The sequence below is a fragment of the Alligator mississippiensis genome, chromosome 1 (genome assembly GCF_030867095.1).
Source record: "Alligator mississippiensis isolate rAllMis1 chromosome 1, rAllMis1, whole genome shotgun sequence".
NCBI lineage: Eukaryota > Metazoa > Chordata > Crocodylia > Alligatoridae > Alligator > Alligator mississippiensis.
Genome location: NC_081824.1, coordinates 10,175,342 through 10,247,430, shown reverse-complemented (window position 1 = coordinate 10,247,430; position 72,089 = coordinate 10,175,342). Strand labels below are relative to the sequence as shown.

General features: G+C 43.3%; 1 protein-coding gene across 1 annotated transcript; it reads left to right on the top strand.

Moving 5' to 3' along the window:
- The first annotated feature begins 17,816 nt into the window (after positions 1 to 17,816).
- TFAP2D (transcription factor AP-2 delta) lies at positions 17,817 to 70,442 on the top strand. Its single transcript, XM_006275168.3, has 8 exons — positions 17,817 to 17,855; positions 18,712 to 19,209; positions 22,814 to 22,874; positions 35,097 to 35,262; positions 38,603 to 38,721; positions 47,105 to 47,246; positions 53,573 to 53,686; positions 70,223 to 70,442. Exons 1-8 carry the CDS (start codon positions 17,817 to 17,819, stop codon positions 70,440 to 70,442), a joined length of 1,359 nt encoding a protein of 452 aa, XP_006275230.1.
- The last annotated feature ends 1,647 nt before the right edge of the window (positions 70,443 to 72,089 follow it).

Genomic DNA, 72,089 nt, shown 5'->3' with positions numbered 1-72,089 from the left:
CCTGGAGGTCAGATGCTCAGGGCTTCCATCCTACTGACAACTATACCAGCATAAATAGATAGGAACTTTCCCTGGTCCAAGGAATGTGGTGTGTAAGGAAACAATCAGACAAAGAAGTAGAAGAAAACAATTTGAACATACAAGCAGAAAACGGAGAAATCAGTCATAACATCAACATGCAACCATCCCAAGGTCAAACAGGAAATCAGTGGCAGCAACAAGACCTGAGCTTAGGTGTCCTGAGAACAGTCCAGATCCTTTCCACAAAGAACATCTTCCCTTGTCTCACCATATACAATGTGCAGCGTGCATATGTAACATATTTCATCACATATCATGGGGCCTTGACAATTCTCAGTGTGCTCCCCACGGTCTATCCAGCATAAACTTTAGCAAGTTCATAACGTGGTTCTAAATGCCTTGAAAACATTAAAGAGCTTGTCTGTTAAGGATGTGTTAAGGTCACAACATTGAGAACTGATGCTGAAGGATTTACATTATCCTGGGTGACTGAGAATAAGCAGCAGAGGACTGCTTGTGACTGTACAAAGCACACGTCTTCTTTCATTCCATTTGTGTCTCTTACCACAGCTGATAAAATGCAGCACTATGAATTGTGGTGAGAATAACCACCAGCCTTGTTGGATAAATAAAACAAATCAGATATAAAGAGGTTGTGTTTCACTATGTGATCGTGTAGTGTTACAGAAAATACCAACACGATGTTAGGTTTTGCAAATTGCAGGAAAAGTCATAAAATTGAAAAATGATCATGTACACAATCCTATAAACCAAACCCATCCTTGGTCTGATGCTTTCTATTTGATATGATGTGACCCGAATTTCTGCCCTAATGTAACTCTCTTATCTAGTGCTCATCCAAGCAGTCCCATGGGCAAGTGGGTATATGCTTTGACTATGAGAAACACTTTTGCTCTGTTGTGCTTTTTTCCCCCCTCTAAAAAGCAGAAAACAGTTTGATGGGAAAAAAGACCCTTTATGTGAGGTGCAAAGTGATAGCCACACATCCTCATACAAATGACTGGGTTAACATGCTCGAAGAGGAAGACACCCCCGTCTAAACTATCAGGAGATGTTCTATAAACTAAACAAACCCAAACAGAGTGATAGCCAAAGGTAGGAAAGTGCATCACAAGTAAAAGACAGATTCCTCATGAGGGGAAATGTGTGGTACATAAAGACCTTCATCCACTTGTGCTGGTATGTCATGAAGTGTCAGGGATGAATCACTAAATAGAAAATTGTGGTGTGCATTTGAGTAGCCTGTTTGCACCATGGAGAATTATAGGTTATTATTCTGGGAAAGTGGGAAAAGACAACAGCAGAAAGAAACAACCCTTCCTACATTTTGTAGGATGGACCGAAAACCTTATAATATGGGAAGTGCTGCTGTTTTTTAGAAGACTCGCAGCAGAGGTCTTATTAGGAGCACGATCCAGCTGCCATCCAAGTCAATATGGACAGCACAGGGCTAAGCTGCAGAGATGACAAGCACTCCTATGTCTAAAATGTAGCAGCTGAACTCTGAAAGCAGAATCCATGCACCTGAGCAAGGCACCTAAGCTTCTTATACTTTAAAAAAGGAAATGTAAGACATGTAAGACTGGTATTTGCAATGTTCACCATGCTGACCTGGAGGCCTACCTCTTTCCAAGGCTTAGGTATCAATTCAGGAACTTCCCTGAAGTCCTGAGTTAGGCTCTTGTATGATGGCAAGACTCACAGCATGCAATTACTGTCAGACTGTGGCACCTAAACACCACTGGTTAGAACAAGCATCCACCCTTGGGCCTGTGTTCTTCAGCCTCAGGGTAGGGCAGTGTCCTAGGATGGGAGAGACGGTGGAGGGGGAAACCTAGGATTTTGTCCATGCTGCAAGGACAAAAATAGGAATATCACTTGAGGCAAGAACCATAAACTTGAGGGGCCTCAAGCACAAATCTCTTATTTTCTAAGTGCCTTAGTGACCAAGCCATAGGCGTACCTGGGGTGGGAGTGAGGGCACTCTCCACCGTCCTCCTGAAGATAAGGCAGTGTGTGGAAGTGAATGTAAGAATCATGTCACTAGATTGACTTGTGTCATTGAATTAAAGTGGCTGTGTATGCCAAACACAACCCTGACAGTCAGCATTAGGAGTTTTCTGATTGGGTCCCTGTGGGGATGCCATTTATGAAGACAAAATAGCCTTAGGTGTAACATAGGTGCCTGGTGTTTGTGCACAATAGCCAAACTTTAGGTACCTGGAGTGGTTAGGCAACGAAGCAGATGAGACAGGAGATTCTCTGAAATGTTCTCTTAGACTTGGGCCCTTAAATGCAGTCTAAGGTCTAGCGGGAAGGATGAATCTCACCCTGACGCCCTTTCCACTGAAGTCATTGAGTTTGGATCAGGCTCCAAATAAGAATCGAACCCATGCAAATTCTTTCCCACCTATCAGATAATTAATCTTGCACTTGTATATGTGAGATAGCCCAGGTCTCTTCAGTGAAGCCTCGAAGAGCAAGCGTGATCCTGCCCATGCTGGCACTTCCATGGCTTGGAAGATATCTTAGATCCTGTATAATCAGGAATTATATCCCAGAATGAAAGCAATTATATAATTGGTTGAAGGGGTAGGTATCCCTAAACATAATTACAGTAGAACTACATTAATCTGTCACTGGGGCAAATTACACCCCCTGCTTTGTAACCCCTCAGCCTCAGATGCAGTCAAACCAGTGTGGTCTCATTGCCCTGAGTGTATGTATGCCTGTTGTGGGATTTCTGGTGTACCTAGGTCTGTTTGATATCCTGGTGGAGCCCCCTGTGTCCACCCAGTCAGGTTTCTCAGGGAACTCTCCCATCATGTTCATAGAGATGGTCCTTTGCAGGAAGGAGTGATGTCTGAATGGGAGGGAGGTCTATGGATCAGTCAATCTGCAATAGCTTCATTGCAGTTCTGTGTCTGCATTTGGAGTAAAGTCCCCTCCCGCTACAAACCTCCAAGTCACAATAAACCTATGCAGGTCAATGCAATGGTGTCAGAACACGTGTCACTAGATACCTGCAAATCATAAAGGTCCTAAGACAAGACCAGTTGCATGTCTGCACTACCAGGACAACCAAAACTCCAGAGTTTTGCAGGATACAGTCTTTATGCGAATGGCCTTAGTGCCATGTAGGGTCCAACAGATCCACCAACCTGGAGGGGAGGTCTAACAACTCATTCTTTTGGGAGAGGCCCTTCCCAATGAAGCAGCTAAGGAGAAATTAAGGTAGGAGCTGACATGCCCCTTTACTTTGTCCCCCGAGGTTTTATTGTAAGGGGGTTGGCAGGGCCAAGCATAAGCATTTGTAGATCAGTGCTGGTGTCTTAGTTTGCACCTGAAGATGAACAGGAAGCCAGTGAGGTCTAGAGGAAATGGAGCTCAGCTGAAAAGAGTAATAACTATTTAGTAGTGCAGATCTAGCTGGGAAGCAATATAACCATGTGGATATGTGTAAGAAATGAATTCACAGATGAACAGGGCTTCAGCATTGCCACTCATTCAAACATAATTTTAAGTATTTGTTATTCATTATTATTGTCAGTTAAAAGGGAATAAGTCCCACCCATCTGTTCCTGCTCTGTGGGCACTTACCCCAGAAATGAGATGTGAGGTCACCCAGATGAAGCACCATCCTCCATACCTGGCTTTCCAGCAGCTTGTGGGCACCCCCAGAACCTCATTACCCCTTCATTTCTGAGGCTGATGAGGGGCTAACGTAGTGAGAAGTGAGATGAGCATCTGCAGCTGCAATGTACATGTATCCTTGATACCATTTTGTGAGAATAAGATCATTCCTCTGGGATATGAAAGGCCCAGGGTCAAACCCTTCCTGTGCCTAATTTACTGGAGGTATTTTAATCCAGAGCTGCAAACCGTCAAGACTGTACCCTAATTGCAGGGTTACAGGGTATTTTGGGGTGTCAGCAATTGAACCCAATAAAATAATTACTAATTGGCAGGGCCTGAAATCTGACTCTTACCTCAGATGGATGATCTAACCACTAGTCTATGGCACAATCTTGCTTTTTCTTTCTGGCTTCATGACTATTTTGCCATGAATTGACAATGAATAAAATGCACAGACAATACCGGGAGCAGGGTCCAGAGCCCAGGGAAGCACCCTCCTCATTGAGGAACAGATTCTCATCCACTTTTGCATGGTTTTATTCTGGCCTTATACCTTTTTTTTTGCATATAGCTTTCCAATTGGGCAGCTTCTGGAGGGTCCCTGGTCCTACCCAGCCTACAGCTATGTTGATAGGGCAGTGAGAAGCATGAGATGTAGGTCCAAACCCCTCTGTCTGGGGTAGATGTTGATCCTGGGTCTCCCATATCCTGATAGATAACCCTAACTATAATGCTAAACGGTGATTGACCCTTCTCCTTTAAATATCTCCCTCAAAATGAACTGGGTCCTTATATGATATAGCCAAAGGAAGGTTCCCTATTGGAATAACAGGAGAGGACAACATTCTTTCCCATTGTATTGTGATCAATGAAGGATCCCTATTGTTAAAACATTAGATCCACCAATGCTGGGTGGATTCGAACTGGTCCCTAAGGATGAAGCAAGCTGTCCACTGACATAACAGGAGAACTATGTGTCCCCATCAGGGATATGGATCGTATATCCATATGAAGTTAAATACATCATTTTTGCACTAGCCATGAATAGGATATGTGTCTCAATGCTTGCTTATACCACCTCTCTGCTGAGCCCTCAACCCCTGCTGATAATCAAGCCCCTGCCCCAGGCACACCCCAGCCTACCATCTAGACAGAGTAAATATCCTGAGAGCATATCCCAGCTTTGCTCCTCAGTCCCCAGGAGAACCCAAAAGGGGTGCTGGGATCTGTATTCAGGATCCTTCTACTATGCCAGGGTTGGCACAGTGGTGAGCCAGTGGGAGTGGCCTGACCTGATTCTTATCCATGGTCCTAGGCTCAGCAGGGAGGCAGGCCCTTCTGTGCTTAATAAGCAATATATGAGCTAGTCTGGCCCTAGGTGTTGCTGCAACCAGTATTGAATGTGTGTTACAATCTCCCTTTTGCACCAAGACACAAAGGGTATGAGTTGCCCTAGAGCATTACCTTGTGTTGTAGCAGCTTACTGTCTCAGAGTTCCCCAGTCCACTCCCCAGCATGGTGGCTAAGAAGGCAGCTGTCACTTTGTCACTGGAGGTATTATTATAGCACCAAATCATGCTCCATTAAGGTCAGTGGCAGATCTCCCAGAGATGGTGGTCATGATGACAGTAATTCCAGATGACATGCTGAAAACGCTCATCTATGGATCATTCTGCTGTTAAGTCCTGGATACCAGCAAGACAATCAGATGTCACCAGATATAGTTCTTGCCTTCTCCACCTCTAGTGCTTTTAAGGATACAGGATCATATTCATGGGGAGGAGAGGAATTTAAAAAGTCACCTAAAGGGATTTTTATGGGATGAAACATATTTTGGTCAATGAACAGGAATGGAGCACTTTTCTAAAAAACAGTAAGCCTCTCTACCTGGGAACTGCAGTAGGCTGACATCCATCATGAGATAAACACAAAGGAATAAAACATACGTGCACTCCTCCTACCTCCCTTGTTTCGACCAGTTCAGCAAGATAGTCCAGCATACCGCTTGCATTTAAGCATAAATATCCTGCCTTTACTGGATTTACAAAAGATGGAGTTTGTAGCTGGTTGTACCAGAGGTCTCTCTGGGCTATGCCAATAGAAGTCTGATATACTTTTCATCACTGCTTTATAAGGCAAAAACGCATTTGACAGATGGGGAAACTGAGGCAGCAAAAGGTTCCGAGACATCCAGCAGAGATACGCATGTGAAATTATATGGAGAGGTCATATGAATACACCAAAGCATATATATGCTATATGTAACGTATATGCACTTGTGTGGATGTGTATTTTGTTTGTATATGGGTATGTATCTCCAGGTTCCCAATACAGTGCCTGATCATATGGGCCACACTGCCTTGCTAAGAAATGAGCTCCCTTCTACTACGTCCTCCTCCTCATCATCATCTATAAGCACCAGACTGCAACAGGGAAAGCAGACTCCCATTCAGGCTCTTTGTTTTACCTTAAAAGACCCTTTGATATTTGTTATACCATCAGACAGCAACCAGCTCAATTTTTTTAACCTCCTCCCCCTGGACACTTGGGATATTAATATTATCCCTGTAACAAGCTGCTGAAGAAATAAAGCAACTAGGTAAATACTGCAAATGAGATTAAAACTCCTTGCTTTCTGATGTAACCCTGTGACACAGAGTTTCCAGCGAATTAAACCAAATGTACAAGTATTTAATGACTAATCCTTTTAAGTATTTTAATGCCCAAATGAAGATTTCTTGGGGGGAGAGGGAACGCATATGTGGTTTCCGTTAGAGCCTGCCTGCAGGCGGAGGATTGAACAGATTGGCTTTTTTTAAATTAATTAATATTTCACTCCTTTTGTTTTTTGGCGGGCAGACACCACGTGGCCGCCTGGTTCTGAATGGACAGCTCCTTTCAGCCAGGCTTGAGTAGACAAGGGCCTCCACCGCAAGTCACCCAGGCCTGCTGCTTCAGAAATCAACCTGCTGATCTTTCAGGAGGGGAAGGGGACGGGGGCTGATTTGGGGGATTAGTCCAAATAGCAGCTTGCTCTTGCTACAAGAAAGAAGAGGGAAGCCAGACAGGCTTTCTTCCTCCCTTGGGTTACTACAAACAACTAGCCTAGCTCAGGGGCTCTTTGAAGACAATAAAGTAGAGTAACTTTTAGTTTTAGAAACCCATCCTGCATGGCAGCATGTATTAAGCTGATGATAGGATACTATATATATGGCTTTTTATTTTCTATATCTTCCTAACTATAGGGAATAATATTTCACTGCTCCATTAATAGCAAGGTCAGTGGCTGGCACAGCATAAAATCAATGTTCATAGCTATAAACAAAAATCAATCTTGTATTTAAACTAATATTTAAGGGTTAGGTTTGGTTTCAGATTTCATGTCAGGGTTAGGGTGATGCATACAAATGGTGCTTCTGTTTCCAAGAGAAAGAAATATATCCTCTTCATGTGCATGGGAAGTGTCCAATTGCATCAGTGCGAACTGCACTCTACACACATGCATAGATACAAAGACATTATAGACTTGAATACATACTGAAAGGTTGTATGTCTCAGTATATATGGGATACACTCCCCATTGCTGTTGCTAGGAATTACAAGTGCAGAAAAAAAGATGATCTATTTCTCTAGTTCAAAATATAGCAATGGATTCCCTTTCCATGTTAAAGGAATTAGATCCATTAATGACAATGAAGCTGTGTAGATTTACTTCAACTGAAGAAGCACTGGAGAAAAACCCGAGTTTGCTCACATAAACTGGATTTCAAGCTAAATGTATCAATCCATCTGTCAATCTACCTATCCACTGTATATGTGCAGGGTTTATAGAAATGCCATTGTATATGGTGTTTGGAGTTTTGTTGTATGTGATATTTGGAATATGCAGAAATGTATCTACTTCTAGTGCATTGGTCTTCTTCTAATGTATTTGTGGCATCCAGTAACACAGATGGTAAGTGAATGTATATGTAAATATACATAAATAGTTATGTATATACACTATCCATAATACATAACTGTAATCATAACTATAAGTATATACATAGTATGTGTATATGTGTGTATTTGTATTTTTAGGTCTATACTATATGCATGTTATATGTAGTATATATAGAGATATTATTTACATAAGATATAAAACATAGATAATAGGTATATGCACACAAAATATACATCCACACAAGTACACATACATTATACATAGTGTATATATGTTTGTGTGCATTTATATAATATCTGCATATAATTTCACATGTACAAAAATATGAGCATATACACAAGTAAATATTCAATAAAATAATATAATTGTCATTAGTTATCTGTTAATAAGATGTTACCAACATTGGCAGCATAGAAGTTGCTGTATGGTAGTCAAACCATTTCCCTGTGCTCCTCATCTGGGGAAAGAAATAATGTGAAGCACATGCTTAAGTTGCTTGATGACTAGGATCAGAAACTTAGAAATGCAAGCCCATGAGCACTGAACTGCTAAAATCATTTGGTTGCAATTTCAATCATTTAATCTTGTAATTTAGAACTATTGACAGCATTTCACTCTTCTGGCCTGGAATAATCATCTTGAAATCTCTAGACTCTACAGATGGATAAATATTACCTCTGAAAAACAGAATGGGATTAGAAAAAAATATTGATGTTGTCATCCATGTGCTATATATAGTTATATGGTTATATTATTTGCTGACGTTATATATAGTTATGTGGTTATAGCGTTTGTTGATAGGCAGAAATTGAAAGAAACAGAGAAAGGCAGAAAGAAATAGGAGCATTGTTTTCAAAGTTTTTAAAAATGGAGTAAGTGCCTTTCAGCTTTTAGATGAAGGAAAGAACATGTTTTAAGTGGATTTTTTAAAATCCTTTCTCTGGTGTGAGATCATTGTCTGCTTCGTTCTTGCTTTAGACACACAATACAAACTCAAATAATTGTTTAAGGCCTATTCCCCAGCCCACTGAAGTCAGTGGAAAGAATCCCATTGACTTAAACTGCCCCTTGGATCAGGCCCTTCATGCGAGAGAGCAGCAGCATTCTGGTCTCTGACCCCTCCATCTTTGCTGAAGTGAGCAGTCCCAGGGAGGTCAGCGAGACAACTGGCTTATGTTCGGATTACTGGCATGAGTAGAAGTGGCAGAATGGAGCTCATAGTTAGCTCTATCAGCAAGTTCATTATGAATCCCTGCTAGCCATTGTCAGGAGGTTATGAATAGCCCCTCCTCCCTCCAAGAACATCCTTCCAAAATCAAATCTTGCAGGCAGGGTCTTCTTGATAGAAACAATTTCCCCCCCTTTGCCAAATGAATTTTAATGGCCCTTTTTTTTAAATTATAAAAATAAACCCCCCTTGATTTTATGCATGAGCCATTATGATCAATGGGGAAATTAAAATATGTTTTTAAAACATAAATACATATTCCCCCGGTGGACTCATTTGTCTCTGAAGTGGCTGCCTTCAGTTTGGGGGGATTCATCACATGCATTTTAATAGCAAATGCCTGAATACTGAACCAATAACAAAATTTAGAACGGCTCCTTTGCAGCTATGCTGGATTCTTGGGTCAATAAAATCCCATTTTGAAACTTGCAAATAAATGTATGTGTATATTATTTAACCTAAATACTGATTTATGCAAGCAAATCAGAGCAATTCCAGGCTCTTGAGGAAAAAAGTATCTTAAAAATATTAATAATATGGTGTGCAAATGTAAAGAGTGTTAAGGCTATAAATTAAGCTTAGGGGGGAAAAATCAGAGTTAAAATGGATATCCATACATCTAGCCATTGTGGGGGGAGGGAAGAAGGGAACAGAAAAGCCATCAAGAGATGGTTCATGAGTTAAGGACAGAGATGTCAACCTTATCTTAGAATTTACTCTTTTAAGTTTATGACACAACCTTAATGTTATTTAAACATACAGTAGGGCTCTGTTTAATTAGGTAAGGAAGCATGCTCACTATTACTGCCAGCACATAAATATATGAGCATAGTAGATTATACTCAATAATCCAAAGAACCTGACACTGTATTATTTATTGGAATGTCTGCATTAATTATGGATGAATCTAATATAAGATACATCTTTAATACATCACAGTCTACAGATGTTTTCATTCTCCACTACCAGAGAGAAGTTTAATGATAGGATTCAGCCTCAAATATTGAAATGCATCCTGAAATGAATGTAGGTAATATTATCTTGCTTTAAATCACCTTGGTTGGTCTGAACATGGACATTTGCAAAGGACAGAAATTACCTCGTTATGTAAAATCTAGACTCATAGACTCATAGAAAAAGAGGGCTGAAGGAGGTCATCTAGTCCAACCCCCTGATCAAAGCCGGACCATCCCCAATATCATCCCAGCCAAGCCTTTGTCTAGTTGGGTCTTAAAAAACCCCCAAGGATGGAGACTCCACCACCTCTCTGGGTAGTCTATCCCCGTGATTTACTATCCTAATAGGAAAGTTTTCCTAATATCTAGCCTAAACTTCCCTTGCTGCAACTTGAACCCATTGCTCCTTGTCCTGTCATCTGCCCCCATTGAAAACAGTCTAGCTCCATCCTCTTTGGACCCACCCTTCTGGTACACAGAACAGGGTGCAAAACTGCCCTGTAAAATGAGGCAGATTTGGTGAAAAACATAGATTGGATTGCCTTCGCTCAGTTCAGTGTTCAGCTTTCAAGTTTTAGCACTTTCTACACAGATGTCATGGTTTACCCTTCAGAGAATGGCAAACTCAAAGGACATGTTCCAGGGTGCCTTGACATCAGTGAAAATTGTATTGGACTTGAATGAAGCCCAAGCTTCAGGAAAATGTAAAATACAACATCATCTCGTGCCTAATGTGTTTGCTACAGAGACAGACAAGGTTCTTTGGGTGAATCTGATATCCTTTATTAGACCAACTTAAATAGTTGGAAAACAATTATTAAGCAAGGTGAACTTTATGACATGGTACGAGAGAAGCTGAAACTTTCCACCCTCCCGATATCAGAAATGTAGGCTGTTGAAATCAGAGCGTGTGGATTCCTTGGAAAGGTTTTTTTTTCAGGGAAGGTGGGAGATGAGAAGTAGAATAACCTATCTGAAACACTCACCTACAGCCAGGACCCCAGCCTTCATCAGGTGGAGGAGAGACTCCAACATACCTGTCTTACCTCTGAAGTGAGGACCTCCAGCTTTAGGTTTTTGTCTCTGGTTCTTCTGCATGAAAAATACGGCCAAAAGTCTTGGAACAAAAAAGCAAAGCTCAACCGCCCTCCCTACTTTTCCTGCATAAAATGAAATTGTTTTCCAGGCAGCCTTAATCCTTTCTACTGGTTGCCTGAAGTCTAATTCAGAGGCTATATGGAGCATCTTACCAGGAGCAGCTGTAGAGTATGGGGTGACAAAGGAAATACACAGTTCCCTGATAAGAAGAAACCTGAAGGAAAAGAAAGACAGACTGGATATCATCTGGAGTGCTGGGAAGTGAAAGGGACAACTTGGGAGCCATCAACTATTTCATAGCAAAAAGGAGCAGATCTAGTGAGTTGAGAGTAGGCAGAGATCTCACACACAAGAGGAACTAGAGTCTAATAGCAGAGCCCTTCAGCAGAAGAAATTGGAGGGAGCGAAAGTTAACATATTATAAAGAAAATTATACAGATACTGGCAGTTAAGATAATAAGCAAGAGTGATTGCAATGAACACAAAAAATATATATTGTGATCCTGTGTGCCCCTTAGCAGTCAAGAGTTTTAGAGCAAAGAAGAGTTCTCTCGGAGGGACAAAAGTTTCCAGCGTGGAAGGATAAGCAAGGTGGCACACAGGAGCTAGAGAGATGAGAAAGAGGTCTGGAAAGCTTTCCTCATGGAGTGAAGAGAGGGTGGGCAATGTGAGGACAGGAGAGTAGAGGAAAGAAAGGAAGGTTGTGCAGGAGAGTCAAAGGAATAAAGTTATCAGATATTCCCCAAGTGCATAGAAAAGAAAAATGCCTCCTCCCCTAAGAGATGTCAAAATGCTTGTGCTATTTAGGGGGAAATGGCATTTCTTACATTATTCTTTTTTCCCCTCAGGTGTAGATAGAGGGAGAGATGCCATGGCAAGGACCCTCTCCAAGGGATGATGTGGAACTACTGAAGGAAACTAGTATTATTCAAGAGACAGGAGACACTGAAAGGAGGGTGCTGTGAAGATCAGTCCAGGGGTGGTAATCAAGTCGGCACAGGTTTCTTGAGACAGGGAGGTAGACACAGAGCTGTAGGCAAGTTTCCAAGGTCTTGCAGATCCAAGAGCAGTTAAATGCCAGGTTCAAGAAGGAGTGTGTGAAAGACGTAGGAATCACCAGCCTTGTTACAAGGTGGAAGTAGCAATAAGGTATTGCTGGGACAAAGAAGCTGTGACTAGTCTTGAAGCAGTCTCCACAACCCTTCCCAGATAGGTGTGAAGTCTCTCCACAGCCATGAACCAGGCAAGACTGCCATTGCAGACTCTATCTGAGCAGGGAGAGACTGGATTTGGCATGAAATAGGCACTGAGGACAGGAGGAAGATGAGTGAAAGAACAGGAGGCACGCTCGAGCCGGATCAAGGAAAGGGAAGATCAAAACAGGACCAACTTGTCCATCTCAAGGTATGCAGTAATGGTGGTGGTGAAAGTGGAGGAGTGACCAGCCAGTAGGGAGGAAGAGGAGAGACTGGTCAAACGCAGTTGGTGACATAAATCATTGAAAGAAATGTAAACTGTGAGGTCATAACTCAGCAGCCAGTAAAGAAGGTGTGAGGAGACCGAGCCAATGGTGGCACAGGGGTGAGGTAGGGCAGGACAAAACAAGAGAGAAGGGGAAATACATCTCCTTCTACACTTCCAAACCCAATCTGCTTTAGAAGAAGGGTCCTGGGGACTAACCCAGAGCTCTCCCTCGGCTAGTCCAGGAGCCCAGAGGGTGGGAGGACAGCATGGGAGCTGCAGAGATTCATGAAGACCACTGGGGAAAGAAGCCATTGACTTAGTGGGAAGCCTGAATCTCAACCCTACCTCCTGATGGTAGTGGCCAGGAGTCCTAACAGAAATCCCCAGCAGAAGAATTTCCCCTGTCCTCTAGGAACTGACCGGAGACGCCAGTCATCCCCATTCATTTTAGATGAATCTACTAAAAGCATTTTAATTGTCTGAAAATAAGTTTTCCCTGTCCCCATTGCATTGCCTCTGGGTGCAGCACTGAAGCAGAATACAACTATACCGAGGGGAAAGAGAGGGCTGGCATGTGCAGAGCTGTGGCTAGATTTTGCTCCTTCAGGCTGGCATTTAACTTCTCTCCAATCTGGAAGACCTTGCCCACTTGCCTACTACCCTTGTCTCTTCTTTACCGACCTTGATCAGGAAACCTGGCCTGCCCTGTTCACCACGTTTTCATCTCCTAGGGCAGAAGGGTCATCACAGAGCGCCCCCAAAGTCCTACCAAAGCAGGAGATGCAATTTGCTTCCCTTGCCTATGAACAGCCAGTAAAATGCTTCTTGGTACTCCTCTCCTGTGGAAGATGAGAAAACAATAAGGGTGCTGTCTGAATCTGAGCTTCACTAAGGAGTGGCATGGAGTTTAAAACAGGTCCTAGTTGTGTTACCCAGAGACGATGTGCAATCTCCAACCTGATACGTTTTTAAGACCCCGGTGGACAAGGCCTTGGCTGGGATGATCTACTTAGGGATGATCCTGCTTTGACCAGGGGGTTGGACTAGGTGTGACCTCCTGAAGTCCCTTCCAACCCTCATTTTTGTTATAATTCAGTGCATCCCTCCCTTTTATCCATGAGACGCACGAGCTGCCTGTTTCCCTGTCTTTGAGTGTGGATGGACAAACTGACACCGGAGAGATCCCTAGATGTGCACAAATTCTGCAGCCTCGACTCCTACAAAACAGTCTTCGCTTCGGTGACAGGGGGTGATGGGAGGGGGCTATCTTTGTACAAGCTTTCAAATGCAAAGAGGCTGAATGGACCATAGTAAGAAGCGTGTCACATCCTGGCATGAATCCTTTGGATACCCTGGAAAAGGTGGGGTGTCTGGACCAACTCTGCAGCCCTTGCCTAGGCAACTAAGTCAATGGAAGTGTTGTGTCTGGGTGAGAGTTGCACACTGGAGGGCACAGTCTGGATCCTCCCCTCTGCTTCCAACCTGTAGTAACACAGAAGGGGCTAAAACAATTAAAATAAAAAGGAGCCCTGAGGCAAAAGAGTCGCCAACAAGGGGCCTCCAAAAAGCAACACGCTGCAAAACCAAGGAGGAGGAGGGGGGACAAGAACAAGAGCTAGCAGTGCAAGTGAGAGACAAGGTTTCCCCCAAGCTCAAGTCCTTCAAACTTTAAAAATCAGCAATAAGAATACGAACGATGATGATGATGATGATGACGGGGACACATATTATTTAAGAGAAACACACAGCGAGCGAAGTGTCTTTGTTGGCCAAGGAAGGACAGAGACATTTCTATTGCGGACCTGTAGCTACAAGTCTCGCAGAAAAGCCCTGGCGCAGGCCATGCCGGAGAGTGTTTCATCCCGTCGTTTTACAAGCTCCCCTTAACAAAGATCATTGCTCCTCGCCCTTCCCGTCTTTGCTCGGGGGAAGCACGCAGGAAAGTCGCTGCTGGGAGCTTGGCTCGTGGGGAGAACGGGCTTCCAACGCGGGGTAAACCACTCCAGGTGCCCTCGGGTGCTTCGCTCCCAGGAAGGAGGGATACAGGTCCCAGTGCCTTGAGAGAGGAACTGGTCTGAGGATGGCCCAGCCAGACCCCCCCAGACCAGCAGCTCTGCCCCAGCAGAAGCCGCCGCCTCCCCAAGCAGAGCTCCCAAAGACAGGAGGCTGAACGGCCACTGCCAGAAGCCCAGGATTACCCCTTGCCATCCCCTCCACCCCCAAGCCACGCACTAGCCGAGCCTGTGTGCTCCAAAGAGAAGCCACCTCGGAGATCACGCTCTATTAAATACCCCCCCACACCCAACCACAGTGAATGCGGCGAAACCTGAGCCCAAGTAGCCTGTGGCTGTGGGAGATCCGGGCCAGAGCCACCCCGAACAGATGGGACCGACCCGTAGATACAAATGGCACAGAGGAGATATCCTTCCCTTTGCTCCATGCACGATCACCTTGGGTTGCTGTTGGGCTAATAGATGGCTTCTGGCTTGATTTGAGATGATGCCCCTGTTCTGGGGGGTGGGTTTAATCCGGGGTGGGAATTAAGGCAGCTAGTGGAAACAGCAAATTCAAAACTCTCCCTCCCCCCTCCACATGGTGGTTTTCCACAAAAATAAATACAAAGCACCGGTGAATCATGCCTCAGTTGGAGCATAGGTCTGGACTCGGATGCTTATGGGCAGGGGAGAGCCCTAGGGGGTATGGTGAGGAAGCGGGGTAGCTCCCCACACATTTCCCAGGCACCGGCAAGAATCACTCTCCAGTTCCACCCGCTTCCTGGGAAGTACTTAGCTGCGCGGGGAAGCTGAATGAGGAAGCATCCCAAAATCCAATTTAAATAGTCTCCTTAGGCACTAATGCTTTGAGTCACTGATGGCCTTGAAAAGATCTTAGACCCTAAAACTGAAGGGGGGAGGATTATTTTCTCTGTCCATCAGGGCTGGCTATTCATATCGCTCCTTGGAGGAGAAGTGGCGTAAGTCACTTAACTCTATCAGGGAGGGCCCTTCGAGATGTCTTTAGCTAGGAAGGGGGGTATGTATTTTTTTTCTTTTTTTTAGGTATAGGCCATAGTGTTTACGTCTTTACTGTGCACACATATTATTTCATTCACTAGGATTGGGCCAATCATTGGAAGGAGCTCCCCTTGTTTCTTTACTCTACATTGTCCCATCCTCCTCGCTACTGGATTCTTGAAAAGTCTCAATGTTGCTGGCGTTTGGAGCAGCTCCTGGAATATTCTCCGAGACAAGGAAAAGAAAGGGGTCCTTGATATTTCAGTGATTACATTAGGAGAATCACTGCCGAAATTTCATGTGAAAAGGGAGGGAAAGTCGTGTTTCTCTCTCTCTCTTTCTTTCTTCACCCCCCCCCCCCACTCCCCTTATCCTCCTACATTTCTTTCTTCATTAAGGGGGTGGGGGGTGGGGGGAGCACAACTCTGCAAAGACGGACGCGCTCATCAAATGGTGAAGAGGTAGAAAGTGTTTGCTGCTGACCTCTCGGCAGGCCTCGATAATCTCACTTTTCCATTTCAGACAATGCATTTCGATTCTAGTCGTGTGCCTTTGTCCATTTGTATAAAGAAAAGAGGGCTGAATGACAGCTCCTGTTAGCCCGCATGAACAGATACCAGTAAACCCTCCCCAAACCTGGACCTTTAAAAAAAAAAAAGAAGAAGAAAAGGGGAGAGAGAATGAGAGAGAGAGAGAGAGACAGAGCCACATGCCTATTTGCCTGCGGCTTATTATTAAGACACCTTCGCAGCTGAAACACTTAAAAGCAAAGCAAATTAAATGGCAATTAAAAGCAAGTTACACCCTCGTCTATCTGCAGGCTTGTAATTTGTGGGAGCTAGCCATCAGCGACAGACGCATCGGCAGGCAATGCCATGTGGCCGGGAACCGTCCGCAGACCGGATGCAATTTGCCCCGCCAGGGTTCCTTTCGAACGTTCGGGGGTTGAAGCGGATACTTCGCGTTCTAAATGGAACTATACATACAAGGGGGGCGGCGGGAGGGGGGATCCGTTTCAGATGTCTCCAGGAAAGGAAACTCCTAGGACTGATGTCAATAAATAAAAAAATATGCAAAATCCTCAACTGGGCAATCCAGTGTCACCCAGTCTCCACTAATTTCCCACGATCATAAATCTACCGGCACTCTTATTTTATTTCATTTTTTCTTAAGTGCGGGAAGCTCTCTAGATTGGTTTTGTCTCACACATCTTTCTTCCTTGTATTCCATGCCCAGGTTCTGATACTGTATTATATATCCCGGACAAATAGATTGTAGAAATCAATGCGATGATACTGGATCATCTCGTCCTCGTGATTATATATATATATATATATATATATATATATATATATATAGTATAAAGCCGTAGATGTGTATATATATAGATATAGATAGATGTATCTATATCTATATAGAGAGAAACATATATCGATATATATCTATGTATATATCCACATATATAGATATATATCTATATTATCTATCTATATAATAGATAATATAATCTCGATATATAGATATATCTATATATGTATATAGATATATATATATAGAGAGAGAGAGAGAGAGATACATGTATAGATATATAGCTTTAATATTTGTTTGTTGCATAGCCTTAGAAAAAGGTTGGGGCGTGGGGTGGACTTCACTTCGATGGGAATTTAAGGGGAAAAAAAACCCAAGCCCAACATCATTGTTTTCATTTAGAAAAATACAGCTAAACAGACACACGCCTCAATGTGCAGTACTTTGTCTTGGTCAATATTTAAAAGCAGTAGAATCAACAGGAAGGAGCACTTACCTATTTAAAAAGACGGTTTAATTAATATAGATTAATAGCTATTAGAACTATGTCTTCCCAGTGAAATGTGTACAAAATGCCCCCTTCCATCAGATTAGCTCCCATATTAGCCTGGGAAAGAAAAAAAGCAATCTAAAGAGTGGAGGAAAAATGTATAAAAATGTTGAAAGAACCTACAGTTCCTTATTAGGCGAAGATACAATATTTATTCCTTGTCTCCTGGGATGAAGCTCCTCTATCTATTGTCCTCCCAGTTCTCAGTGCTGATGCTTAATTTTCAAAACTTCTATATTACCAAGGGACCTACGACATCAGCCAAAGAAATACCCAGCAAGTACAAAATCTGATCCAGGGAGCTGCTTTTGTGCAGAGGGAAAATTTTGTTCCTACAGGTTTTTAAGGAGGTGCAGAGAAAAGGCAGAGATCTGATCTATGCAGATCCATTGCAAATTCTCTCTGTATGTATAGATTTTGCTAAAGAAAAATAAAAAAAATTAAAAAAATTGGGGAAATACGAGAAGTTTGGAATTTTTATTATTTTTTCCTTTTTTTATTTGGAGAAGGGGGATTTGATCCTGAGCTTGCTTTTTTTTTTTTTTTTCCTTTTTTTTTTTCTCCCAGACAACCAAAAATGTCAACTACCTTTCCAGGACTCGTCCACGATGCAGAGGTATTTTTGTGTGTGTGTGTGCATGTGCGGGTGTGTGTGTGTGTCTGTGTGGTTGTTTCCACTTCTTTTCTTTTTTTTTTTTTAAATCCATATTGGACCGTTACATTTAATTATAATCTGGCTTCAGAGATAACTTAAAGAAGTATAGAGAGAAAATTCGTTATGACATCTGTCGCCAGAAAGGGTAACTCATTACCCACGTTAAATCAGTCGCCATCACGAAAACAGAAGAATACCCCTTCATCAGATCAGGATCTACTCGCCAGGAAAGGGGGAAGCTGGGGCTAGGCTTGGGGGGCTTCCCCCCTTCTCGACAAGCATAGGAAGGGGAAAATTTGGATGGGATTCGTTTAAAACAAAAAAGACAAGCCAGCAGGCACACAAGGATCCCCCAGCTAAGCAGCTCGCAGCTCTGTAACTCTAGAACCTAATGGCAAGAGTCTGTGTGTGTCTGTTGTTTGATGACTTTCTGTGTCATTCCCAGCTATCTCAGCTGTGATCAGTGTGTGTAGATATATATATATATATATATATATATATATATATATATATATATATATATATATATATCTACACACACACACACATACGATTTGAGTGCCGTGGATTCATTTCGCTTGACGGTTTTAAGGCAGGTTTGGGGGTTTATTTATTTTATTTTTTTCTCTCTCTCTCTCGTAGCAGCCCTGCCTAGCACCAGCTCGAGGGGTCGGGGGAGCGGGTGTTTGCTGGTGCCTGGAAAGTAGATGTTGCAGGGGGGAAGCGATGCGGGACAGGGCGCTTGGAAGAGTCTCAGCCGGGGTTTTAAATGACAAACCTCCAGTTTTTTGGTCTCCTTTTCCCTTCTTCCTTGCAGATACGTCATGACGGATCAAACAGCTATCGTTTGATGCAGCTGGGATGTCTGGAGTCTGTGGCCAACTCAACTGTCGCCTATTCCTCCTCGTCGCCTCTAACTTACTCCACCACTGGCACTGAGTTCGCTTCCCCGTATTTCTCCACTAATCACCAGTACACACCACTGCATCACCAGTCCTTCCACTACGAGTTCCAACACAGCCACCCGGCCGTCAACCCTGACGCTTACTCCTTGAATTCTCTCCACCACTCGCAACAGTACTACCAGCAGATCCACCATGGGGAACCCACCGATTTTATTAACCTGCACAATGCCCGGGCACTCAAATCCTCTTGCTTGGACGAGCAGAGGAGAGAGCTCGGGTGCCTAGATGCTTACCGCCGCCACGACTTGTCTCTTATGAGCCATGGGTCCCAATATGGGATGCATCCAGATCAAAGGCTCCTGCCAGGACCGAGCCTGGGGCTCTCAGCCTCGGGAGCAGATGATTTGCAGGTAACTCGCATGCCAGCTACTTTCGATGCCTCCTCATGCCTCTGGATAGCTCTCTCAAGGGTAGGGGAAAGGGGGGGTCCTATAACCATCAATGCCCAAGCGAGCAGCTCTCTTCACGAGGCATCTATTTGCCTTCACTTGCCCCGCTGTGGCGGAGCTGGGACCGGTGCTTGGGTGGGAAGATAACCTGCCTCCAAGCTGCTAGAACCAAATTAATCAGACTAATTCTCCTCCACCCCTTCCCTGACTTTTTTGTTGTAATTATGGCTCTATTTAAATAACCTGCGAAACAAAATGTGATGCACATAGAGTTGGGGGGAGGAGAAGAGACACAACAGGGAAAGGGTTTCTCTGCCCTTCTCTATGGAAAGAGCCTCCTGTTGTCTGGTTGATGCCCCGTAGTTGAGCTCTGAGGGTAAAGTAGGGGAGCAAAACGGGAGGAGAAATATGCAGTCAAAACAACCCTTTCCACATATAGAGATGGGTGTAAATACCTCGGGACCGATCGATCTATATCCATCCATCCATCCATCCATCCATCCATCCATCCGGCTGTGTGTCTGTCTGTGCATTCGCCCAAACTCTTCACCCAGGTAGATAATAATCTAGTTCACCTGCATTTCTGAATGCACTCATTTACCTGTTTTTTTCCTTCTCATCCGCTTCCCTTCCCCTTGCAACTGGCTTGATCCCAAACTTAAAGGCGTTCCCTCAGCCCGGTAGGAATATCGGAATATGGGGTTTTTTTTACAGTCCGAAGTTAAATAAAAGTAGCGTGTTTCCCTTAGCACAACCCAGTTGCTCCAGACATTTGGGTAGATCTGCCTGTAATTCCTGCCGTTCCTTCCTTCCCCTGTTTTGTTTTTTTTTTTTTTTGTCCATTCCCACAAGGCTTGCGATGGTGTTTTTCCCTTTACAGAGAAGGGTCGGAGACTCGAAAACCCTGAAGTTAGAAGAACTAAGAGATCCCCCCCACCACCTCCCTCCTTCCCTCGCAGTAAAATATCTTTTAATCGTATTTGCCTAACTTATGAAAGAATGAGAGAAATAAAAAGAGGGAGAAAGAGAGAAAGGAAGGAAGGAAAGCCGGGGGGAGGGGAAAAAAGAAAACAAAATAAAACTCCAGTCTTCACAAAATCATAAAATGTCTTCGATCCCTGAGGAGAAGGTGGGGGGAAAACTATGACTCCTTGACTTTCTCCATTAAAATTCAGCAAATAATTTTATACGCTCTGGGCTTTTTTCTTCTTCTCCTTCTTCCATTTTCCACAACATCTCCTTATGTTACACCCCTAAAAAAAAAAAGAAGTGCCATTCACTCCTTAGCCCAACTAAAACCTATTTACTCCTTTTTATAACCACGTCTGCTGCTGATTTTTTTGTATCTGGACAAATTTTTTTTCTTTGCCAGGCACAAAGCCTTGTATTTTTCAAAAGAGGGGATTAGGAACGTTTGCAAGGCAGCAGACAATGCTTAAATCCCGTGCAAAAGAGCACCATAGTTTATCCAATTTTCGACTTAGTGCCATTCAACTGGTCATTTATGCAATGTCATCCGACCAAACAACATGTTTCCCCTAGAAAAAAAAAAATGGTTAAGCCGCTGTATCCAGATTCATTTTTTTCATCTAAAAAAAAAGAATAGAAAAAGAAACATTTAAAAATAGGGCACAAATGAACAGATTTGATCCATCTTCCTTAAAGACAAACAGAAATCCTGTCTTGTTTTGCTTTTTTTTTTATTTTTCTTTTCCGCCCCTAACATCTTAGGACTTTCGGTCCCATTTACACCCTTCTCTTTCCAAAGAAAACACTGGGGTATAGAAAAGACATATCGCGGCCGTGCAAGTTTTGCTGCATGTGTTTTAGTTGCTTCCCACCAAACTTTGAAGCTTGTTAATTTCCCCGTGGCTTTAATTGCCCGCGGATTTGGTGGCGAAGTGAAATAGACAGAAATTGACCCGAGTTCTTTATAAAACAAAAATCTTGGGCTACCCCGTCTTCCCTTCTCCTTAGCCTTTCTTTTTAAAACGTTCATCAGCATATGCCTCATTTCAAATGCAACAAATGTAAATATACTTTTCCCTGCACAGAATTTTAAGTGAAAGTCCAATAGTTTCGAGGGCGGTTTAAGTCAGGCTAACAGATGCAAACAGTCTTGGGGCTGAAGTGGCATCTTTGAGTCCCCTAAAAAGATTTTCCATGGACAACAAAGAAAACTGTCACACCTTTTCCCATCACCGCTTTAATTTATGCTCAGTCGCCAAGTTTTTTTCATATTGATTTCATAATCACTTTAAGGCAGAACACTTAAAATAAAAAAGGGCCTTGAAAAGGAGGGTTTTACAGGGCCAGCGCCAATATGGCGAAACTGGGGGAGAGAGCCAGGACTGTAAAGGTTGTTTTGTAAAGTGGGGTTTTTATTATGCGCCGACTCTCTCCGCATTTACTTAACTCTTCACGGGCTGTTGAGTAGGTTAACACCCTTAAAGGCCTCTTTCATGTCCAATACCTCGTTTGTTTGTAAAGGAAAATGCGTCTTTAACACATTTCCACTGGACAAAGATTTAGTGGGTTGTTGTTTTTTTTCCTTCTCATACAGATATATATATATATATATATTTAAAAATCTGTTTTAAACTTGTTAGGATTCCTTTAACAATATTTCTAAAAAGAGGAGCGAGATGTAAAAATAAAAAAGGGTAAGTAAGAGAAGTCTAGACATAGAGAGCCCCGTTCATCTGTAGCCCAAGGCATATGGCTAGTCTATTTACAACTTTACACATGCACGTGTATGTATACCGTGTCCTAGACACACACACAGATATGTGTACCCACGGACGCAAACACAAATACAGATCCACTTTGTATGTGCATGTGTGCATTTAAAGATTTATTTGCAGAATTATCAGCTGCATTGTTACGCAGGATGTGATTTGAGGGGAATGGATGGATGAATACATGCATCAATACATAACTGGATAGATACATGCATACACAGATATATATATCTCTGTATATAATATACATATTCTTTTGAGAATTGTGTGTACGCTACATGTGTGCATAAAATGCATGTATATATGTATATTTACAATATATGTCGTGTAGATTGGGGTATATATATGTGTGTCTATGTGTTTATATATATAGGTATATACATGCGTGTGTGTATACGTGTGCATACATACAACACACAGTGTTTGATTAGACAATGTATGTATATACACACAATTGCTAAATGAATGATCTCTCTGTGTTCAAAGGAATACTTTTTAGTCTACCGGTTTAATTTGACTCTTCAGGTAAAAAGCAAAAGGAAAGGAGGTCGGAGTTGCCAGGGTTTTTTGTTTTGTTTTGTTTTTTGTTTTTTTTTTCTTGCCAAAAAAATCAATTTCCAGGATAATAACAGTTTCAACGTCGATATTGCCATGTTGTACCGATGTGGCAGGCAATTTCGAATCTGATCTTAACACCGGGTTGGGGAAATATGATCCTAACCGCTGTTATTGCCTGGGGTCCGGGCTGAAACAACTGCTGCTCGAGCTAGCGAATTCTGCTCTTTTTGTGCCTGTATCTGATTTTGTCTTTCCTATTATTTAAGAGCTCAGTGGAGGCCCAGTGTGGGCTAGTCCTGAACGGCCAGGGAGGGGTCATCAGGAGAGGTAAGTGGGTTTGGAAATATTTTTTTTTCTATTTATATATATATATACACATGTATATATAGAAATAGCTTATCTGCCTGCCTCACATCTCAGTGTCCGGGTATTAGTGTAGAAAAAGCGACCAATAGTTTCCATGTCAGCAGCAGGACATTGTAACTAGCGGAAGCAGCTGATGGTTCTTGGGGGCATCAGAAATGTGCCACCAGCCCATCGCCCCACAAAACCGAGCACACAGGTCACTCCAGGTTTCTGCTGACTGCTTTGCTTTCTCCCTTCACCTGGCAGGTTCCTGATTTAGACATGTGCTCTCTGGCTCCGGTTGGAGAAACCTGCAGCTTCATCTCTTAGGGAGAGAGCGAGAATTAGGGAAAGGTTAATGCCATAAACAAGACAGAAACCCGCCTTGACCAATGCGAATTAACTCAATTCCGTCTGTTCGAGGTTAAAGTGAGATGGACGATTCTGTCCTCTTCTCTGGACTCCCGGGCCATAGGAAAAATACGTGGATGGATTATTTCTATTGTAAAGAGGAGGGAGAAAGTAGGCTGTATTGCCTGACAGCCCATGGGTTCAACTCGAATATAGAAACAAGCCAAGTCCTAATGAGAGGCTTTTGATCCCTAATGAAACCAACAACGTTGTGGAAATCCATCTTCTGCTTTATACTCATTTTCCTGTTCCCTTAATTATTCACTTCCCTAATTCATAACGCTCATTGTGGAAACTATATAATACAGAATAGATCTGGTTTCCCCCCTTCCTCTCCCGAGCCAGTTTTAGACTTACACGATGTGTAGAAAAATACCCCCTGATCTTAAACTAATTGCAACTGCTGTGCTTTTTTTCATTTAAAAGGAAAGGAGGGTGGGGAGAGTTGCCGGTAGAAAACCCAGCTTCCTATCTGAGAGGCTGATCTATCCGGGCTCTGAAGACGCCTGGAGATTAGGTGCAGCGATTGCAAACCCAAGCCTTTCTCGAGCGAGGGGGAGAAATGTGGCCAACAAATACAAGAGGGTGGGAGAAGAATTGGCTTTAGGGCGATGAGTTTTCTTGGCATTGTGTTTATTCCGGAGCGGGGTTTTGTTTTAGCAAGGGCGGCCCTGGATCGCTGGGCCTGATGCCTTTAATATACGAGGGTTGGAAGAACAGGTAGGGAGGGAGCAGTGCTTGTGGCGCAGGAGGGAAGGGGGCATGGACCAGGCTGGCGTGTCTCCTGGTGGTGCTGAAGGGACAGCTCCGCTGCGGACCCCGCGCCCAGCGGCTCCGACCAGCCCGGGCTGGCTGACTCCCCTTTCCACTCTCATGCTTTCCCCTCTCCTCCTGCAAAAATACAGGAATATAGCTCCTAGGAATCATGGTAACACCCAGGCATGAGCCAGAGGGGCAACACCAGAGAAAAGAGAGGGGCACAAGTTGGACACAAAAGGAGAGCTCCTAAAAGGAGCGAGCAACCAAGCTGGAAAGTGTGGGTGGGTTGTATGGGCCGAGATACAGGGCTGTGTGGGAACGATGGCTGCCCGGGCAATGTGTCCTCGACGTGTTGTGTTGTGTTGTGTTGTGTGTGTTTCCTGCGGCTCTTCCTCCTGGCGATTAAGTGGCTATTACTTATCCCTAAGAAAGTGCTTCCGTTTGGGAACGAAGTCTGACCCGCAGGAAGATGGATCGTGACTAAAGAGAGGGAGACAGGATGATTCCCCATAAACTGGGCTTTCTGTCTGGGCTGTTGACTAGGCTCTAATCTCCCAGCTGAAAAAGGATTCACCGCTCAGTTCTCGTGTCGAGTTCCCTGGCTCTTGTTAAGGCAGCTCCAATTACCTGTGCCGCTGATTGTAGTCAAGACTCTCTCCCTCTCTCTCTTTTTTTGTTTAAAGCGATCACATTATTCAAGGATTTAAAGACTGATAGTAAAGGCAATCCAGCATGAAAATGTAAGCGCTCCTCTCCCCTGATCTAAGTGCTTAGCGGCTTCTGCACAAGCCCGATCGCTCTCTAGACGAAGGCAAGGGGAAGCTATCAAAGGAGAGCCTCTGCGTTTCCAACGTATATTAAAAATACATAATAAATATTTTGTCCGACTTCAAAACACGGGATAGGCGTTAGCAACAAGCAAACCTTCCCGTGCCTGAGCGCCATACCCTATCTCCCATAAATAAATCAGGCTTCTTTTCTCCTAATACATCAAGAAGAATATATTCAATCCGGAGCTGGGCTTCCTAATATTTTAAGATTCGTGTCAGATGCTCCCCCCACCCTTCTTTGGCACTAATAGAAACAGATGATTTTGTTTTTAAATGGGGTTTGCTACTGTTTTTTTTTTTTTTTTTTTCCACGGGATAGGAAAGAGGAAGACTGGAGGAAAGGAAGGGGGAGAAAAAAGGTGGGGGAAGGATATTAAAGTTTCCCTTGGAAGGAAAAAAAAGTCTCCAAGGGGGAGGGAAATGTATTTTAAAAGGGAAATCATCATCTTCTTTATCTTCATCGTCTTGATCATCTTGTCCTCCTCGGCAGGCCCCTGCTCTGTGCCCCTCTGCCCGGTTCCGGCCGGCTGCTGCATTTTTTGGTGCGCTTCTCTCCTGATGGGCTTTAATGAGGCTGGGGAAGGAGCCGCCTCGTGCAAAACTTCGGTGGTGGCGAGCTAATTACCAGCTAGATCCAATATTTGCCCCGGCTCGCCGGGCCCCGCTCCCCGCACGATCACTTCCAGTTAATGGCGTGCAGGGTTTAGCCCGCAGCTCCACGACTGCGAGCATCAGAACCAATAATCTTTACTTTACCTACTGCTCGCGTATCGATAGCTTCTCTCGCCTCAGGCAGCGGCTTTGATATGTTAATATTGCTGAGTCCCAAATTCTGCAGAGATCATATTAATGTTGTACATACAGAGTGGAGCTTTGCCTTAAAAGTTGAATATTCAGATCGCCCGTTTCAAAAGAAATCACTCGAAGAAATGAAGCTTCTATTTACAGGAGTCGTCTGTGTTTTTTAATCATTTTTTTTCTCTCTCTCTTTAAAAAAAAAAAAAAAATCGCCTCCCTTATCCTCTCCTCATTAATCGTCTCTGGCTTTTATTAGAGACTCGTTCCCTTTCAATCCCTCGCATTTTAAAGCGGAGGAACCTGCTTTCTGTTTGATTTCTTTGGCGGGGGCTGTGAGCTCCCCTTCTCCCTCCCCGGCCCCTTGCATAGGAAGCGTGGGAGAGCCGGTGGTCTCCCCTCCAAATATCGGGATGAAAAAGGCAACGCGGTGACATTTGGCCCGTGTCGTTTTATGAAATCGAGATGGCAAACTCCAAAAAAGCTCTTGTTTCGCTTTGTGATCATCCATCGTTCCCGCCCCAGGCTAATTTCAGAAGCTTAAATACTGCTATCGCCTCTGGGCCAGGAAGAGAGAAGGGCCGAGCTATCGGCAATCGCTCTCTTTCGATTGCCCTTGGCAACATAAAATACAAACTACTTTGAATCAAAACATTTTGGGGGAATTAATGTGATCTGAACTCTGCACGTTTGCAGAGATCTTGAGTTTGTCAAATCGCTTCGAGGTGACTGACATGCGAATGCGGAGCCATTAATGCCTCGCTAGGAACATTGTCAGATCTTATTTGATTAAAAAAAAAAAAGAAGAAAAAAAATCAACCCGAGCCTTACAAACCCCAGCATCAGTCGCCGGCAAAGCTGCCAATAAAATCCGGGGGAAGACGCTCCCCTACACCTCGCTTCTGCCTTTTATGTGTTTCCTGCCTCCCCTTCCTACCAGCCTGGCTGCGGCTTGATCAGTCTGTCTCCAAGTGCAGCTTTAATTGGAGATACTTCATCAGCTCGGGTCCAAGGATTGGGGAAGGGGGGGATCAAACACCCTTTATTGGGAGGGGGTTCACTTGGGCCCCGAGAATAGGTTTTGCTTTCTAACTACCAGCACTAGGCAGAGGAGGCTGAGATGCTCCGTAAAAAAAAAGGACAGGTTGCCTCTCCCTGCAATCTAGGGTCTCAGGGATGGGAAGATTGTGCAGCATACGTAGAGTCGACAGCAGGGAATGGGTTTTGCTTGCAAAATCCCCCCTCTCCCTTATGTGTCCAAGGCTGGCTAGAGTGCACCCACCTTTCCAGCTCTAGATCAACCCATTCCCGAGCCCCCCCCCCCCTTTGAAAAACCCGCAAGAGCAAAAGTCCACCCGCAAGAACAAAGGGTCTGCGAGTATGCTGCAAAAGGTTTGGAAGTGACCTAAGGTTTCCTTTAGCCCCTCAATTAAGAGCGGACAGAGGACTGAAGGGAGGGGGGGATCCCCCCACCCCTTCCACTGGGACAGTAGAGCAAGGGATCCCACTTCATCTTCCAACGTTGTGTCCTGCCCTTTATTGTCCTGTTCCTCTACTTGCTGTTCTTCCAGTCTGCCCCAGCTCTTATCTGGGGAAGCACCTCTCAATAATCTTGCTAATCCTGTAATACACCTAATTGCGTCCCGGGTCATGTTCCACCGTAATTAACACCGCGGTCCCTTGTTTTCAGAAGCCCATTTGAAACGCATTAAATCCTAAAGCGCTTGTTTAATTACCAAGCGGGGGGGGGGTTGCAGCTGAGATCATGCCCCCACCACCCCTACCTGCAACTCTCTCGGGCTGGGAGCAAGCGCCTGTGACCCGCGCTGGGTCAGGCAAGGCAATGGAGGGTTTTCCTTTAGCTGTAAACACCTTGGCTGGTTGGGAAAGGAGTTGGTTGTGGTTTTGTCGTACCCAGAAAAGCAGCGGCTCCTGGAGGAGCTAGTGGCACAGCTCTGAGGAGCACACCCTGCTTGGAAAGGCTGCTAGGTAGCCCTCGAATAGCTGGAGAGGGCTTTGTGTGCAGGGGTTGGAGGCGTCTGAGATTCATGTCACCAGGCACAAGCATCAGCTTGATCACACACACACACACGAGCAACACAAGGGTTGCCACGCAGCCGTGCTAGCAAGGAATGAGGCTACACACCCCCATGTAGGCTAAAACCAGACGATCCATTCAATTCGCGGCGGATTGCTGCAAGCTTTAACGCGCATCAAACGAGCAGCGGGACCGTCCTTTACGCGCTCTTGTTCATTGGATGGACAATCAGCTCTGCTTGGCCCCACTTCTCCCCCGGCTCTTCACAGGTCACAGGTACTTGGAGTGGGACAATGGGCTTGTAGGTCTGTAGGATCCCCCCAATAAAAGGCTTTGTCCCGGGAGAAGTCTCGTCCTTTGCGGACAGCCGCACATGAACACGGCTTGGCAAATAGCACCCGCAGCAATGGGAGCAACGCTGTCAAAACAAGCGCCGACTTTAACCCGGGACAAAGAGTTTGATCCCGGGATCCCACATTGCTCACTGTCCCACTTGAAGTATGCGAGATGAACTCGTTGCCAAGCAAGGCTAATTCGAGGTCCCTGCCATTCATTCAAGCTGCGGGTGCGAAGGACGGCACCTGGGAAGCATAACCGATTTCACACCTTGCCCCGGGATAATCAAGTGCCAGCAATGCCCCCCCCCCCATACACCCACACTTTTCCACGCGCAGGACCCCATACTCACACCCGCTGTGCCAGGGCTCTCATCACCCCCCTCCACGCTGAGCACAACACGCAGCCTGCCAACCCCGCCACCCCTCCGCGAAGAGCACAACGCGGAGCAGGCAAACACACAACACACCGCGTGCCAGGGCTGCTCACCGCGCGCCCACGCGGGGCACAGCACCCACATGCAGCCTGCCGCCTGCCAAATGTAGCAACACAGGTACGTGTGCCAAAACCTTTGGCGCAGAGAAGGGTTAGACACGTTGAAAGCTTGCAGATGTCCTCAGCCAGCTTTTGGGAAGTTGTGCTCCTTTGAGATTCATTGAGGATCCAGGGAGACGTGGGGTATTAGGAAATCCAGCCAGCCGGACTCAGGGGTCACTCACATCAAGGGGGGAGAGACTAAATCCTTTCTTCTCTGTCTCTGAACAGCTTAGGCTTCAGGCTGTAGCACCCAGATTGTGCTAAATTGAAAACAGAAACATAATTCCTAGGCTATTTGCAGGTTGCTGGCCTTGTTACTGCATCATATATAAACCCTTCTTGGCTAGCTGTAGCCGGCTGATAATTGTTTTCCTGGGGGGGAGAAAGGCCCCTGGTTTACATTGTTTTGTTTCCACTGTAGGTCTGTCTTCACTTGACCTGAATCAACTCCTTAGGTCCGAATTAAGAGCTCTTTTTTCACCTTTTTTCAATAACAGATGCCCACAATTCAAGTTGTGTATATAGGCATTTAAATAAGCAGCTAGATTTTCAAAACTTCTGATTCAGCAGGGCCTCCTTCAATGAGATAAATTATGATCAGAAAATTATCCAGCAAAAGAGTCTGAAGCAGAGTGAACACATGCCCCCCAAATCTGTGATTAATCACTGGTATGTTTAAAAATCATTTTGGCTGCGGATGCACCTCCTTTGTGTTCACTTAGTGTGAGCAGTCTCTTGAATTAAGTTATTCCAGGAATATTCATAGCAGCAGTGCATTTTATATGACCATTAACACAATTTGAACTCATAGCTAAAAATATCTTCTTTAGAAAGGATATGATTATCCAATATGACCAATATCTATATGCTATGACCAATATCAATGTGCTTCTCCAATGTGACCAATATCAAAGTAACCAACAGTGTCTGACTTGGAATTTTGGATACTGATTGTGAACTCATAACTAAGTCACAAAGTGGAAGCTAGTCACAGAAATTAAATGCTAGATATTTTAACAGATACTTAAAAAATTAAATCACCTATTGATCACTTAAACAGGAAATGGGATGAAATATGTCAGATAAATTACTAATGATTAATTGTTTCTCTCTCTATATATATAGCTATATATATATAGCTATATATATAGCTGAGCAAACAATATATATACACACACATGCACACATACACATATACACACACATGCATATGTCTATGCAAGTTGTTTGTGTTTATATATATATGTGTGTATATATATATACTTACATATATAGATATAGATATATAGCCACATATATCTATATAAAGATATATATAGATAAAATATACACACGCTAAAGTTATACAAATGTGTGTGTGTTTATATGTTCACACCCGTACATATACGCAGAGAGAGAAATTTTCATATCTCCAAATTTGCCAGATTTTCAGAACAGAACAGGGCAAGAAACATTAATAAAGGGCTATACATTATAAGCTAGAAATTTCTTTTAATGCACGTGAAAATATAAATAGAATTATAAAAGGGTGCAACATAATGTTCTTCTTTTATATAAGATAAATCCCAGGAATCCATTTGTATGCATTATATGGGCATAATATATATATATATAACTCTGCTATATTCTGAAATTTTAATTTCTGTAATATTTCTTCTAATACGTTACACTGATTCTTATAGCAATGCTCAATTGCTTCTTATTCATCCAGAGCTTCTCTTTGTCTATGTGTCGGTTACTTTGAGTAGTGACCTTCTCATCTTATATGCTGGGAAAGTGCTTTGAATATTGCAGGGGCTACAATCAACAAATAAGTATGTTATGTACATGTTCACAAACAATTTGCTACAGGCTAGGAAAATCTGAAATAAAACCACAGTGACAATAGTACAACTATAAGCCTTACGTTCCTGACATAGCAATAGTGGTTTTTTATTATTATTGAAGGGCAAATAACATAGGATATTTTAACTAATATTGGAAGAAAGAAAGAAATTTGAGAACATAGATCAACTGATCAATGGTCACTGATGTACTAAGGCCCTGATCCAATGAAGTGCTTGTGAGCAAATGCAACTTTAAACATGTCTGTGCAACTTAAAATTGAGCAGATGCTTACATGTTGAGCTGAATCATGTCCAAAACTGTTGCCCCCTACTTGGCATTATCCTATACTTCATGTCATACTAATATGAAAGTGGACAATTCAAACCAAAATACCCAAATCTCTCTTTGTGTTGTAATGTGCTGACATTTTCATGAATTTCACTGGACTATTGTATGTTTCTAATGTGTTAGTAGAGATCATGCAGTAATGTTCTTGCTGTTCTCGTTGAACGCACTTATCATTAGTGCTACCTACTATTTGCAGTGCTTATTTTGATGAATGGAATGTCTCATTTGAAGAAAGGAAAGAAATAAAATACACAAAATAACTTCCAGAGCTCACAATATGGCTCTTTTGCATGACTGTAGATAGCTTGGTTTTGACAGACAGGGGTCAGATCAAGGGATGGAAGGAAACTAAAAGCACAAGGACAGCATAAAGGACTGAATTTTGCTCCCATTTCAGCTGAAAGGAAGATGTGTGTGTCGTTCCCTCCCCTGTCCCTCTCTCCAGTTGATTTCAGTGGTGGAAAAAAATTGGGCTATAAAGGAATTACAGCAAAAATTAAAATAGCCTCTCCATTTAGAAACATCTTCTTGAAACTTTGCGGCCATCTCCTCCATCAGTGAAGTTTTCTGTACATAAAGGTGCTCAGTATTTTGCATGAATGGGTCTAGGGTTGTCCATTGCTAAATTTGTTCTTTCCATTTTGTCCCTGTTCCCAGCAAGTCTATGCTGCTTTTACTCTGAACGTCTTATTTATTGGAAGTCATGATGATGACAAATAAGAAGATAACGTCACATCCTAAAGCAGAAATGTATACGATTACATTGAATAATATATTCGACCTGTAGGCAGAGGTGGGGGGCAGTAACTGAGCCAGGAATACTAGGTACTGACTAAGGAAGTGAAAAAAAATAGCAGTTGCTGTGCTGTGGCCCTGATCACTCCTGCTGCCGAAGGTGCAGAACTGCAGATGTGAAACCAGATCCTACAAACAGTTCTCCATGTGGGTAATCTTTTATTTTGAGAGAGTGGGTCTATTTTCATAAGTAAGGTCAAATCCATACAGCATGGATCCAGTCCTACAAGAGCATACATGTTTAAAAGGGCCTTACTGGTAGGGATAGTCCTGCTAGCACTCTTCCACTGGCACCATTCACACAGGACCTTGTTTTGACACTCAGATGACTTCAGAGGGAATACCCAGTGCTCAACATTGTGTGTAACAGGCACACAATCTGCCACTCTTACTCACTTTGAGTCGAGTACTACGCTGCTTTGATATGTGGGCTTTTCATAGGAGAAAGTATTGGTAACAGTACCTGGTCCGTAAGAACTATTGAAATGAGTAAAAACTACCTACATGAGCAAGGATCTCTTGAATCAACCATTATAACACATGAGAAGCATAGGTATTGCTCTCTCCTCTGATCTTGCTCCCTGTCTGTAGCTAGAGACCTTCGAGAAGTGACCGGTGGCAAGAACAAAGTCTCCATAGATGAACTGTGATTGCCTTTTGTCATGGGAGTTGATGCAGCACGGGGCAGGTGACATATCCCTAGTTATTGTCATTGCTATTTTATGTAAAATAGTGTATAAACAGGCCTTTTGTTGCTGACCTCTGCTTCTTCTCAGTTTCATTTCAATATATTAGCTAAAAATGAGTCAGAAGGAATAAGCTAAAAATGTGTGCAAGAGGCACATAGGCATAACCTATCATCTTACACTGTGTTGTACATGTACTTTCTTTTCTCTTTTCTTCAACCCTCCCTTGTTTTATTGTTACTCGTTTTTCCCTTCTGTCTGGTTTAGAGTCTGGTCTTTAGTCCCACTGTCCCCAGTGGGAGTATTCATGTGAGCAAGAGCTGCAAGGCTGGGTTGTAGGATTGCAAACCCTTTGAGATGAGGACCCATCTTTGTCTGGAAGGCACCGCACCGCTCTATGTTGCTGTAATAATGAATAATTAATATCATGAAATAATTATATGCAACAGATTTTACCTCCTCCTAATTTGCAACTTGTTTTCTAGGTTCCTAAAAATTGAATTTGGCTTCTGCAGTTTCTTAAAGCAAAAGGCATTTTTTTTTTTATCCTATACCTGTTCATCTCTGCACTGCTTCCAATAGGATCTCTCTGCATATTAATGGTATTTTTAAATATTTAAGACTGCAAATATTTACCCTTATATAGTAATGAGAAGGTTTTCAAGAAACTCAGATGAGAGGATGAAAGCCAAGGTGGGACCAACGTGTTTTTGTATTAAAGGAGCAATTATTTATTCAGTGTAAATTACTTGTGCCCATATGGGTTTAACTGAACAGAGAAAGAGAAATATTAATATTTCATTAATTTCAGTAGTTCTATTGTTTGTAAAATATGCAAATACATTGTCTTCTATCTTGAAATATGTATCTATAGCCATAGTTTTCCTCTACATATGCATATATATGCCTGTGTATGTGCATATGTCAGTATGGAGAAAGGTATCAGATAAAAGAAGGCACCAGATTTTTATCACTTTTTACAAACACACATGGCAAGCCAGACATTTTTAAAATGCTCACACAAAACTGTACATTGACTTCTATGAAAGTGGGCCTGGAAGGTGCACAGACGCTACCTCATGCATGTGGCATCTAACTTCTCTACCTCAACACCCCTGTGCATGCTTAAATCAGGGATGTGGAAACTTCAGAGCTTGCACCCCGCAATCAAGGGATATAAAAGTTGATATTCCTATATTTTACCAGAAAAGCAGAGGCTAAGGTCCCAGTTCAGAGGAAAAAAAATCTGTATTCAGGAAAATAAGCCCACACTTAAGAGCTTCTCTAATTAGGTTCTTAGCTAAGTGAGGTTTCTGTTTTAAAACATTATATTATAAATGTATATAGCAAAATGTGCTTCCCCAGCTTTTGTTACAGTGTAAGGGTTGCTAATACCAATGACTTTAGGCCAAATTCTGTCTTAGTTTAGCATGCTTTACTGACTCTAACAAGCCTAATCATAGGTTACGTTCTTTCATCTGCGCCAAAGTTGGAAATCACCTTACTAGATGCTTAGTCCTACCTATTTAAAGTGTTACTCAGTGTGAACATAGGCAGCAGTGTTTGGCTTTATAGTGAGCAGGAATCAGACTATCATAATCACCTTGGAAAAATAAGACGATAAATTAAGAAAAATAAGGCCAGGTCTATGGATGCAAAGATACCAGAAGGAAGAGAGCATTGACTGGACATATAAGATATGACAAATTCTTTCACTTTTCCATGAATATTTAGCAAAAATAGATTAATTCTACTCCATTATGGGCTTTGTCATTCTTTTATGTGAGTTTCTTCCAATAATGGATTAAGCGATTTTACTAATATCTATCAGGGTATGAGGGTTTTTTTTTTCTTTTGTTTATGGATGAGAGAAACTTTTTGTGTGGTGGTTGTCTTTGTGTAAAATTTTTGGTCGCTTGTTCCTAAATGCATGCTCTGTGCTTATGGTGGGCTGAAGGAAGCCAAGTTGCAGATGGAACAGAAGGTAGCAGTGTTTATGCCGGTTCTTCATTTTTATGGGAATTCACTCAGCAGTCTTGGACTAGTTCCTAAAAAAACTGGATCTGAGCAGATGAATGATACAGAACAAGGTTATGGGCCATGAGTTCCATCCCTTGGCTTTTGGCGATCTTGTAGAGATCCTGGGACCTAGCCAAAGAGTTGGTAGTTTCAATAAATAACTAGGGCCAGAACTGATCTGATTTAAGGCAATATAATTCATTGGATCTGTGGCGATTTACACCAGCTCAAAATTTGGCTTAATGGTAGGAGGACTGTATGAGGGTTCAGAAACCTAAGAAACCACACAGGGGACATGAGCACAATTATTATTACATAGTCAATTCTCCTGGACAAAACTAGGTCACTGTTGCTTCTCAATGATCTCACACAGTTGTTGGGAACGTTAAGATGCATATTTATAGCAGTCAAGGTAATTAGCCATCAGGAAAGATTCCCAAGGGATGTCATATATTTTCCATCATTCAGGGTTTTGAAATCAGGCTTGGGTATCTTGCTATAATCCAACAATAAGTTGTTCTCATACTAGATGCAGGAGTCATTGGGTGACTTTCTATGTTCTGTATTATACAGCAATTCAGACTATATAGTCATACTGTCTCATTTGCCCTTGAAAAACTCTGTCCATGGCTTTGATTCATTTTTCCTTCCTATTAAATGTCAAATCTAGTCATTGCTCTGTAAACCTTTGGAGCAATATTTTCTTTTAAACAAAAATAGAGTTGAATTTAGTACCAATACCTGTCTTTGCCAAAGTACAGACGAACATTTCAGGAAGTGGTCCACTGACTTCTTCCACTAATATGTGCCTTCTGTTTTATAGGTGGTACCTGTGTTGTTAACCCCACTGATCTGTTCTGCTCTGTGCCCGGTCGCTTATCTCTGCTCAGCTCAACCTCTAAATACAAAGTGACCATTGCAGAGGTGAAGAGACGACTCTCTCCACCTGAATGCCTCAATGCTTCCCTCCTGGGAGGGATTTTGAGAAGGTAAGTTGAGGTCAAATGTGGCAGAGTCAAGACAATACAGTCACTGCTTTCCCAATGGATTTTTTTCCAACAACTTTGCTTCTGCTGCTGTAATAGTTGGTCGCATCTAGAACGGTAGAAAAATAGAAGTAGGGAGTAGGAAAGGTTTCTATGGGTAGTTTCAACAAAAACTAAAAAAATTTCTTGTAGAAATTTTCCACAGAGGATTTTGACATGTCATTGAGAACATGAAAATTAAGAAGCCTTTTATTTGTTGTTTTTAGGTTTTACATTTTTATTGTTTTGTAAAAAGTTGAAATGTTCCCTGGAAAGCAAATATACCCTCAGGTTTGGGTTGAGAACCAATTTTGATGGACATTTTTCCACTAGCTCTTAGACTTGCAAAAGGCTTCTTTACTATAAGGTTTGGTGCTGCTCAGTTCTTTACCCCAGCCAAGATAAAGCAAGGAGGGGCAAATTGTGGGGCAGTGAGGGAGGAGACAAGGGAGTCTTGGCTTTCCTGAGCCCACTCGCCAGCCCAGAGCAAAAGTCTGGGAGCTCCAGAGAAAGGAGGTTGGTATAGACATAGGTAGCTTTGGGGTATCACAGTACCCTTCCTCAGGCCTCCGCTACCAACCAGAGTGTGGGTCCAAAAAAGATATCGCCCACAAGAATTCTTGTCTCTGACACATCTCTTGGCAACAATATCATCTTAATACCAAAGAAAGGAGGGAACTAGCAGACTTCATCTCATACAGCAAGCAGGAGAGGACTGCTGCCTATATAGGTGTCTGCTAGCCGCAGGAATGCCTGGGGCAGCGGTATAGATGGTGCAGAGTAGGTAATGCCCTTTGCTTCGAGTTATACCAGAAGTTGCAGCCTATCTCACTGAGGTCACCTAAGGCCAGTGTCTGACCTCCATACTAATGCTGAAGATCATTTTACTACCCAAGAAGTAGGACTGTGGTTGGAGAGCAGTTACAGTGTTTCGTTACAGCTCCAGCAGTGGGAGTTTATGCTCTCTTGTTCAGTCAACCCAGCTGTAAATGTGGAACACATCATTTGGGTTAGGGAATCAAAGGCAGCCAGATGCAATCCCATGTGTAGTATCGGCTACAGAAATGAGTGTGTCTTAATCAAGGTGGCTCAGTAAATCCTTACGTGTAGGCAAACCTAAGACCTTTCATTTTTGGGCTCGAAGCGCATCTATACATGTGTTAAAGACATCTATAGATGTGCTCTGGGAGACAGGGGGTGGGCACTTTAGTTAGTGAGCTGCGCTAATTAAAAGCACCATAATGTGTATTAGTGTCCCCACGCTGAGAAGTGATGGTGGGGCACTTTGCACTAAAACTCCTTGAACGAGCTTCAGTTTAAAGCTCCCTGTCTCCATTTTCCAGCGTGGGGACACTGATACACATAAGGCTGGAGGCTGCTGGATCACGCTACTTTCCCTGCAGACTCGAGTAATCGGCAGACTGGGATGTGCTGTAAATCCAGTGTGTTGGAGCAGACTCGCTTAACTGAGCCTGCTCTGACATGCTGGATTTCCAGCACGTCGGAGAAGTCTTGCTGCACATGGATAGGAGCCCTAATTAGTACTTTACTGGGAGTCATGGGCTAAAGTCTAGATCCACAAAGGATTTAGATTACTGGCTCCCACCAAACCGCCCTTATCAGGTGACTAAGGCCAAAATGTAGATCCTCAAAAATTGACTTAACTCCTGCCGAATTTTGAAGGCCTCCAAAATCAGCTGGAACCAAACTCATTTTTTTGCCAGTAAAGGTCCCTAAGTATCTAAAGATCTACCTAGAATGGCTTGAGTCCCGACACCGTGTGTCCAGGACACTAAGCTTCCCCACCTCCTTCCCCCAACCCCAAGCTGCACAAGCTCTACCTCCTCTGTAGACACCAATCCAGTGAGTACTTTTGGAGCAAGGTCACTGACATAGTGCTGACGAAAGCATGAGTGTGAAATGCCAATAGCACAGTGGTTTGAGCACTTGCTCATGAGATATGGATTCCCCGGTCTGAGGGAATGGGAGCCTGCATCTGCTATTTAGCTGCCAAGATATTCAAGTTTTGGAGAGCAGGGTCCTTCATTCCCTCCTGTTGAAGTGGTTCCATTTTACACGACCTAATTCAACATCCAGCAGGCCTAAGGGACTGAGAGAGCGTGAGGATGACTGTGTTGCCTAAAGTTTAGGGTACTCAACTGGGAGGAGGGAAAAGTGGGTTCCATTCGCTGATTCAATGACTGCATTAGTATTTTAAATGAAGTATTAGTTGGAGCAGAAACTGGAACCCAGGTCTCCTGTCCCAGGCAAGTGCTGTAACTGGAAAGAGTGATGCTCACTCACTCTCCTTCTCTCTGGCCCAATGAATATTTAATTATTCCATGCAAAGTGATACATCTTTGACAGGAAGGATTGAGACAGCCCCACCCTGGGATGCCCTATAGCCTGGGGGTAAGAGCATTCTCCTGGAAGATGCAGCTTCAAATCCCCTCAGGCAGAAACAGAAATTGAACCGGGACCTCCAGTGTTCTGGGTGAATCCTTTAACCACCAAAATACTGGATAAAAGCAGGGGGTGGAGGGAGCAGCAGTCAATCAACAACACTCACTGTGTGAGAAAGGGGTAGGATAGGTGCCCAAATCCAGGAAAGTGTTCTGGGTTGTGAATTGCAATCAGAGAAACACTTCCCCACAGTCCAGTGTGGGGCTTCAGTCACATAAATGACTTCAACATTTCCTATTGCCCTCTTTAGATGGCTTCCTGCAGGGTCTTGTGAATCCTATTCTCAGGTGCCTAAATCCCTCCATGCATTACACAGGGAGACGAAGGGCAGAATTCTGTTTTCACCTAGTGGGTGACCAACGTACAGCTTGTGGCTCACTCCAAGCTACCAGACTAAGAGAAGTATATGTTCTTGCACTTCTGTACCAACAGCAGTGCAAGAACAATTCAACACCCTCTGGGTGTGTAAGTGCTCTCATTACAGGAAGTGAATTGTCCTCTGGAAACACTCAGAGTTCTCAGTTCTGCTCTCGCTGCCTAACTCAGGGCTAAGAGGTCTACAAGGCAGCAGGATGCCAAAAAGTTACCTGCTGCTCTGAATTGTGATGCCTAAATGCTTTTGGGGATCAGGCCCTAAGTACCTTCCCTGTGTGAGGAAGAGTATGAGGATCAGACACTGAGAGAGTTTCCAGTGAGATCAGCAGGAGCAAATCCTCCATTTGCAAAAGCAGTGACTGTCATTTGTAGACTGGTATTTCACTTAAAAAAAAAAAAAGAAGAGAGTAAAGAGAATAAAACTCAGGGTGATTTTTTGAAATGTATTTTACTTTTCTCATGGCAGAGCAAAATCGAAGAATGGAGGGCGCTGTTTGCGAGAAAAATTAGACAGACTGGGATTGAATTTGCCTGCTGGAAGAAGGAAAGCAGCAAATGTCACCCTCTTGACTTCTTTGGTAGAAGGTAGAGTATAACATTGTCATGTAGTAATGCCATCATGCAATAAGTTACACTGATGCAATGCTGTCCAGCCATTCGATTAAGTTTCATTGTCTGCATTTCAAACAAAGAGGTGAAGTGACTTGCCTGAGGCCATAAATGGAAATCACTGGCAGAGACAGAAGTCAAACTTCAGCCTCTTGACTCCCAGCCCAGTGGGTTACTGCTCCTTGCCACTTCCCCTCACATTTCTGTGTGATCTGCTCTAGGGATCTTGCAACTTAATCCAAGATGCTCACGGTTCCATTGCAAGGTAGGTATTCTATGCCCATTTGGCAGATGGGATATTTCATCAGCGAATGTTTTCATTTTTCTTTGTGACTTTCCAGGGAATGGTCCAAAATCTTGAAAATTTTCATGAAAGTGCATAGTTTTTGACCAAAAAAAAAAAAAAAATCACAGAAAAGCTCCTTTTAATTAGCTCTTGAGTTGACTCAGGGCTGTTCAGGATTTTCTATCTGTTCTTTACTATTTCAAAATCATTTAACAAACACACCCCACCCATTGTGGTTATCCTGCAGATTGATCACAAGCAGCTCTGTAGACCTGAGAAATGAGCTCTTGGCTCCCACTGAAGTAGAGATGCTTCCCTCCTCACAGGATCATGTCCTTTCAGAGCTGGTGAATGTGGCTCCCAGCTTCTAACTGTGAATGTGGGATGTTTGCCACAAGTAGGAGGCAGGGATGAATCAATGGGGGTGCAGCACACTTTGGAGGGTCTCAATTTCTCTTGTGATTGAGTCCATTGAGCAAACTGGGCTCAACTCTGACTTTGGCCTTGTCCCCATTATGGATTTTCCATCATTGTAGCTGGTTGTAATCCAGACAGACCTGTAATGTAGATGAAGCCTTAAAATATGCACCAGTCTTTGGGGTAAGAGCCATCCTTCCCTTCACGCACCTCAAAAGGACTACTCATGATCTTAGCATACGAGAGTAAAATAGAGCTATGTGACCACTTACCGACTCACAGGAACAGGTGGGCAGAGACAAGGTGTGTGGAGAGAGAGCTCATCCCATGAATTTGCTGGTATGGGGATGGTGGGATGTAGTAATTTATTGTTGGTGTAAACAGGTGGATTATTTACCCCTTGGAGTAAGTGGGGAAATTTAGTAGGAAGTTGAGGTTAGCAAGGTGAGACCCACACTGGGCTTTATCCTGGGCTACTGCCAACACCACTAACAAGTTCACAATACTGATTCTTTCCAATCGATGACCAGGAGGGAGTGAACCTCTAGATTGCAGCAAGTCCCAGCATAGTCATACTGATGAGGCAAAGTTCACTTTCTGCCCAATATTCATTTAAAAGGAACTATTTGCAGGAGCATTGCTGCCATGGGGCTTGTTCACTAGAATATGCATAGAAAGTGAACACCAACGACATAGGAACAAAGCCAAATAGACTTCAACCTCCTAGCTGAACAAGTGCTCCTCGATAGATATTTGGAGGTATCTACCTGGCTCTGTTGGCATATAAATCATATTCACCTTATGTACCCCTGGAGTATTGGATTAGCACAAGTTACTCTCAATTACTACACGTCCACCTTTTAGTACCCTCACTGTGAGGATTATGCTCTTGGGGAAGCTTCCATGGGAACAGCACATCAACTTCAGCATCCAGAGGAGAGTGAGAGGGTTACAACAACCACAAAATTAGGACCCCCTGGGACTCTGAATGCTGGAAGTTGCAGAGAAGAGTGGGGCAGGGGATGAATCAGTCCATATGTCCTGCATTAATACTGTTCCTCCATTCTGTAACACTATGAGAGACAGGATGCTGGTGCCAGAGACCCTGGCATCTCCTATGTTACGTTCGTACAGAAGGGACATATTTGCCCCTTGCATGTGAAGTCAATCCCTGGTTTTATAGCCAAATTCAAATTCTTGTTAAACTCCCACAAGCTATAAGTTGTTCACATGGACCTTGCAACAGTCATCCATGCTTGGTCACATCTGTGTGTAGACATGTATGTGGCTCTCAGAATTTTATTTTTCTTATTACTGTAACAGCTGAGCACATTGCACCCTTCAGTGCACCCCTGGGGCGTAGGTGCACATTAGTGTCATTATTCTACAGGCTGGGAACAGAAGCATAGAGAGATGTAGGCCTCAATTCATGAAGGTATTTAGTTGCCTCACTTATCATGGATTTAGAGACCTTCACACTTCTGTGAATCTGGTCATACGTGACTTGATCACGGTTACAGATGAAATTTGTACCAGAGCAAAGCCTCCTCTTATTCTGAAATGGCCCTAGGCTGTTGGACATGCTGCTAAATCACACTGCTATTTGGGGAAGGACTTTGCATCTTGGGTGGGAAGAGGTCAGGTGAAGATGTGGATTTTGCGGAAGCTGGAGTGGAGAAATGTTGATTGTTTTGTGGATTAGCTTCTCTAGGGCAGAGGAAAGTTGCTGGCTGGCTTCAGGTCTGTTTGTTTGATGAAGATTTTATTCTTTCTCCTCTCTCTGGAGCTCAGGTTAGGCTTTTTTTCACATGGTTAGGCTGAGTTCAAAACAAATGAAGTTGGTTGAAGGTGATGGATTCAAGAGGGTGCGAGCTCAGTATTCCTAGGTCCACCGTAGCAAAAGCACAATTTCCCACTGAGGTCGAGGAACTAGAGTTTTTACTGTGATATCTTTTCTTGGTTGAGACATGTGTGAGACAAGCTTTCAGGCACAAAGCACCCCTCCTTCGGTTCAGGTACTTTGTACCTAAGAGCTTTTCTAACACTCCTTCCAGGAATGCAGTTAATCCAATAAAAAGATATCACCAAAAAACCCTTACTTCTTGCTTATTTCCTGGACCATCACAGCTGCAACAGCACTTCATCCTCATTGATGTAGGACATGCTTGCAGCACACCCACAGCATGTAAGTGTAGCTCTTTGGTGCTCTCTTGCGGCTGGTTACAATAGAGGATTTATGAGCTATTCCTTCAGCAGTCCCTTCTCACATCCCCTGGGACCCTCTGCATTGATGCTTGCTCTCACAGAGAACAGAGTCACTTTTTGAAGGAAACTTCCCAGAGTCAAAACTTGTTAGCTCAAGAGAGCTGGGAGCCAGAAGGATGCTGGAGTGCAAATGTCACCTTTGCTGGGATGGGGTACTAAGGTACTAACAGGGAAAAGAACGGTACAAGGTACTAACAACAAGGTACTAAGGTACTAACAAGGAAAAGAAAAAAAAACCCTGATTTCCGATAGAGGAAATGATCTAAGTAATTATCAAACAGTAAGAATTTTTAACAGGATTAAAAAAAGGACAGAAAAAAATCCTGGATTTTTCTTCTCTCATCTCAGACCCAATTGGATTTTACACAAAATTGTCTTGGCCATATCCTTCTGTTTGGGATACACGGCACTGCACCTCCCAGCAAACAAGACAGCAGGGAAAGCTTTCTCCTATCTTGCTATAAGCCAAACTTTTCTTCCTGTCCCTTCCTTTTGGTGTCACATCCCTTCCCCTCCCAGTTTTCCCATTTTGGAGTGGACAGACACACATCTGACCTCACAGCTGTACTGGAGGGGCAAAGCCAGAGGAGGTAAAGGCAAGGAAGAGATGCTAGGCAGTTCAGCTTCAGAGCTTTCCCCTCCTGGGACGTTGTCTCTGCCTTCACTCCAGATAGATGCATCCTTCAGTCTTGGCTAGACTCGGGGGAGTTTCATGCTCCTTGAACCTGCTGGCGGAAGCCTGTCAAGGTACACAGGCTGGTCCCTGAAGCAGAGCTTTCCAGAGCTGCCTGTGCCAGGTCTGCTTCAGCGACTGTCCCTTTCAATCATGCAAAGCATCTTGGTCAGTTGTCAAAGGGTACGGGAAAGTGTTTTCATTTGGTGCTGTCTGTAGCAGCAAACAAAGCCATGGCCTAGATTTGACAGGAGGCAATGAATGATCCCCGACCGCATCTTTTGTCTTTGGATCAGGGAAGTGCAGTGGACACTAGGAGTGGAGTGATTTTGTGTGTGTGTGCGTGTGTGTTTGAATCAGGAAATCAATTGCAAAATTGGGAGGTATAACGGTTCCCACTTTTTAACACTCCACTAAAATAAGCAATTAGGTGGTAAAACAAAAGGAAGAAACTGAGAGATCAGATGAAACGAACAATAGGAGCAGTGTAGGAGTTTTCCAAATTGCCGTTATTTTCTTCTTCTTCTTTTTTTTTTTTTTTTATGCAAGTGTCACTGATGGAGGACAGGGAAAATGTTTTAATGAAGCTTCATTCAGTCTGTTTCTCAGGTATCTACCAGACTTTCATACAGGGAGTACAGAACTCGGCAAACAGCAATATATATTTTAAAAAAAAATCCATGTAAAGACTGAAAAGTAGCATACATATCAAGAAATTAAATCTTCATGTAAGAAATCTTCATGTAAGAAATGGTATGCTGAGGTTGGGGGGAAATGTGGACATCTTCAAAGTGAGGGTGTGTAGAAACGTTCGCTACAGGTTATAATATTTGGAAGCTAAAGTTTCTATCTTCAAGAATCCGTTTTATAGGTCATGTCTCAATTAAAGAACCTATGACATATAAATTAGTTTTCTCTTTCCAATCAACATATAATTCTTGAATTATATGTTGAATAATTCTTGAAACATTTTTTTAAACTGCGGATGTGCAGGTGTGTGTGTGCATATATGCACGCAACAGGGGTGTAGGTTATAGCCGTGTTGCTCTAAGGACATAGGCAGACAAGGTTCTTTGGGTGAATCTGATATCTTTTATTAGACCAACTTAAATAGTTGGAAAACAATTATATGCATGCAACACATGCAGACATATATACACCTCCGCATAATTTGTGTGTATGTATATGTATCATCATATTTCATCAGACAGCTAGATAGCAGATAGACAAATAGATGGATCTATCTAGCAAAATATGCTGCCAGGCTGAGAGATTTGTACACGCCCTGTTATACCTTATTTATACTGAAGTAGGACCCGACCACAGTTGGAATCCTGACTCAAGACACAAAATCAAAATTATACTGGTGTGTGTATTCAATGACGAAATAGCAGTTATAAGAGCTATCGTATTTTCATTCATTTTTCTGCTTGTATTCAAATTCTATTAGTATAAGAGCATGCCTAACTTGAATCACACTGAGAGACGTGCTTGCATACCTTGCTGAATCAAGGTGTTAAATGTATTGTAATAACCCCTAACCTAAAAGATCCAGTTACGGCCAGGGGATTGCTGTCCAGAAGATAATCATTTCATCTAGCAAGAATGCTCAAGGCTTTCAAATGTGTCTTTATTCCACACTGCAGTGGAAATAAAACATGACAAATGTTTCTATGAAGCAGAACCGTGTCAAGGTGTCAACATAAAGCAGGCTCATGGGGTTTCGCAAAGCAGAGAAAGGGGCTATGTTTGAACTTGGTGGGTGAGCGATAATGTCACTCTTGCTAAAATTATCTTGTTTGGATAGCTACAGCTGCACTTGAATTATGTTTAAATGCTTTTAATAACTTCCCAAATCCAAAGCTAGAACTTTTCCATGTATCCTCTCTCTGGTTGGAAGTGACCGCAGATCCATGAACCTCAAAAACCTTCATCTAAGCTACAACCTCACGACAAAATGGTTTGACTTAAGCTGTGTTCTGATCAGTTTGAGATTAGCGTTCCTTGATCTTGGATGCTGTATAAATAGTAGAAAGCAGTGTCTTCCTCCAACTCTAAAACACATATAGGTGGCTGGGCCTTTGCTTTGCTCATTTTAGGAGCATCCTCCTTGCATCTCACAACCAGAACAAATACTTTTTTTTTTAACATATAAAGTCAGATTTAATTTTAAGCACTGATCTTTGCATGCGAAAGTGATTGTGCTTGCAAAAGTTGTTGTTGGCCCTGCATTTCTTTAACTGATAATGAGCACTTGAGAGTTATATGCCTTTACTGATGTCCAGAGTATGAGGGATTACATACTGATACTGAAGATGTTCCTCTAGTAGACAAACTTAAGGGAGAATAAGGATGTGGTGGCAGACCCTGTGAGGGAAAACATATTAGAGTGATTTATACCTCCAGGTGTAAGGAATTTGCTGGACTCTTGACTGTTCACTTAAGAGAAATTTCCTGGTAAATTAAACTGAGGAAAAGCAGGGGTCGATAAACATAAAAAAGGACCATTCAAGGACATGCAGATGAGGTGAACATCACCACACACCTGCACAACGCCTCAGTAATCAGAGACTAGAATTAGGCATTACCAAATAAAGCAGATCATCTCTGTTGAGATGTGTCCCAGCATACACAGTCCTCTTACCTGGGTGAAACACGTCTTACCTGTTGTCCCACCAGCAGATCTTGTAGGACAATGGGTGATGTGCTCCCTGCTTCCAGAGACACACTTCCACCAATCTGTGCACAAGCACCTGCCCAAGTTTCCCCACTTCCAGAGATGTGCCCTGGAGGTCACTAGGGGCTCATCTCTGGAAGTGGGGAAAACTGGGCAGGCATTTCTGGGGAGGCTGGAGGGTATGTGCAACTCCAGGCTGCCCGTGCTCTCCCACCATAAATACATGTTCACTGCAATCAGGCAGGACAAATGATTTCAGCCTTTTGTTGCAGCTACAAATTTGGGCATTTGCAGTATGACAAAGTGTTTGAACATCTATTTGCTTTCACTTTCTGCTGCCATAAAAATGTGTATGGTGGCACAAAGGCAACAAAAGGTGACATCTGATTGCACCCAGGCTCCCAGGCTTGGGGAAGGAGACCTGCATGAGTTTGGAGAGATGGATTCCACCTTCCAACCCTGCAGGCAGGTTGCAGGACTTTGTGGCAGCCCCTCCACGGTGTTATTTGAGTTCTAGGGCTTGAAGGGTTGCCACCATGCCCAGCCTATCCATACACTTCACCTGATCTACACACTTGATCAGCATATCCCTTGCCGTGACCTAGATAGTTTTTTTGCCTCCTCTAAGCTCTATGGTGGAGAGATTTAGCAGCCCACCCAGGTGTCTGTTGTCTCTATACAGCTTCTATGAGCTAACAGTGTCATGGAAGGACTTGCATCAGCCTTCTACAATGGAGCAAAAATCCTTGGGACCATCTCTGGAAGTTTGGGTGCTTGCTGAGATGCTTAAATATTATTCAGGGAATGGAAATCTTGGCATAAAACATGTGAACATCTTTAGTTTAGCGCAGTCCCAAACTCAGCATCTTTTCCCATCTCGCTGAGCTGCATGATCATGCTCCTTTCCAGACTTCACTATCAGCTCTAAAAATTCAAACCCTTGCCCCAAATCATTTCATAACACATGAATGGAGGTAATGATACTCTGGTCCATATAGCCCAAAGAAGAAGTCACTCAGGATTGATTAAGCATGGAGGGGGACAATCTCCAGTGGAGGTGATGGGCTGGGCTGGTGGAGCACAACATTCAGTTCCTGTCTCTGCCGGGACTTCCTTTATGATCATAGGAAAATCACATGCTCCTTTTGCTGCTTTGTAAAATAGAAAAAGACTATTTCTTTTTTCTCCTTATTTGGTTTGCCTTGTCTGTTTAGATAGCTATCTCTGTGGTAGGGGTTGTCTCTTAGTTGTGTTTGCATAAGGGCCATCATACTTGGGTCCTGGATATATCACCGTCTTCTACCTTAGGTACTTAGGTACGCCTTTCCCTTAGTTAGCTAAGCAGTTCACTGCATATAATGTTTAGCCTAAGTATGCTCGTGTGAGGCAGGGAAGTGCTCCCCATGGAGACTCAGAGAAATGAAGGCTCAGATCTTCAAAATGGCTACTGTATGTCTACACTCGCCCCTGTTGCAGGCCACAAGTCTTTGTCCCCTGATGGACCCTGTGCTTACCTTCACTACTGATCCCCATCCCTCCTGCAGCAAGGATGAGCACAGGCACAGTGCATCATCAAGCTCCGCAGTGGACAGGAGCACTATGAAGGGCTGGGCATCATGGCACAGCTCTGTGCCACCAGTTCCCCGTGCTGGATCGGACCTTTGCAGTCTGCATCAGACCACTTTGTGGGCTGGATTCAGCACACAGGTTATAGGTTGATCCTTGCCCTTGAGGATCTAGGGCTAAGTGATTTGACTAAGGTCACACAGTAAGTCTGGCAGGGCAGGGAACTGACCCTGGTTCTTCCTCCTAAATGCTCGCTATTAAAAGGTCCTTCTTCTCCTCTAAGTGGCATTGTAATGCATACCATAAGTGGCCTAAGGGGTGAGAAAGTGAACCCACTCACACCAGTGTGACTGAGATCAGGAATGTACTTATACTGAAAAGACCTGTTGTTTCTCCTGGGGGGCAGCAGCAGGGTACGATTAGGAAAAAAAAAATGTTTCCTATGAACTGACTGACCCACTTTGTCTACCCACAGGGGAAGCATTACATTTGGCCAGGGATTTTGGCTACACCTGCGAAACAGAGTTCCCAGCCAAGGCAGTAGGAGAGCATCTCGCCAGACAGCACATGGAACAGAAAGAACAAACAGCAAGGAAAAAGATGATCTTAGCTACAAAGTAAGCAAGAAAAAAAAGTATTCCACACTGTATATATGCCTGGATACTTTTCATACTGAGCACTGGTAGTTTATTATGATTCGTATTACAATAGTGCCCAAAGACAGCAAATAAGATGAGGATCCCTTTGTGCTAAGCCAGTGATTTTCAACCAGGGTGCCGCATGACCCTGGGGTGCCTGAAGATCCTTTCAAGGGTGCCATGGGGTGCCACATAATGTTGGCACTGTTAGGCGTGCAAGCATGATTCACAAGATAATCCCAGAGATTTCAAAGAGGAATCTATAGTGTTAAAACCATTCTGCCCTGATGTTCTTTGCAATAGAAGAACCACTCGATTATTTTCAGTAGTCAAAAAACAAGTGAAAACTAGGAGTGGGCATTTTCTGAGGGGTGCCTTGAGCCTAAGAGGGTTGAGAATGTAGAGACAGTCGGAGACGGCCCTTAACTGAAAAAAGCTTACACATTGTCTAAATGAAGGAAGAGCATAAGCCTTTGCAGGTGTCAGACTCTGGTAGGCGCCATCGGGGTGAAGTAGTGTCAGTCACGTCAGGCGGTGCACATGCTATCAGGATGCCATCTGTGATATTATGCTATTGCTACTCCTAACACCCTCGTTCATCGTAATAAAGAGACCACCAGCTCCAGTTTTTAGTAACAAGAACTCTTCCAGGTCCACAAACAACCCTAGCACTAACATCATGCACATTCAGGCATGCTAGCCAGGTGCTAGCCAGGTTATCTGGCAATGTGACACCTGGTGCTAGCCAGGTTATCTGGCAATGTGACACCTGGTGCTAACCAGGTTATCTGGCAACATGGCACCAGCATAAAACAGCCCCTAGCTCAGTACACAGTATTCAGGGTCCCAGGCCCCTCTTTATAGACCAGGCAAAACACTTCATGTCACAGCATATGCATCCTAGTTTGCATCAAACACTAAACATCTGTAGGTGATATCATTCACATCCAGTTCTCACCAGACCCTGTGACCTAGCTGTCAGATAAGGGAGCCTGTTTTCTAAGTCACTCTACTATTTAATTTGGTGGCTTGTACTCATAGTATCCACTGTTTTCCATCTGTTGCCCTTCTGAGATGCCCAAGACCTAATACTCCTAACTTTCCCAGCATTTCTGCATGTACCATATATGGTCTGCTTTCTAGTCACCAAGGTCTATTGCTCATGCTGTTACTGAGACCTGCTGTTAAAAAAAACAACACAGTTCTACTGGAAGGGAGACATATGATTTACACTAGTTGGACCTTATGTTTGATGCCCATCCCATGTTATCGTTTTTCTTGTACTGTTAGACAGGAGATCTGTTGGCTCTTTAGAGCGCCCATCAGATGTCATCATATCCCTTCTGCATCCAGTGCCTTGCAGAGCTGAGATATGGTAGAACGATCTGTGCTAGTGCTCACAAGGGGCTATGAAGCACAGTGCTCTGCATGGGGTCTTATGGGTGGTAATGGGGCTCAGGATAGGTGTGGATCTCACTATGGATCTCATTCATGCATTCAGGCTACTAAGCCCATGGTGAAACTGCAGGTTAAGAGACAAAATGAATGCAGAGTATAGCATCATGCTCTCCCTGCCGGGCACTGATACAGCCCGATGAATTTCAGAATAACTAAATAGCGAAGATGTTGCTTCAATGCCAAGCTGCTCATGGACAGCTCATGGACAGCTGTGTACACCTTGGAGTATTTAATGGGTAGATTGTGCCTCCAGGCACAGCCCCCGGCAAAGGGCGGTCTCTGTGAGCTGTGTCACCAGAGGACTAGCCTCAGGAGTCCCCATTCCTCAGGCCTGCCCCTTCTCTCTTCTTTCTCTAGGAAAATACATGGTAAATGGTCACTGGCTTATGCCAGCAACAAATTACTCCCCAGATGGGATTAATTCTGCTGGATGGCCCACAAGGGAATACTTAAGTATCTGTCCAGTCTACTCCCATCCCATCTACCATCCCATCCCATCTTGTGCCCACTTCACTCTTGGTAGGCTATATGAAGGCTCTCAGTGGCTATCTTTTCCACTGAATGCCCTTGCACCGATGCATAGTCCCAGTTATAACCTAACTCCTGTATCACATTGTGTGTATACATCTGTAGGGGAAAAATAGGTAGAAGGGAAAGGAAATAGAAGTTTTAAATGTAAAGATGGCCTAAAGCTTAACAAATCTATTGTTAATTTGCAGAGATAGTATATTATATTTCTCCTCTGTGGGCAAAAAATACTAATTAGTGGCCTCAAGTTAACAATGCGTTTAAAAGTAAAGCTAACGTTTATTGTACAATTTACAAAATGACTACCGTTGTGTAATGGGCTGGCAAGAGTGTATGCTATCACTGCCCTCTGCTGGGTGGAGTTAGAACTAGTACACTGCATATCCCAGTTCTCATATTATTGGGTGCCCACGTGCTACAATGTCAGATATCATATACATACCTGTAATATAAGGTTGCCTCCAGAGCTATGCTAACAGTAAGCATTCACCTTTTAGCACTGAGGTCTACACTTTTGCAGCAGGAAACTTTGAGTTCTCGCCTTGCTGCTGACCTAGGCACCATGCTAGATTTCATCAGGAAGAATATGAAACTGGGGCAGCTCTGCATAATTGTGCTGCTGTCAGAAATGACACTGAACTGCATAGGTGCAGCAGACACACAAAAACATGCTTTATCTAAGGAAGGAATGGAATGAACTTGTGTTTGTGTGGATGCTTTGTCACTGCCCTCTGGTGGACAGAATCAGAACCGGGTGTCCTTGACAGACCTGGTAAGATTTTCTTTCTTAAAAATAAATGGATAGGAAAAAATGGCCAAGGAATTCTAAAGAAGGTCTACATGTTTTGTTTTGTTTTTAAATCATCTGGAATACATTTTTAAAACAATTAAAAATAATCTAAATGTTGATTTTTTTTTTTGGAATTGTCAAAAAAAGATCTAAAAAGTTGGAAAATTCTGCTGCATTTCTTATGGCGCCATTGCAATAAGAATCAGAGTAAAGCACCAGTATTTCATATGATGAGGATTATATTGAAGAGTCTCTTTCAACTCAAGGGGCAGAGGATGTTTCTTCTGTGGCAGTAAACTTTGGTGTCTAATCTTGCCAGTTCTGATTATGACTTGTATCAATTGGGAATCCCTGTTCTGGAGTAGATCTCCACTATGTTTCATCCAGCATAAATACAGAACAAAAGGCCACCCCATCCTAATGACCACAGTGAGGTGCTACCCAGTGACAATCAGGAAGTCATAGGTGACTATACTTGTGTTACAGGTGAAGGGTTGTAGTGAAAGTTGTAAGCCTTCCATTTCCTTGAAGAGGGAACCATGTTGAAGTATAACTGCAGAGCTTGAAAATCAGACTCTGCAAAGCTTATCTGCAGAGCTTGAAAATCATACAGCTATCCAGAAGTGGGGAGGAAGTAGCTTAACATAGTAACGGTATTTGCTGTAGATATGAAAGCAAATTTAAAAGATATCAACATATCATAGTCTTGCTGGGCTTTTTCAACTCTCTAAACGCTGATGAAAACCATTACAACATCAGAACTTCAGAGCCACAAAGGTCTTGTGGAAACCTAAATTATTGGCACATGACCAGATCGCACTCCTTAGAAGTCTCCTGTTTCTTTAAAAGGTCAGACCCTCAGAGCAGCCAACCTCACTGTAGAGTCCCTCAGAGCAGACAACCTCCCTGTATACAGCTGCAAGCTTGGTCATCATCTCTGTGTCCTCCACTCCATTGCACAGCCATCATTTGAATGTATTACCTGGAGAGTCCATCTGTCCGTCCGTCCTTCCTTCCTGTTTTTGTATCAGTGAAAGCAATTAGAATTACTAAGAACACAACGCTTATCACCTGAATTCACATCTTGAACTAAGAGAAAGTTTGAGGAAGTAGCAGTCTATCCCCAACTATTCCATGTGTGGCAAAAGTGATTAAATTAACTGAATAAAATGGTTTCCTGTGAATGATGAGCAACAGATCAGGCCAATGCACAGGGCCATGCCATCTGGCCAGAGGGCCCCCCATGAATCCAGGTGTTTAGCTGTGCGGGAGCTATGCCGGTATTAATTGCCATGGTTCCCAGAGTTGTGGCAATGAACGTTGTCACCACTCCCCACGCCCAAATTTCCAGACCTGTGGATATACATTTTTATGGCATATAATGTACACCCCAATTTTTACCAGCTAGCTTTAGGGGGGAAAGGTATAGTTATATATGAGAAAATATGGTAATATGATGGTGCAGTCTCCCAAAGCAAGTAACTGGGGAATCCCTAGTGTCATTTTTTTTTTTTTTGAGCTCCCTGGAAAGAGTCGTCAAAGTGAGCTGATGCTTTTTCTTAGTTTTCATTTATAACATGAGGGTGTCTTTCTTTTCCTTCATGTACTCTTACCATGCCAGAAAGGAAGAGAGATTAGCTGAGCACTTGGTTCCATTCTGGTACTTCCCATAGTCAAAATGCAGCATCTTTTAAGCTGAGCCTTTCCAATAGATGGGATTTGGAAGAAGGGCCTGGAAAATACCCCGGACAGGCCTACTGGATACAGGAGAGCATTTGTAAGCCACTGTGTTTGACTAATTGCTGGTGTTAAAAGGATTTGTTTTCCCTCTATGGGGAAGATTCATTAAAAGTATATGCTGTCTTTACATAAATGCCTGCATAACTTTACCAAGAAAAGGGATAGATAACCGACTTGGCTATGAGTTGGCATCAGTGCGATCCTTTGAACACGTCATCTAACAGTTCCAGGTTCCCTGCCCTAAAACAAATGAACATTTTGATATTTCCAGGGCTGTCCTGGAATTCAGGACTGTGCCCTTGTGTCCTGAAGAGTCCCCACAATGAGAGTTTTGTTCTGAATTTGGAAAAATGGTCCAACCCCTGTCATATTCCCGTGTTGTCAGGCAGCATCCTGCTGAATCAGAAGACACAGTACAGTTCTGCCAGGTTACTGTGAGCTTGTAATTATACTGTTTCCAGGCCAGGGGGTTGCTCCTGGTGCCTTCCCACTCGGTTGGTGTGGCATTGTGCTCGGGCCAGGCAGCTCATTAGCCCACCCACAGCAATGCACTAAAGTGTTGTTCTCTAACCAAAACTGGAAGTGGTGCTGAATGCTCCCAGTTCTGGAGGGCTGCAATATGTCTAGGGCTGTCTCTCAGAGTTGAAACCCTAAAAAAATGTTTTTAAAGCTTCACTTTCTGTACTGTATTTGCCGAAGTTAGACTAGGTGAGACCACTAGCTGAGGGGATAGTAGTCTACTACTCCAAACTGCTAGTGGAGTTGTCCCTTTAGCTTAAGGCAGCTGTGGCATTGAAGGTCCCATCTGCAAACATTGTAGATGACCCCTGAAGTCAGTCATTGCCTCAGAATGAGATTTTTTTAACACTTGTACATCTCCCTTTAGTGGCTGGTCAATGATACTACCACCCCGCTTTCATACACCATATTTTCTAGCATACAACACATGCCAGAATATAATACGAGCCTTTTATTTTAAGGCAGAATGAAGAAAATAAGATGGCTCCTTGTACTATGTATCTGAATAATGGCAGCTAGGGAGCTGAACCTGCTCATTGTTCTGCTGCCTGTGGATCGCTGAAGATTTTACTTTCAGTTTCAACCAGTAAATGGCAGAACCTGTTCTTAACACATTCCTTGGATATAACACATACCCCAATTGCCAACAGCATTTTTTCTGGGTGGAGGGGTGCATATTTTATATGAAAAAATATGGTGGTACTTTTCAAGGCATGTACACTATTACTGTCTCCCTTGGACAGATGAGGAAACAGAGGCACGGTGCTGTCAAATAAGTAGAGAGCAGGTTGGCCCTTAGATGAACAATTAGCCAGTCTACACAGCTGTTGTCATCTTGCACACAAGTAGAGTATCCATCCCAAATCTTCACTGACATAGGCTATGTTAAGTGTTGACTTAACAGCCTTCAAACCAAACCCGGCTTATAGCATTGACCCAGTTTGACACCTTTACGTCATCTCAGACACTTTTTAAAGGTATGAGCCTGCATTTACACTAGATGGAAAATCACATTAATGGCATTGAAGCTAACCTGGTTTCAAACATTACCAATTTTCCTAGTTTAGACAGGGCCTTAGAGAGTCAGGGGTGAAGACCCTACTGGCAACGTCCTGCGCCGGTTACTGGTCCTATTCCCCCTGTAGACGATCTTCTATCATTCCACTCTGTTAAATATTTCCGGTCTAGAGCTTGAATGAAAGAGGTTGTAAAATGTAATGGTTACGAGAAGGCTGTCAAGCACTTTTTAAATGATTCCCTTTTCTTCTAGGCAAATATGTAAAGAATTCCAGGACCTGCTGAGTCAAGACAGATCGCCCCTTGGATCCTCCAGACCAACTCCAATATTAGACCTTGATATCCAGAGACATTTAACACACTTCAGGTATGATCATTGAAGTGATGTGTGGAACAGCTTCCTAAAGGAAGATGCATTTGTGGTTATCTAAATAGCAGAGACTCTGGAGAGCTTGTTGGGAGCCCCTTTGCACTGAATTTCTTGTACAGGAATTGGTATATATGGAAGGCAAAATTCCAATACTAGGGAAAGGCTCCGGGTAGATTTTATTCCACCGTTTGGTTGCGCATGTGGATTTAGGCATCAAAATGCAATTATATTCCTTCAAGTCCTGAAAACCATGAATGCATGTTTTGAGAGCATGCCAGCATCTAAGCCTGAAGATTAAATAACAAAAAAGCAGCAAGGAGAAGGACCCAGTCATTTTTGGTTAACTTTTCTTTCAGGGGTTTGAGCAGGATAGACTATCATAACATGTAGTCACTTAAGTCCACTTATATGCCTAATAGGTGGAATAGAATTAGGCTCACCATGTTTAGATACAACGTCTTCTTATTTCTGAGCCCAAGCCCTAGGACAGGGGCGGGCAATTATTTTGGGCGGAGGGCTGCTTACTGAGTTTTGGCAAGCCATCGAGGGCCACATGACAGGCAGCCAGGGGCAGATAAACATTAATTTCTAAATTTTTTAGGGGCCCTGCAGGCCGGATAGAAAGGCCTGGTGGGCTGCATCCCACCCACAGGCCGCATTTTGCCCACCCCTGCCCTAGGATCTACAAAAACGCCTACAGAGAACAGTACTAAGACGTTGTAACAGAGGTCAGGGCCTCACTGCGCCCACCCCCAAAACTTAATGTTATAGATAGACCAAAGTTGACAGAAGTGAACTATTATTTCCATTTTACCTAAGGTACAGAGAAACTAAGGGCTAGTTTTTCAAAGGTAGTCAGCCACATAAAGAGATGGATCAGTAACTAGTGAGATTTCCAGAACTGCTTATTGGCCAGCTACTGATGTATTCAGTGAAAGAGCACCTCTAGCTCACTGCTGTAGCAGAAAGACACAGTTTGAGCCTTCATCCAGAATTGTGCTGATCCCTGTCTGAATCATTTAGACTCTAAGATGGGCACCTTGCTGTTGGGGCTAGGGAGTGAAGGACCATATGTGATGCTAACCCCATCATTCCCCAGTGTTCCCTTGGCTAATGAACTTCAAACAATGCTGGCTTGATGGGCCTTTTAGGTTTGGGTGGACCTTTGCCTTATATGTCTGACTCTTATTGTAATAAATATTGTTTCAGGGCTTCTTAAAATCGCACTAGGTACTTAGTGGCATTGTTAGGCAGCTAACTACCTTTGGAAATCCACTGCTAAGTCATTTGCCCACGATCTGTGGTAGAGCTTGTAGAGCTAATCACCATGTTCTGCACATTAAACAAGTTTTTAAAACAAGAAATAGAAGAAATGGATAAAATATCAAAGGTCTCACCTCGGAAAGCCATTTTATCTGGCTTCCCTCCTTTCTGTCTCTGCCTTACTCCAAGGGAACTGCAATTCCAACTCTGGTTAAGAGATCTGGGTTCTCTGCAGGGAACTAAACAAGGAAGGACATTCGTTGTAAGGGTTTCGTCCAACCAGTGTTGTACTCTGCAGAAGTGAGGTTGGGCCTATATGAGAGTAGGCCCTGACCTCACAAAGGTGCTTCCTGTCACACAGTATCTTCAGTGAGATGACACATGAGCTTAAAGTGGGGCATCAGGGCCTAAATGCCTACCTTGACTGATGCTTGACTGTCTTTGGCTTTCTTGTTCGGATATCATTTGGACATCCAAGCCAGCCCAGGAAGTAGGAAATTCCCTCTTAATTACTGGAGTTATGGGCTTTTACCATACACTTTCCAGCTTCTGGAGTTAGTACCTGAACCTAAGATATAATTTTGAATTTTGCCCCCAGTTCTATAAAGGGCTAAACCAACTCCTGGATCCAGACACCCTGAACATTTGGGATGGGATCTGGATACAGATCTACCTTAAATATGGGCCAGGTTTTGTTCCCAGGTATTTCCAAAATGATATTTTGAGTGTGACTGTGCCCTCTAGTGGTCACAGGTAAGTAGCTGTTTATCCTTGCAGGAAGAAACTTGACCAGTATGGGAAAAAGGTACTGCTGGTGCCCGATTTTCAACATTAGGAATTCAGATCAATGCATCAATTATGGCCCAAACTCTCTGTATTAATGAGAGATTCAGTCCCTTAATATATAATGAATAGACAAGCATGTTGACAAGCATGTTGGCTAATGAGTTCTAACCTTATTTGTTCCACTTGTTTTAAAATGAATCTTTTCATTTTTGTATTAATGCTATTCATCACTCCTATGGTGTGCAGTGAGTTCATCCCAGGCTGTGAGCTTGCTATATGTCACAATGGGACGTGTAGATGGGTGACCTTCTTTCAGATGGTAGACCTCCAAGGGCAAAATTGGCCATTGTAAGGCATGGTGCTGAGCACACCGAGGTGTTCTTTGTGCTCCCTACAGTAGGGGGCGATCTTGCTCTGAGTCAGCCCATATACTTACCTGTTACGGATGGGCTTTGGGCTTCTGGGGAGTCCCATATGGGATTAGAGATAAAAACAAGGATCTGATTTCTACTGTCCACTAATGATCTCATAATAATGGCTGTCAAAATAGGGGTCTATTCAAATAGAATAATAGAATCATAGAAAGGTAGGGCTGGAAGGGACCTCATGAAGTTATCTACTCCAGCCCCCCTGCACTTGTCTAAGTAAACCATCCTAGACAAGTGTTTGACTGACTTATTCTTAAAAACTTTGGGAACAATCCTCTGCTACAAATGCCAAGCATAATGGCCGAAACACCAAAAACCCCCTTTAACTTACCACAGGTAAAGCAGAGGGACAGGGGCCCTGCCAGTGTCCTGCCATTACAAGGACAGGAAGTAGTTTATGAAAATGTGCTCAAGAGATCTAAGGTCAGATGCTCTGGCCAAATGCTACTGTGAGTAACTCCAGTCCCTTTGGTCTTTCTTAGAAGACCAAATGTCTATGAAAGGCTTTCTACATGTTTCAGCTGCTTGTGTCAAATAAGGTATCTCCTTTCCAAAATGTATGCTGTTGATGGCACATTGCCTTAGTCCATCTTTTATGGTTTTTTATGTAACTATAGATCTCTATATTTATGTGGGCAAAATCATTGATATAAGCAGTCTAATTGATATAAGCATCTATAGTCTAATGAAGTCAAAGGTATGCCAGGGAAAAAATGACCTATATATGAAAATAATAATGCCAAGTGAGATAATGATGAATAAATAGACTTGATATATTTTTAAAATTAAAACATGAGTTTGCAGTTCTTCTGGTTATAAAGATAGCTGATAGTATTATTTATAACCTGAGCATCCACAATGTGCTTCGTACTCTACAAATATAATATTTTCCAGACAGAAGGCAGGGCAGGGTAGCACCTTCAAGACTTAACTCATTCAAAAAGGCGTAAGCTTTTATAAGCTACAGCCTACTTCATCAGATACTTTCAAGATGAGACATAAAGTTGCCATCACAATTATTTGCATTCATAAAAAATCTGACTCTTTTGACAAGAATAAGATACAGACAGGTGACCCACCTATATTCTACTCCCAGAATATTTCCTGTAATAAATTCTCCCTCCTATATAATAAGGAATATTAGATTTCACAGCTTCCTTTACTGCGATGGGACCATTAGGCCATGATTTGAGGTTAGAAATGTCAAACTTGGAAAAGTTATTGGGAAAATTTTGTGAACATTTGGGCAAATATAGATATGTGTTTATCCTTTGACTGATCCATCCGTCCGTCCGTCCGTCCATCCGTCCATCCATCCATCCATCCATCCATCCATCCATCCATCCATCCATCCATCCACTTTGAGCAATTTCTTATTTGAGGGGAAAATCTTACAAAACTCATCAAGCTTTACATATATTTGGAATGCAGAAAGCTGATGGGGAGCCTCTCTTCATTTTGTCTCATAAGCCCATGAGAGGATGTTGAAGCAATCTGAAAGATGGAAACTTTAAAATTGCTATGAAAAAAACAACTTTTTCATACAGTGCACGAATAGCTTGTGGGATTCCTAGCTATACAATGGCAGTGAGACCGAGGCTTTAGTGGGATTCAAAAAAGACCTAGTATGGTCAGTTCAAACGTCCGACATTGTAAATATTAGAAGATAAACAAGAATTTGTGGATGGACATAAACTTCTAGACACATAATACAATCCACATTTTCTTTATTGGGAATTAGAGGAAAATATTCCCTGGAAATAATATTATTCGTTGCTGACAACTACAGAGTTTTGTGTGCCTTTTAATGAAGCCTTTGTCATCGGCTAACATCAGAGAGCTGATTCTGAATTAGATGTACCACATGTTAGGTGGACCATACATTATTTTCCGTGTTCCTATGCTTTAATGCATAAACTTGAGACTAGCCAGTGGAGTTGCTCTGTGAGGCCGCAGTTCATCAAGATTTTTAAGCATGTGTCTAACTTTAAGCGAGGGCCTGCCAAAGGAATTGGAGTTGCTAGGCTTGCTCAATGCCAGAACTCCAGGCTTACACAGTCTGAAAGGGAGAAAAAGCTTCAAAGAAATGCCCAGTGAGTCAAGAAACTGCTGAGTTTCAGACCATTGTACTAGATAGACACAAACTATAGTCTCACTTCTGATATGACCAAGCTTGTGCAACCGCCTTGTGACATTCCTCTCTGACCTGAATACAGAAAACACCATTTCAGCAGTCATAGGCTACAGGTCTGATGATGTGTTAGCTCTCTGTGCTCATCCATCATTGCTCTGCAGCATACTTATGCCCATCTCAATGCATTCTGGGAAAATATGGGCTGCTGTTGTTGCCTCGGCATGGATCAGTGCTTAGGGGTGTTTTTCAAGACTCCCCTTGTATTTTGGCATTTGTCCTGTGACCCAGAAAATTAGGAGGCAGATTCAAAGGCCTGGTGAGGCCACACACATTAAAAAGACCACACTGTGACTAATTTATGAAGACAGTTATGAGAGAGAGTTGAATTATGAATTATGAAGACATAATAAAATAATAAAAACCCCTATAAATTATGGGAGAGATTAGACATCCAGCAAATGTTGGTACTTAGCATGGTCATGGCATGGTACAAACCTGGCATGGCCATGGTTTAAGGGATGCGTTACACTGTGTATAGATTTGAATCCTACTTGGATTTAACCATTCCAAAATCTATTTTTTAAAGTGAGGTGAAGCTTTGGTTTACACAGGTCCCCTGGGATACATGTTCATAGCCGAAAGGAAATAGGATCCAACATTTGCTCAGAAGATAAGCTGGTGTGGCCCTCTGATGGCCCTGTAGTGGCTGCACCATGTGAACCTCAGCAGGGCCCCTGTGCTGAGGCACGTTGAGATGAGGGAGCAGCCAGCCCAGGGTCTGCCTGCTCCCCCACCTCAAGGCACATGGCACCCCAGACATCTGGGGAGTGGCTGTCTGGGTCACAGGGTGCCTCAGCGCAGGGCCTCCGCAGCACATGGAGACAGGGAAGCAGGCTGCTTGGTACCCACCCCCACATGCCACTTCCCAGCTGGCTATGACACAGGCTTCCTGCTGGCTAGCACCCTGTGCCCCAGCCGGCCCCCCCTTGCAGCACATGGAGCAGTGGGACAATGTGTCCTGCTACAAGGTGCACGGGCAGGGGTGTGCACTGCGGCACAAAGTAGCAGCACAGATTTGTGCCACTACTATTTGTGCTGCTGCAAATGCACGCCCCTGCTTGTGGGGATGCAACCAAGATTTTTTTTTTTTTTTACATGTACTGACAATCTACAAACTTTTTTTTACAGACAACCATTATTAGTACCAATATTTACATAAAGTGAAGGGAGCGCAAAGTATAAAAAAGCATATTATGTGTATAGTTCTTAGACACAGGAGCACTTTAATCCCTTCCCCTACAAGAAGTCAGGGATTTTAAAAAATCCCAGTAGCATTGAATACATATCTCTTGCAGCAGTAAATAGCCTGATCTTCCTCTCCTTAGTGCTGCTGTAAACTTCTCTATGTAGAAGGCTGGAGGGAGGCAGTGGAACATGCAGGGGACGCATCTTCCTGCAAGGGTGAATTCAAGAACAGGAAAGGGATGCTACAAGCCCCAGCCCATGTACTTGGGACATGCTTCCCGCCAGCCAAGCCCTATTCTGCCCTTCCTCCCTCACCCCCTGAGGTTAAGTGAGGAGGAATTCCTCCTCCTGCACACACAATACCCGAAGTGTTTCCAGAAACATCAGAAGGTCCCAATGAGCATCGGCAATGGGAGAAGCACTGCCATCCATCTGTACATTTACAGACATCTCAAAACCTTTACAACATGTACAGGCAAGTGCTTTTAGCTATTTTTTTTTTACAGACTACCTATGAATTTTTTGATGGTTGGTAACCCTGCCATCTCCAACCCCTGCCACCCCCTCCAACTGCCAATGCACAACCCCAGCGAAGCTTCATGCTCTAAATTTTGGTGGTGGACCCCATCCCAGCTTACCCAACCCTTGAATTTTTAGCCCTTTCAGACAGGAGCCCCACAAGCCAAACTACAATCATAGAAAATTAGAGTTAGAAGAGACCTCAGGAGGTCACATCTAGTCCAACCCCCTGCTCAAAGCAGGACCAGCCCCAACTAGATCATCCCAGCCAAGGCTCTGCCTAGCTGGGTCATAAAAACCTCCAAGGACGGAGAGTCCACAACCTCTCTCAGTCATGTATTCTAGTGCTTTACTACCCTCCTAGTGAAAAAGTTTTCCTTAATACCTGATCTAAACCTCCCTTGCTGAAACGTGAAACCATTAATCCTCGCTCTGTCATCTAACACCTCTGAGAATAGTCTATCTTCATCCTCCTTGTAAACCCCCCTTCCAGTAGTTGAAGGTTGCTATTAAATCCCCCCTGAGTTTTCTCTTCTCCAGACTAAATAAGCCCAGTTCCCTCAGCCTTTCCTCACAAGTCATGTGCCCCACTCCCCAAAGCATTTTCATTGCCCTCTGCTGGGCTCTCACCGATTGGTCCACATCCTCTCTGTAGTGGGGCAGGGGGGCTGAAAACTGAACACAGTACTCCAGATGTGAGCTCGCTAGTTCAGAATAGAGGGGAATAGGCAGAAAAGGTTCTTTGGGTGAATCTGATATCTTTTATTAGACCAAGTTAAATAGTTGGAAAAAAATTTTAAGGAAACTTTCGGGTTTAAATAGAGGGGAAGAATCACTTCCCTCAATTTGCTGGCAACCCTCTTACTAATGCAGCCCAGTATGCTGTTAGCCTTCTTGGCAACAAGGGCACATGGTTGGTTCATATTCAGCTTATTGTCCATTGTAACCCCCAGGTGCTTTTCTGCAGAGCTGCTGCTTAGTCTATCAGTCTGCAGCCTGTACCGGTGCATGGCGTTATTCCATCCTAAGTGAAGGACTTTGCACTTGTCCTTATTGAACCTCATGGGCATGTCCACATGAGCACTCATGTGCACTTTGCGGTGCCTCAAAGGCTTTTGAAGCACCAAAAAATGAACTCTGTGCATGCTATTTGGTTCTCTGCACTGCATATTTGCTTCATGGAGCCAAATTTACATACCAGGAAAGCCCGATATAAAAAAAAACGTGTACAGAAAAAAAGCAGCATGGCACATGGGGCAGCCGCATGTGCTGCCTGAAACCAGAGCCTGGCTGGCCAGAGCCATGCTCTGACTACTGGCCAGACTCTGTACACCTGGATCATCACTGCTACAGACCTGGGAGGCCCCAGTGACTCCAGGTAAGGCTGCTGGGTCCAGCCTCTCCTACCCTACCCAGGGCAATTTGTCCAGTACCAGAGCATATAATGCAGGGGCATTCCCCGAGGACAAGGAGCAGCAGCACAAATATATGCCATTGCTATTTGTCCCCAGGAAAAGGTACATGAGTGCTCATTTGGGCATGCCCCATGAGATTTCTTTTGGTCCAATCCTCCAATTTGTCTACACCTCTCTGAATCCTAGCCCTACCCTCCAGAATATCAACCACTCCTCCAGCTCAGTGTCACCTGCAAACTTGCTGAGGGTGCACTCTATGCCATCTTCCAGGTTGTTGATGAAGACATTGAACAAAACCAGCCCCAGGGCCAACCCCTGGGGCACTCCACTTAATCCTGGCTGCCAACTAGACATGAAGCCATTAATTACTACCCTTTGAGCCTGATAATCCAGCCATTTTTCTATCCACTTTACAGTCCATTCATCCAACCCAGACTTCCTTAGCTTGCTGTGGGAGACCGTACCAAAAGCCTTGCTAAAGTCAAGGTATATCTCGTCCACTGCTCTCCCCGCATCCACAGAGCCAGTCATCTCATCACAGAAGGCAATCAGCTTGGTCAGACATAACTTGCCCCTGGTGAACCCATGCTGACTATTCTTAATCACCTTCTTCTCCTTCAAGTGCTTAGAAATGGATTCCTTGAGGACCCAATCCATGATTTTTCCAGGGATTGAAGTGAGGGTGACTGGTCTGTAGTTTCCTGGATCCTTCTTCTTCCCTTTCTTAAAAGTGGGCACTTTATTTGCCCTTTTCCAATCATCCATGACCTTTCCCAATTGCCATGAGTTTTCAAAGATAATTTCCCGTGCCTTTACAAACACATTGGTCAACTCCCTCGGTACACTCGGGTGCATCCCATCTGTCACCATGGACTTGTATACATCCAACTTTTCTGAATAGTCCCTAACCTGTTCGTTCATCACTGTTGGCTGCTCACTTCCCAAAACTGTGCTGCTCAGTGCAGTAGTCTGGGAGCTGACTTTGCCTGTAAAGACCAATGTAAAACAAGGCATTGAGCACTTCAGCCATTTCCACATCATCTGCCACTAGGTTGCCTCCCCTATTCAGTAAGGGGCTCACACTTTCCCTGATCTTCCTCTTGTTGCTCATATACTTGCAGAAACCCTTCTTGTTACCTTGCACATCCCTTGCTTGCTGCAACTCCAATTGCACTTTGGCCTTCCTGGTTTCATTCCTGCATGACTCAGTGGGACAGTGGTTTGTTTGACACTCCTGTTCTTTGCCAGTGTAATAAAGAGCATATCATTTAGCTGCAGCAGTAGAGGCTCAGGACCCAAAGGTCCTATGTTCAAGCTCTGGTGTGAATGTATCCTAACTACACTTGCCCAGGATTTATCCCATCAGACCTGCTGCAGGTGCCCTCTGTTAGTCCAACATGACCATGTGCATTTTCACTAAAAAGGAAATAATTAGAAGAAAGAACAGCATTATATTAGCAAAAAGGAAATGTTCCTAGAAGGTTTCCACAATGTCAGCCAGTAAGCGAGCTCCATTTTCCCACATCCCACTGCATATTCTGGTTTTGCACGTAAGGAAAGAAAGCAAAGTGAAAGCCGATGTTTTATCTCAGATTAAAGAAATATATGGGGTAATAGCAGCCTAGCAAACTTTCAGCGTTTCCAATTTGTAATTTAGATCCCAGATATCATAGTGACAGCAGCTTTCAAAATACTGTTCGCATGAGGAAAGACAGGAAAGCAGGCAGACAGGCAGGCACTGGCAAGATAAAAATCATGCAGTATATTTTTAAAAATAGATTTGTCTTACATTCCTTGATCACTCAAAATACCTATTGAACTCAGTGGGAGCTCTGTGTGTGAGAGAGAGAGACAGACAGACAGAGAAAGAGAGAGAGAAATGCAAGAGTGGCCCTTTAATATATTTTAACTGACGGATTTTTTTTTTTCATCTAAATAAGGCAAAACCCTGTTCCACTGAAGTCAATGAGAAAGCTCCCATTGACTTCAGTGGAGCTAAGATTTCACCCTTAATTCACTTCTTTGGTACATTGTGAGTCCATAAATATGTCACCCAGACCGCTCCTTCTGTTGGTTAGTCTATGTCAGTGATTTTCAACCAGGATCCTTTTAGGGGTACCTTGTAGGGTTACCTTGAGGTGCCATTTAATATTAGCACTGTTAGGTGTGCAAATACCTACACATCTTTGCAGGATAAATCTATAGATTTCCAACAGGGATCCATTGAGCGGTGCAGTGCCTAATTTCTGGACCCTGCAATTTCACCGTAGCATCTGAAACCTTGAAGAAGTCACTTAGGTCCAGACCTAGGTTGGGCACCTAGATGCCTGTACTTAAGTACTGGAACATATCAGAATTAGGCCTCTGTTGCTGGGACAACAACTCCGGTAACACAATTAGGCACCTCAGTGCCTCTCTACAATCACTGGAGAACCTTTAGAGGGAACAGGGAGAGTTGGACACCTCCAATGTGTGTTTCAGAGAACATGCAGGCTTGCAGAAATAGTCCCAGGCTACATGGTAGGCACCTCCATTCACTTGAGATCCAGACAGCTGAGTGTTTCTTCTGAGACTGGGCACTTAGCTGACTACTGCAGGTGGTGCCGCTGCCTACCTTTTGCTCAATAGCTGTGTAAGTAGAGCATTTACATGGGAAGTGAGTGACATGTTTTCTTAACCCAACTCAGCCTAAGAGGATGCAAACCCACATCTCTCACTTTCGCATAGATTTCCCTAACCAGCATATAGACTAGGCAGGAGCCATAGGAGAAGGAGGGGAGAGGAAGAAGCACCCTCTACTCCTCTTACTGGACCACTTAGCAGGCAAGAGTGCAAGATTTATGGGCTCAGGAGAACAGCTTAAAGGGAACATGACTTGGTAGCCCAGGGGTTAAAGCATTCAGGATGTATACAAAAGATGCTGTTTTCCATTTAAAACACTTTATTGCTGTAACTTAACAGAAGTGCACAGCTTTATAGCACTTAAAAAAGGGTACAGTGCTTTAAATTAACCCCTGTTAAATGAGGTATGAAATTTGAAGCTCTGTATTTTACGGCACTTTAGCAACCTACAGCACTTTAAGTAACTTCTGTACACTGGTCACATTTCTGAGCAGTGAAGAAGTCCCAGGAGCCTGTGAAGTGCCCCCTGCCTTCTAGGCTGAAAAGTGCTAGGAGGCTCAGAGGGCCCCTGCCCCCCCCCCCCCCCCAAAAATCCTGCCCCACCAAACACTGAACTTCTGCCATGTTTAAGAGCTCTGTAACTTTATAGTGCTATAAAAAAGTGCTCTAAATTGCAGCAATGTAAACAATGTGCATGGAGCACTTTTGTACATACTGTCAGTGGGAGCTTTTGGTTACAGTGCCTGTTCCCTGGGCTACTTAGGCTTTGTTAATTGGACAGACATTGGATAAAATGTCAAAGTAATCATGAAAGCACAGTTCAGAACATAATAATACTCCCTGGCAGACTGAAGTTTCAGTTCCTCTTGCCTGTTATTTGGGTTATTTGGGAGGGGGCGCTTCTAATCTTAATTGCTATTTGTTTTGAATTTTCCTTCATTTTGAGTAAAATGACTTCTTTAGAAACTTTAAAATGTTTGAATGGGGTGGAGAAAGAGAAAATTGTTTTGCTAGAAATAGAAAATCCTTTGATGTTTTGGTCCACCAAAATTGTTTAGAAAGTTAAAGGTTGACTCAAATAATTTAATTTTTTAATAATTTTTGGAACTGCAATAAAATAAAATAAAATAAATTAAAAGGAAGGCTGCTTGCAGACATTAAAAAAAAACAAACAACCCCCCCCCCCCCCCTCCGCTTTATAGAAAGAAGCAGCATATTACTTCATCCCAGCTCTAAAGCGTCTGTAAAGATTGGGTACTTCACCACAGCTGTCTGATGGTTTTAGCTAAAGCTGATTCAACTGGCTATTAGAAAAAAGTGCCAAAAAAGCCCCACTAAAGCACCCAATCTTTACAGATGCTACAAAGCCAGATTGAAGTGACATGCTGTCTCTTCTGGGCATGCATGGGGTTCAGTGCAGGAATGCACTGAGTTTAAAACAAAGCACCATTTTTTTTGGCGGGGTGGGGTTTACATCTGCAAGCACCCGAGATGAGTTACCTAGCCATACTGTAAAACCAAGAGGTACTTTTCAGAACATATATGAAGACCTAGGAGCAGATTTGCTGAGCCTGTACCCAGGGGATTGGGGCATACCCACAGACTCTGGGGGTGCATCCTGATGAGTGTGTACATGCAGGGGTGCTAATTTCCTGTGGGACAAATTACTTTTCATCCCCAGGCACACTGCTGCACATTTGTTCTGGTGCATGGCAAATAGACCTGGGTGGGGTAGGGGAGGTTGGGGTCAGCATCTGTGCTGGCCCCAGCAACCTTACCTGCGGTCCTGGGGGTCTTCCAGGGCAGCAGCGGTGCCAAGTCGGTCGTACAGAGCCTGGCCAGCTGCTAGAGTGCCATTCTGGCTGCCCAGGCTCTGTTTCTGGTGGCACATGCTGCCGCCATGTGTGCTGCACCGCTTTTTTTGGCTGTGGGGTTTTTTTGACACTGGGATCTCCCAGTGTGAAAAAACTCCTGCTCTGCAAATCAGCAGTGTGGCAAACAGAGGTGTGTGTGTTGCGTGCAGTTTGCAGCGCCTCAAACTGCATATTCACACTTGTCAGGATGTGCACCCTGGGCCCAGCATTTAACCTCTGTGCTTCAGTTTCCCTATTTGTAAATTAGGGTTAACTTCCTCAGCCTGCCAGGGAGTAGTATTGTATTCTGAACTGTGCTTTCATGATTATTTTGGCATTTTAATCAATGTCTGTCAATGAACAAAGCCTAAGTAGCCCTGGGAACAGGCATTGGTTTTGTACCTACCTTCATCTGCAATGTTAAACTCTTCATCTGAGGAAGAGTTTTGTACAGTTTTGTAAGGATGAATTTGTTAATATCTATAAGATACTCAGCTATTATAGTGCCACGACTCATCATACATAGAAAACCAATGCCCTTCAATTATGGGGATAATGGAAAATGGATTTATTGTATCAGCCTTCATGTGCAATGTTAAATTTCCATTAAATTTACATAAAAACATTTTTAATGAAAATACTTAAATCAGGACCACCAATCAGAAAGGCACTTCTAAAACAGCTACTTCTCCACAAAATAAGGCAGGGTGGCAAGAAAACATTACTTTCTTGCAAGTGACAGTTGTGGCAAAAGTTGGAACAGACAAAAGCAGAAAGAAAAAAATTAAATAATATCATAAATGCAGTTATCGTTTCCAAACCATATACCCTTTTAATAAAAATAATTGGCATAAATAAGAAGGATATTGTTTCTGCCTAACAATCCAGAGGGCACAAGGTACTGGCATGTTTTTAGCAGGCCTTTTTTCTCACTTGAAAACCTCAGTGATTGAGGTTGTCAGTTTCCCGGGGATGCTTGGCATGATATTGACAAGAGGATGTGAAAGTGACATCCCAGAAACCAGAGGCACAGAGATTTGGAGCAGGGTGAAAGTGACTTCCTTCTCTTGGAGGTTAAAATAAATCAATGAGGTATGGTTTGAAACTCAGCACATTTCTCACTGCACTATTATACCCAAACCTATAGATTTCCTGGCTTGTGACTGCAGATTCACCTGCCCAGGTGAGGGATCAACTAGCTTATCCACATTGAGCCTGTTTTTATAGAGTCATAGGATTGAAAGGAACTTCATGGTTCACCTAGTCCATGAATGCAGGATGTACTTTTCCTAGAACATCCTAAAAAATACCTGTCTAACCTCCTTTTGGACACCCTCGGTGGATGAGATTCCACAACTTGCCAGAGAAGCCTGTTTCATTGTCCTACTTTTCTTATAGTTAGGATTTCCTCCCCCCTCCACCTTCTGGTTTATGAGAACCTTTCCAACATTTGAAAACTGCTGCCATGTCCACATACTGGTCTAATTTTACTTTGGAGTAAAATCTAAAGTTTTTATGTGTCCTGTGTCTATTCCTTTATAAGCTCTATCCTGCTAGCATTGAAGGGCTGGATTCTAACACCTGTACTTCTACACAGTGACATCATGCCACACAAAAGCTTCATTGTTATACTCAACATGAGGAAAGGTATCAGAATCTGATATCTATGAACAATCTTCTAGTTGACTGCAAAATAAAAATATGAAGAGGTTACCCCTGCAATAAATGAAACCATTCATGCTACTCATAAATAAGAAGAGCAAGCTCTGTGTTACTTCTCTCTGTCATTGTTGGGACTTGTTTTTGGTTGCTGTCAGGCATCCGCAGCATGTTGTGAAGTCTGGGTAGAGCCTTCTGGGTTTTAGAGATCTTAACATTCCCAGAAGTCAGGTAATGGGGCACATGCTTTTTATTTTTTTTTTAAATTAGGGTGTTAAAAAATTGCTGCAGATGGTAGCCTCCTCCCCTGTGGAGCCTAAGTATGTTTCTGTGGCAATGTGACAGAGCTCCACCAGCCTGAGGTATGCAAAAGTCCTTGAGGTAGCTGCCAAACCAGAGTCCAAGCCTTCAGGCACACTTGGATCTTTTTGCTTTTAAGTAAGGACATCATTAAAACATGAACAGACACACTTGCATCATAGCACGTGGCATGATTGCAAGCAGGAGGGTGCAGTGGGCATGCTAAAGCATAATGATGGTAAAGTGTTGATGGGTATCTCCTTTCCTCTGAATTTCCCAACACACAGCACAAAAATCAGTTTATTTATCTTTGCCATACCCAGAGAGGTAGTATTACCTAATGAAATGACTTGTGTAAAGTTGCTCAAGGAAGTCTGTAGGGTAGATGAGAATATCCAAGGCCAAAAGATTCAAATTCAAGTGGTATAAATTCATATTTAGGTGGCTTACTAAAAACTGATTTGATTCACAGGTGTAGAGTGTCCTGAGATTATGTTGAACTCAGCAGGACTTTAGCAGCTCTGAAAATCAGCTGCTACATTTGGTTTTTATGGAATCGCACGTGAAGTTTTCACCCTAAGTCTGTCTCTTAGGCTTTTGCTTCCATTGTAAAATCATCCTTTCTCTTCTCATCAGAACAAGAAAGGGAGATCTAAACTTCCCAGAGCTTTGAAATATAAAGAACTTGCAAAAAATATTCACTGGAATTAGGGAAAAAAAAGAGCTACTGATAAGAAATAAGGGACATAAATACTTCTGCTGTCTTTACATCACCGGATAAGTGGGGATACAAACATAGATCTGACACGAGCATTGCAAAAAATCTTTGTCAAAAAAATTGTCTGCCAGGGCTAGGTTAAACTAATGATATCTGCTGGGAGGCTTCTCTTTAGTTTTTATCTATGCAAATCCTGAGACAACCAGAGAGGTCACTGCTGAGCAGTAGGCAGTATTCAAGCTGAATAGAAATTGGGTTTTTTGTACTGCACAATTTGAGATTTCATCCCCCCGCTGCCCTCCGTTCCGAATCAGGATGGAAAGTTTAAAGCTTTCAAACATAGCTTCTGAATCTCAGTGTGATAGGGGTCAACTGAAACATTTTCCTTGTGTCATTTCAAAATAATTCATGTCAATGTTGACCTTTTCAATTATTATTTGATCTTTTGTTTGGGTTTTTTTAAAAAACCCATTGCCAGCTAAAATATAGAACTTTTTAATGTTGAAAATGTCAAAAGGAGAGGTTTTGACAAGTCCAACATGAGTACTACCCCCCTCCTTTTTCCTTTTTGATTAAGGATTCCTTCCCCACCCTCACCCCTCAAACAGGACATTTGTTGGAACTGATCTTTTCCTGCAAACGGTTTTGGCTTTCACAAATCAGAATTGTCCAACAAAAGTATTTTTAGTCAAAAAATTCCTGACCAGCTCTAGTATTCGTTTCCTACAAACGTAATCACTGGCTTGTGCATGTCTGCCACTGGGCATGATCCAGACAGGGCCAGATTTCATTGCCGGTATTAGGCACATAGTGGATTTAGGTGCAATTCTATTCTACTCAGCTTGCATCCTTGAAAATCCATTAGTCCATCTACTCTTGTGGCACATCATCTTGACTTTTAAAGCTGAGACACAAAAAGAGAAGAGAAAAGGAGGATAGTCTGCTTATCTATCTTTTGTATTAACATTGTTTAGAGACTTGCACTGGACTACAATCACACTTAGGCCCCTAAGGTCTTAGATCCCTTCCTCATCGAATACGTGGAACAGAATCCGACCCTAGAGGTATATATCACCCTCAGTCTCCAAGCACTTTATATTCATGCAGCACCATCTAAATGAAGCCACAGAGCAGGAACACAAAACCTTCTGTCTTGCAACAGTAAGACACACATTTACATTGGTGAACACTGCCTATAACATCTGTGCTCAGCAACCAGACCCCTGTTTTTTTAACAGTTTCATGTGAAAGGTTCAATAAACTGTGCAGAATGCATTTAATCTACCTAAGCAGGATAAAATCAATATAGTTGGGATTCAAATACAGTAACAGGGCAGATTCTGAGGTGGTGTAAGTGGCCATGGCTCCATTACAGTCAGTGGTGATACACCACTTTAGGATTAGTCCCTAGGTGTTTCAAACCTGATATTCCTACTGCCAAACCAGCCTTTGAAATTGCATCTAATCTGTTTTTTCTTTTTCCTCCAAGGCAATAAATATTTTAAAAAGTCTTGAATTTCACTATATCATAATCTGTGTAGAGTAAACTCTTCAATATTTGTCTCTTTTTGTATCTCTCTCCCATTTCTAGCTTGATCACTCACGGTTTTGGAACGCCTGCAATATGTGCTGCCCTCAGCACTTTCCAAACTGTTCTCAGTGAAATGCTGAACTACTTGGAAAAACACACATCGCACAAAAACGGCGGAGCTGCTGAATCTGGCCAAGGACACGCCAACACGGAGAAAGCCCCCCTGCGGAAAACTTCAGAGGCTGCTGTGAAAGAGGGCAAAACAGAAAAGACAGACTAGCTACATCAAACAGAATCTATTTCAAGAGAGTCTTGCTGCTGATATTTTTTTTAAATATATATATCATTGAGGGTGATTTATCTCCAGTGGACCAAATCCAAAAAAGGAAAAAAAAAGATTAAACACGAGAGTGAAAGAGAGAGAGAGAGAGAAATACTCAACTCTTAGAACAGCAGTGTACAGTAATTGTGTGATGAAATTGTCACTTTTTTTATTGATGTTGCTCTAAACTCCTTTTTTTTTTTTTTTGTGCACGTAGTATTTGATCGTTCCGAATGATACACTAGCACCATTTTCTATAAGCACTTCTGGACCTGGCTGAGGCGGCGTGCGTGGTTTGTCACAGGCTAACTCAAAGCACTTTCTTATCTGGCAACATAGGTAGGGATCTGGAAAGCACACCAGCCATGGGGTACACAGATCTGTCACAATGACTTCGCCCATGTGATGGAGAAAACTGGAAGGAGTGCCTCCTTCGACCCACCAAACTGAGCATCAAGGGACAATACTGGAACTTGGAAAGAGATGAGCCTCTATGTCCTGGAAATGATGAACCATTCAGTGTTGGGGCAGCCTCTCCCAGTTTGGGCATGTATTGGTAGAGTTGAAATAATGCCGAAGCCCATCAGGGCTCTGTCCCCACCATTCAAGAAGTGTCTCTCGAGGGAAGGAGATCACAGATGGCAATGAAAAGGTCTTGAGGGTTCCAGGAACATCCTCCACACTAAGAAGGAGAGGTTAGATTCAACAATAGGAGGGGCTTGCATCTTTTTAGCCCCTCCACCTGACAGCTGAATCAGATCTGGGCCTGCAGGCAGGCGGAGAGGCCTTTTCGTTTGCCTTGATTTCATGATGCTTTCTTTCCTTCTACAGCTCACTGCTGCAGCTGACTTGCCACTTGCAATAATGCTGGGATGCAGAGGTTCCAAAAAAGAGTCTTAAAAAAAAAAATTCAAAATTGATATGACACCTAGGATAGACTGGTCCAGTCCACAGCAGGCGGAGGGTTAATGGCCCTTCTCCCCTATTTTGAAGGTATTAATTGACCCCCAGCTACACACAGCATCATACATTCGACATGTTCTGCTTGCTTCAAAACGAGGTTTGTCCAGTCCAATTCCACTGCTTGCAATTAATTCCATCCTTCTGCCCCAGGATTTTTACTTCATTAGCTCACCGTTTCTTTTGCTGTTTCCCTTGTGTCTCTTCATTCAGAAGGGCAGAATACTGTGGCACTAGCATACTGGCTGCAAATAGGCAGCACAAAAGAGATCAGATTGGTTTTCAAAAAGCACAGGTGGGCATTGTTGCCTGATTTTCTCCCCCCGCTGAAGTCATCAGGATCTATGCCATTGACTTCACTAGAGACAGGTTCCAGCACCGTGTATATATATTGATTGAGAGTTGACTGAGGTTTAGAAAATGTACCTGCTTGTTAAAGAGAAACTACCAAGGCCAGTCTAGCCCTACATTTAGTCCTCATTGGAATAAGGTTTCTTTTAAGAAAATTCAAGATCAGGTAAAAATGGCCATGATTTTTTTTTTTTTATTTCAAATGGGAACAATTGCAAATGACAACTATAGCCCTAGCAACTTAAACACTGCACCATTCTGCAGAGATTTGAACTTGAAAGGGACTAGCCACTC

Coding starts and splice junctions, on each gene's coding strand:
- TFAP2D (XM_006275168.3), top strand. CDS start 17,817: ATGTCAACTACCTTTCCAGGACTCGTCCACGATGCAGAG. Junction 17,856..18,711: donor GACTCGTCCACGATGCAGAG/GTATTTTTGTGT, acceptor TCTTCCTTGCAG/ATACGTCATGACGGATCAAA. Junction 35,263..38,602: donor CTGGGAGGGATTTTGAGAAG/GTAAGTTGAGGT, acceptor TTCTCATGGCAG/AGCAAAATCGAAGAATGGAG.